Below are 72,089 nucleotides of genomic sequence, written 5' to 3'. Positions count from 1 at the left end.
TTCCTTGGATTCTTCCTGATCTTGCACCAGTGTTCTTTGCAAAGAAGGCAACAATGTGGAGAACAATGGTATTTCAAAGGATCTCTAAAGTGCTAGGAACAAAAGAGGTTCTTCTCCAACAGTTCACTACTTTGGTGATGTGAGGCTACCGTTGAAGCATGGAAGAGAAGCCAGTGCGGGCCCAAGCCTTGAGTCAGGAGCACTGCCAGTTTAGTTTAGGATTAACCCTCAGGATCCAGAGAGCCACACATCCAGGCAGAGGACCGGGAAGTGCTTGGTGTCTGTTGCCTGTCAGGAAGATTGTATCAAACTGGGTCAGTTCTCCAGCCTCCCTTCCACAGGACGTGGGAGTATCATTGGGAGCTGAATGCTCATGAGGTGAAGTTGATCCACACTGTGAAGGGGCTTCTGGGCAGGGCAGGCAGAGAGGAGAGAGCTGGAGTAGAAAGGGCGTCTGAGGCAATGGGCATCGCTGTGTTTGGGAAAGTTGAGTGACAGGTGGAGAAAGCTCATTTTATTTTTCTATAGTTCCTGAGTATTTCCTAGATGCTATGATGGAGATCTAAATTGCTTTGTTTTCAGTCGCCAGATTTATTATTTATTTGGATAAAACTCCATGCCAAAGCTTGCTTCCAGGCAAAGTATAAATTGGCCTGGATTCATGTGGGATACCAAGATGACCAGGAATATTTATTCTGGTGCGTTAGGAATTTAAGTGGGACAGAAATCCAAGCAGTGGCTGTTCTGTTGTTGCCATTGGAATCTCCTTATATTTCAGGTTGATAGGATTAAGGGAAATGTAATAATTTTAGAAATTTATGAACTGTTAAAAGAGGTATGATAAAGATAAAATTTTATATTTTGGATGATTGTCACAAGCCACAATATTTTTTAGGTTGAACATTTGTGCATTTTGTTAATCACATGTATTTATGGATATAAAGAGAAATAACAGTGATTTTTATAACAATTTCTAATTAAAGTCAGCTAACGACACAGTATTTAGAAACATTACCTATCTGGCAAGCTAACATTAAAGGAAAAAAAAACTAATTTGTATAAGGAAAGAAAATCACAATAGATAAGAACACTGTTGGCCAAAGACTTTGATATTTTAATGATGATTGCAATTAATTGCAATTATTTTTTAAGAAATTAAGTATCTTGATAAATGCCCATTTAATTTTCCTTCATGGGAATAAAACTTTTCTTATAAGAAAGAATGCAGCTCTATTAAGTAAATAACACAAATGCACCATGGTTTCATAGCAAATTACCAGTGAAAAATGGGAAGTTTTGGATGTCTTGAATATATGATGTTTGCTGTGCCTCTGAAACACAGTGTGTATTTGAAACAGAGTGACGAGAGTTTTAGCCACCGAACTGGAAACCAGGATAGCTTGTTTTCTCCCAGATGCAAATGCAGAGAGCCTGGTCTGGGCTTTGTGACCTTGTGCATCCCAGTAGTGCTGATGAGTTGTGAGAGTGCACTTTTGATACCTTGGAACAATTGGTTCCTGAAAGGTCACAACTGGAGATTTCTATGGTGTCACTGAAGGCGAAATAAGACATGAAGGGATTTCAGGGGACTCTTTCTGGTATGTGGGATGTGACAGCAGCTTAATGGGGCTGAAGGTGAAGGCCTGGGTCTGGCGAGGTGTGCCTGTCAGGTAGGCCTCCCTGGCTCTGCCCTTCATCTCTCCTTCCCCCTCACCAACTGGTCCTCCTGAGTTCATGTTGGGTTAGTACTCCAGGTATTTACTGGGACTTTTAAGTCCTGTTCAGAAGGAGACACACACTGAACATACCAATTTATTTTAAAGTAGACGAGTAACCATTTTTACCACCTGTATGAATCTCTTCATATCAGGTTTAAATACACACAGTGAAACTTATTTTTAAAAAAATTAGATAATGATCTAACAGTAAATGGAAAAAAGAACAAAAGTAGACTCGAGATTCTATTCAAGACACAGATGGAATAAGATGCAGGGCCAGCACACATTATTCAGAGGCAAGATTTAGAATGACAAGTTGAGGTTCTGTACTGTTGAGTGGGACAAAGGGTGTCATATGTGATGTCATTGTAGGAACCCAGAGGCGGGAGAGCGTGTTGTGATCAGAAGTGGCCAGGAAACATGGGGTTTTTTGAGCTGGGTGCTCAGGGGCACCAGGATTTCTATCAACGTGAGGAAGGGGAGCGCCAAGAGGGACAGAGCAAAGTTAATTAGGCCCAGTCCTTAGATCTGGGAGGCAGCATTGCAGCAGCCTGCGGAATGCACACGTTGGTGTTGCTGTGCTTCAGAGCTGAGCTCAGAACAGGCGTCCAGCGGTCGAGTTTGTTTTCTTACCCGCGGGTGATCTTAGGGGTGGAAACACCGTGCTGAAGGAGTGAGCCAGGATCTTCCCAAGAGCAGTTTCCCGGCAATGGGGAAGTCCAAATGCAGTCGGCGGTGGCGGCACTTGGGCTCAGTGACTGAAGGCCAGCCCTGTCATTTCTCCTCATTTGCACAGTGAAGTTGTTGGCCGGATGCCCTTTCAGGTCCCCTCCCACTCTGGGGTTCCACGACGTGGCGCTGAGGTGGGCTGGGGAAAGGGGTGTCTGCACAGGCGGACCTGGGCACCTGTCATGCACGTCCACGCCGCTCTTCCGTGATGGACACGCAGCTGGCCCTCGCTCCAGGAAGGCAGGGGTGTGCTGCGGCCATCGTGTCCGCCACTTCTGGCTAACAGGACGGCTCCGCTTAGAAAGCCCATCTAGGAGCTTTCCCTTTTGGTTACTCTGCAAGAAGAATGAGGTTACTTTTACTCTTTTAAAAGAGAACCCTTTGAGAGTAAAATGGCTTTAATGTTTCATAGAGTCGAACCATTTTGAAAAGCCCACAGTGCATTATTCTTATCATGGCTTAGCAGGTGTCCCTGGGTCAGAAGACTCTAAATATTTAATGTGGAACTCACAAGGATTTGTCTGTCTTTTCCTCTTAAACCAGTTGCGTGCTTAATATTTCTTAAGAAATATATATGTACTCAGATTTATAAAACTTCATAATCTAAATTTGTTTCTACTGTCAGTATCAACTCACTTTTCTTAAACACCCACTGTTTCTCTGGCATTGTATTATGCCTTGGAGACTCTGCATATTAAGACTTTTCTCAAGGACTCTGTAATCATCTTTTTAATGTTAGAAATAGGAACTGATGCTGTGGGATAATAGTAACATCCAGTGACACATAGGTCATTGCAAGGTTTATATTCTTTTATTATCATCTGATGCACTGCATTTATCTACCTACCTACAATGATCTTATTATATATTCATCTTCCCATTTATTTAAATGTGGCAGCTGTAACTAATTTGGATATCAACCACCTGCTGTGTTGTGCATAACTCTATAAAACTTTATTTTACAATATGGAATGTATCTAAAAATATTCAAAAGTAAATCCATCATCATTACCTTGTCATATACAATGGCAGCCTCATAGAAATAAAAACTGAAAGCAAAATGAACTGTGATAGCGATGCCCCAAATGAGCCCCTAATTCTGCAAGTGACCTGGACAGGGGGGGCAGGGCTGCAACACCGGATCCAGGGGAGGTTCCTGGGCATTTGTCTTTGTGTTGCTATCTAGAGTGCAGTGTTGAGAAGGGTCCCTATTTCCAACAGGATCAAGACAGACACGGAGGTTCTTCTCTGTCCCCGTACAGAGAAGAAGGGTACAATGAGGAGCAGTCATACCTCTGCTCCCTGTGTGTGTGTGTGTGTGTGTGTGTGTGTGTGTGAGAGAGAGAGAGAGAGAGATCTAGCTGTAGAGTTCCAAGACTTAAAATGAATGGTCCTAGAATTTTAAGCATGAGTGCTCATCCCTATCACCTTAATAAGCTGATTCTTCTAAGGTCAGTGTGACGGTCAGCAGCCAAATCCAGTCGCTTTTTTAAAAAAAAATCCTTTATAAATCACTCTCTTTCTGGCTTGCAAAAATCTTCGTCGTTCTTCTTTTTAAAATAAAAAAATGTTTTTGTCAAAACACTCTGATTCTTATTAAAATACAGCTAAGAAGAGAAAAGGAAGTCAGCCACAATCTTACCGTTCTGAGGAAGTGCCACTTGTCACAGCATCGGTGTGTTCACAAATGAAACGTTCCGCGTGCCTGGGCTCTCCTGGTTCTTGCCTCCTTTCTTTTCTTGTTGCATCGGTCCACAGGACATTACCTAGTGAGGAGTCCTGGTCTCTGAATGGAGTGGCTCTTTTCCTCCCATTGTCTCTGTCCAACTTCTGGAGACTCTTCTGACATTGACCAGGGGCTGGGATCCTGGAGCCTGTGACTGTCCAATGTGCCTGTCTGGCTCCAGAAGCACTGTGGCCTTGCTCCCCTTGTTCCCCCATCAAGGAATCGTCCCTTCCAAAACACAGGCTGTCTGAGGTCCCCTTGCTCTGGGCCAGTCATTTTGTGCTGGGGTCTGGCATGTTGACTGACGCTTCCAGCCAACTTCAGTAGCTCACTCTGCATCTGCAAAATACCTGTTGTGCCTCTTGCCATCTCTGGGGGTCAGCTTCCAGGATCTCCAACTTCATGGGGGAAAATGCTCAGGGGTGAGAGAAAAGGGCAATGGACCTCACCATGGGCTTCCAGACATTGACCTCCACATTTTTCTGCCCTTGGTCATTCTTCCTTTCTTCCAGTTTCATCTATTGTCTTTAGAAAGGCTCCTAAACCAAGTGTATCTCTTTTTGGTATTAAGCAATAGACGGTTGGACACTGGGGTAGGACCTCCTTTGAAGTTAGCCTTCTCAGTTGTCCACAGCTAGGATGAATTAGCAGGAAGGAAAAGAGACATCTGTCCTTGTTTCAGTTTATAGCATCAAAGAAATACTTGTGTGTTACCTTGGCATAATTTTAATTGCTAAGTATTGCTGCATGGTGTCCTGTGCCTATGCCATCCTGTATTTTACAAATTCTCATTTTTTACTTACTAATCTATCCCCCCATAATTTTAAAATTATAAACAAAGATAAAATATTTTACTGTTCAATTTTTAAGTTCTAGAAATCATGTGTCCCTCATTTACAAATTACTTCCTCTCTAGACATTAAAAAAAGATCTATTTTTTAAAAGTCCTTCCTTGTTTCTTTTCAGACCACAAAATTGGTTCTTTATCTTCCTCCAGTTTCCTTTGGTTTTGGTCTCTCCTTTGCAAGTCTCAGTTAGACTTACGGCCTCTGCTCTCACTTCATTCACACCATTTCTGAACCTTTATCTCCAGTGATGGGTCTTCTTCTGAATCTCAGCCCCGCATTTAAAACTGCCTGTTGAAATGACCCTCTATCTGCGGGTCATTGGCCACTGTACTTTGCAATATATTAGGATTCATTTCATTGTCTTTTTATTATTGCCTGATAAAGCATGACATGGGGACATAATCAGTGCCTGGACGTGGAACCAGACATGCCCAGGAAGGTGAGGGCAGAGTCACCAGGACCTCCACACTGCTGTGTAACCTCACTGTGTTGACCTGGTAGACGTTTAACTCATCAGTGCCAAATATTTAATACACAGTGTAATAAATGAATAAAAGGAGAAAAACAGATTAGCAACTCCAAAGGCCAGTGTTGGAAAATGAAAAAATCTTGAGATTTTCTGGGAGAACTAAAAAAACCAGCAAAGCACGTCACTCAACCTAAAATCTGCCTGGGACAACGTTTCTGAATGTACAAAAAGTTGAACATCTAAAACTTAAATGAACAAAACTTAAAATTGACCATAGCCAAAAATACACGGTTTTGAACAAATAAATTATGAATAGATTGAATATACTTGATAGAATATAGACTTACACATTCTGAGAAAATTGGACTTAAAAGAAATCATGGCTACAAAAGAAACTAACCAAACACACAATAACAAGAATAATAAAATAAAATGAAAGAAAAAGAAAACCCTGAAAACACAATGATATATGTCATAATTGGTCATGTTTCAAATATAAAAACAAGATGATTGACAAAGGACATTTATATAGGATTTAAATGAAAAGATTGATCTTATTACAATTTTAGTTAAGTAGAAATAAGCACACTATATACAAAATTGATTAAAGAATGAGATGTAGGATAGTGAAATTTTTCCAGATAATGCTTTCTTTTTGAAATCCACTGGGATGCACAATTTTGATGAAAAGTTGGCTATTCGTAGGTTTCCTGATGCTTTTCTTCGTGCTTTGATACAATACATAAATAAAAATCAGCAGGGCAGAAGCATTCTGCATTGGTGCTGGAGACAGGGAGGCAGCTCTAGGTAACATGGGAGGCCCAGCTGGGTGGGGAGGTCGTATGTCCCAAGAGTGAAGGATTCATCAGAGAAGCTGAGTGGGAGCTTCTCCATATGGACCTCGCCACCCAGAAGGCAGGGCAGAGTCTTCTTGGGTGAGGAAGCCATGCTAGAAGTCCAGGGAGACAGGCAGACAGGAGGTATCTGGAAGTCAAAAATCCTACAAGGGGACAGGGGCATACTCTAGATTCTGAGAGATTATGGGTCAGGTGCTAAGGGATGGGGCTAAGTAATTTTATCTTGTCTCAAGACAAATATGATCGAAGAGTGGGTTGGGACTGAACAAATCATGCTCAGCTTTGGGAATTGGGAGGTCACAGAGCAGATCAACAGTTTCCCACTCAAGACTTCTTGCCTGCTTGGGATCCTGTTTCTATAATTTACCTCCTCCACTCCCTCAGCATCCAAGCCTTAGCCCAGCCCTAGTTTCTATGGAGTAAAGCAATTCTGGCTTTGAAACACCTCCCAGAGATCTGTCTCTTGGTGTCCACTGCCTGCAACTTAATTCAGACACTCCTTTATCCCTTGCCTAATCTAATGCAATAGTCTTACTGGTCTACTTAAAATGCTGTGTTTTATCCAGTGCCACTGTGCCAGTTTTCATCAAACACAGATTTTTTTTTTCATCAAAATAAGATTTAAGCTGACCATTTTCTTATTCATGATCTCACCATCTTGTGCTTCGATACCATCTTCCCATCTTTAAGGCTCAGAATCCTCCATCCAGCCTTAAATCTCTCTCCATCTTCAAGACCAGCTCCAAGTCATTTGCTACGAGTCTACTGACCCCTTCTCCTGGTTGGAATATCTTCTCCTTCCTTTTAATATATGCTCAATCTCAGTCTCAGAGGAGGTTCATTATATTGCATGGTAGACATTAAGAAGCATGGGATTAATCTCACTGACTTATTAGTTGATTGTATGAAATTCATGTTTCAAATCTCTGATCTCTGACCTCATCTGTAAAACAGGCCCTGTAATAATATTTTACTCTTGGGATTGTCTCAAGGAGGACCAAACAAGACAATGCAGGTTCATAAAACAATGGCACTGCTGAGGAATGGGCCTTGCTTTTCTGAATATCAAATTCTTCCTCATAAAAAATAAGTCAGAAACAATGAGATTATTTTTAAAATGTGATGTACACTTGGAAAACAGTTCTGAAAAAAAGAGAATTCCAATGTTTTTCTTTTTCTGAAATTAGATCAGGAGTGATATGAAAACATTACTTTCTGGGTCAATTATTTTGAAGAAAAGCATTAATTTTCATCAAGTTTTAACATGTTTATTACAAATAAGACCAAGATACATAGAAAGAGACTTAAGATGGTAAGAAGATTAAGGGTAACTTTTTCCTGTATTTAACTTAAATTTCTATAGTAAATATGTGTACTTTACTCTCAAATTAAAAGTTATTAAAAATCAGAAGCAATTGTCTAATTTGCATATCCCAAATAACTTTTACCTAAATCACTAGAAGAAAAGTCAGCTAATAAAGACTCAGAACCTTATTGCAATCTTATATGTTTAGGATTTGAAAGGTCATTTTATGACTATTTTTTAAATAAACATGCAAAATTTTTTTTCTAGTACAGTGAGATAATGATTCCAAATACTGTTCTAAATAGCACCATTTGCACAGTATGTAATTTTTTTAAAATACACATGCGCGCGCACACATATCCCCCATGCACACATAATACACACACCTGTTTCTAAAGTACCCTGGGCCACTGTTCTGGGACTTGCTAAGGTGGACAGGAAGAGTGCTGAAGGTGGTCTATCACACATACATCTCAGGATTGTATTTCTTTTCTTACGAGGTTCTCCAATCTCTCTCACATTTCATGCACCAGAACACATTTCTCATCAGAGGCTTGGAGTAGCTATTTTGCATTCTGCAATGGTTATTAATATATATGTACGTATAATTATAGGCAATCAAGGACTTTATTTTTGAATTACTGTCACAAAAATTAATACAATTTTACTATAATACCTTTAAGTTCTTGTGAAGTATTATATAATATTAGGGAGTACTCACTCATTTTTCTCAAAAAATCTTTATGAAATCCTTTTGTATGTTAGATATTGTTTGGGTTCTGAGAATTCAGCAATTAAAGAAATAGACCAGAATCTCTGCCCTCATGGGACTTATACTGTAGTAGAAAAGATAAACAATAAACAAGATGAGTAGATAATTAAATTAAGATATATGGTGATAAGTAGAAGAAAAAATAGTACAGGAAAGAATATACCAAAGGGCATGGAGTGAGTGGTGAGTTTCAATATTAAATAGGGTGGTCATTTCTTCTTGAGAAGGAGTGTTCTCCAAAAGATCATGTGTTGAAGAACTGGTCCCCTGTGCAGCAGTGTTCAAAGGTGGGCTTTTCGGAAGTGATTGGACCATAAGGGCTCTCACGCTGTTAGTGGATTAATCCATTTGATGGGTTCATAATTTGAATGGACTCCCAGGAGGTGTGGAAACTACAGACAGGTGGGGCATGGTTGGAGGAAGTAGGTCACTGGGGGTGGGTCTTTGGGAGATATATCTTGTCCCCAGACCCGCCCCCTCTCTCTGCTTCCCAACTGGTGTGCCCTTCCTTTAGGCCCTTCTGCCATGAAAGAACCTTGACTGCAACCTCCGAGACCATGAGTCGAAATAAAGCCTTCCTGCTCTCCGTTGTTCATGTCAGCTGTTTTGGTGGCAGAGATGAAGAGCTGCCTATCTCAGAGCCCTTTGAGCTGAAGCTTGAAGGAGGTGATTCGTGGGCATGTGGCTGACAGGGCATTCCAGGTGGCAAAGCATCAGCAACCAAGGCCTGGGGCTGGGGCGCACCTGGTGTGTTCTGAAGCAATGAAGGCAGCCGTGTTCCGAGGTGGGCACACATGGGCTGACAGTTTGAGGAAGGTCTTTGCTGAGGCTGTTTAATTTTTAATTGCGTGTGTGTGTGCGTGTGTAACGGGAAGCAAGCCGTCAGTGAGGATATGGAGAAAGTGTGAAGAGTGGTTGAGAGGGAGCGTGAACAGCATGGGAAGCAGCAGGCCTCACCTTCTGTGGGGGGTGGAACCAACCTCCTGTGCTCTCCAGGGGCAGTGTGCTGAGCGGTCGAGGCAGAGACAGAGACAGGGTTAGACAGCACCGGGGTGAGCAGGGCCAGTGCAGTGAGGCCAGAGGGCAGCCAGAGTGATGCAAAGGAATCATAATGCATAACCATGAAATTTAAACTGGGAAACGAGGAAGGAAGGACGCGGGGAGGTAAGGGACTCTCTGGAAGTGGAGGCATCGCGGACTGGATGCAGGAACAGAGGCAGGACTGGGAGGTGGAGAACAGAGGGAGTGAGCTAGAAAGGGGGAGGGTGGGGGGGAGAGGCCCCACACGGAGAGTTTGGGGAGTCTACAGTCATTGCTCGTGGCCAGATTTAGGGCATGACCATGGAAGTGAGTGGCTATGACTCCGTAGAGGACAAAGTCAAGAGACTGAGAGGCTCAGGCACGGGAAGGCTCATGTCGGTGGACATTAAAGTCTCACAAGTTACAGGTGCAACAGGTGGAGTGTGCAGAGCTCTGTCTGCTTAGGTGCGCTGCTCATGGCCAAGTGGGGTTCCTCCAAAGTCCTTTGCAGCACTAGGAATGGAGCTGGAGAGGATTATGTTAAGAGAAACAAGTCAGACACAGGAAGACAAGTACCGCACGTTCTCACTTGTGTAGAAACCAATGAATCAATCTTGTAGAAGAAAGAAAAATGATAGTGTTCACTAAGATGGGGAATGGGGAGGGAGGGGGAGTGAAAGAAAGTCAACACCAGGCACCACGACCACATCTGTAGGGTCAGTATCAGGTGAAACAACTACGACATGTTTCAAAAATCACTAGGAGAGTATGAGATTCCTAACATGCAAAAATGATTAATGGTTGAAGAGATGAAAATGTTTATTGCCCTGATTTAATTAATAAACATAGTATACATATGTTGCATTCCATAATGTACCCCATAAATATGTACAGCTTGAAAAGAATAAAGGTATGATCATCCCACTAGATGTAGGAAATGTACTTGATTGAATTGACATCCATTCATGGTAAAAACATTAAGCAAATTAGGAATGGGAGGAACATACCTCAACATAGTAGTAAAGTCTAGCTATGACAGCCAACATCATAGTGAATAGGGAAAAGTGAGAGATTTGCCTGTAAGACTTCGAGCGAAACAAGGATACCCACTCTCTCCACTTATTCCATACAGTGCGGAAGTTCTATCCAGAGCAATCAGGCAGTAGGAAGAAATAAAGAGCATCTAAATTGTCATCATTTGCAGATGACATAATCTTATATATAGAAAATTCCCAGGAATTTTCTATATATAAGATTATATGTAGAAAATTTCCACCCCAAACTATGAGAACTAATAAATGAATTCAGCAAAGTTGCAAGGTGCAAGATTAGCAAACAAAAATCAGTAGAGTTGCTTCAAGGCACTAACAAATTATATGAAATAGACATCAAGAAAGGTACACTCATACATTGTTGTTGGGAGTGTAAATTGGTACAGCCAACATGGAAAGCAGTATGGAGATTTCTTGGAAATTTGGGAATGGAACCACCATTTGACCCAGCTGTCCCTTTCCTGGTCTATACCAAAAGGACTTAAAAACAGCATACTAAAGGGACACAGCCACATCAATGTTTATAGCAGCACAATTCAGAATAGCTAAACTGTGGAACCAACCTAGATGTCCTTCAGTGGATGAATGGATTTTAAAAAAATGTGGCATATATACAAAATGGAATTTTACTCAGCAATAAAAGAGAATAAAATCATGGCATTTGCAGGTAAATGGATGGCGTTGAAGAAGATAATGCTAAGTGAAGTTAGCCAATCCCAAAAAAACAAATGCTGAATGTTTTCTCTGATATAAGGAGGCTGACTCATAGTGGGGTGGGGAGGAGGAACATGGGAGGAATAGATGGATTCTAAATAGGGAAGAGAGAAGGGAAAGGGAGGAGGCAGGGGATTAGCAAGGATGGTGGAATGTGATGGACATCATTATCCAAAGTACATGTATGGAGACATGAACTGGGTGTCAACCTACTTTATATACAAACAGAGATATGAAAAATTGTGGTATATATGTGTAATAAGAATTGTAATGCAAAAAAACCCCATAAGTACATGTATAAAGACATGAATTGGAATGAACATACTTTATACAGGTATGAAAGTTTATGCTCTATATGTGTAATAAGAATTGTAATATGTTCTGCTGTTGTGTATTTTAAAAAATAAGATCAATTAAAAAAGAGAAAATAAAAGAGTATGCCTAAGAAATTTAAAAATTTAACTCATGTTGGTTCTTTATTTTCCCTTGTGTTTTCTATACCAATAAATGATACTTGAAAGACCTCAAAAAAAAGAGAGAAAGAAATACCATTTATAATAGGTATGAAAATGTCTAAGTGTCCAGAATTTAATAAAAAACAATGAAAAATCTCTACAAAGCAAATGATAAACCATTGATGACAGAAATTGAAGAAGACATATACACACCAAAAAAAAAACCAGAAAAATATCATAGGTTCATAATTGCAAGAAAAAATTGTGTTAAAATATCCATACTATATTCAAAACAGTATATCCAACTACTAGTCATTCTGGGAGAAGAATTCTGCTGTTAAAATTTTTAAGTTATTTAACACAATTCATATAGAAATAGCAATAAAATTTTTTCACAGAAATATTCAACCTCTCCTATAATTTATATGGAAACACACATACACACCTCCCCCCAAGTAGACAAAGCCCACCATGAACAAAAAAAGAATGACAGGAGGCATTAAACTACTTGACTTCAAAATACACTCCAAGCTGTAGCAGCTTAACTGCAGACATGTAGACCAATGGCACAGAAGAGCGCAGCCCGGGAATCCACAGCCTAGTGATTTAGACAGAGTGGCTAAGAACACACACTGGGAAAACCCACAGCGGAAATGCTTCAGGACATGCCTTGCTCAAGGGCAAGGATTATTTGAACAAGACCTGAAAGCACAGGAAATGAAAGCAAAAGTGGACAAGTGGGATTACACCAAACCAAAAGCTTCTTCCAAAAAGCAATCAGCAGAGTGAAGAGACGACCTACAGAATGGGAGGAGATGTGTGCCAACTATACCTCCAGCAAGGAGTTGATATCCAGAACACAAGGAACTCTGGAAACCGGCTAATGGCAATGAAACAAAACACAACAAATAACTTGATGAAAAATGGGCAGTAGAATTAAATAGGTACTTCTCAAAGGGCGGCATGCAAATTGCCAAGGTATATGAGAAAATGCTCAGCATGGATAATCATCAGGGAAATGCAAATCAAAGCCACAGTGAGATGTCACCTCCCTCCAGGAAGAAGGCTCTTACTGAAAAAGCTAAATGTAGTAAATGCTGGTGAGGATGTGGAGAAAAGGAAACTGATTCACACCGTTGGTAGATTGAAAATTTGTGTAGTCATTGTGGAAAACAGTTTGGAAGTTCCTCAAAACTTAAAATTAGAACTACCACATGATCCAGCAACCCCACTAGATATATCCAAAGGAAATGAGATCAGCATGTTAAATAGACATAGTCTTATATAGAGAAATTTAATTTAAAATATTCTATCATTGAAGGTCAAGCTAATCATGTTGGTGAATACCTCTTACTCAGCCTCTTGACTACATTTTTACAACTACTAATTGTTCTGGGAGAAGAATTCTGCTGTTAAAAATTTTAAGTTTTTTTTCCTAGTCAAATGCAACATAAAAATAATATTCTTAAAGCAACTAGGTAATACAATTTCAAACATTCCACGACCAGTGAAGCACTATTCATAATAGCCAAGAAATGGTAACCCAAATGTCCACCAACTGAATGAATGGGTTAAGAATGTGGTACATCATAAAAAGAATGAACTCCTGCCATTTACCACAACATGGATGGAATTGGAAGTAATTATTAACTGTAGCTAGCCAAGTACAGAAAGATAATACTGCATGATCTCACCTGTTTGTGGAATCTTAAAACAACAACAACAAAATATCTCATGGAAGTTAAGAGTAGAATGGTGGCCACCAGAGGCTGGGGAGAGTGGGGGAGGGTGGGGAGAGGTTGTTGGATGGGTACAAAGTTACAGTTAGACAGGAGCAAAAAGTCCTGGCATGCTATTTCCCAGAAGAGACAACAAGAATTTACTGTGCATTTCAAAAATCCAGAAGAAAGTATTTTGAGAGTTTTCATCATAAAGAAATGATAAATGAAGAGATAGATATTTAACCTGATTTAAACCTTACACAATATATACATGCATTGAAACATCAAATGATGTCTGGGGACATCATGTATAATTTTTATGTATTAGTTAAAAATAAATTTCATTAAAAACTTGTCTATAGTTCTTGTTTTATATGTAAACAATGATATCAAATATTCTTTATTTCTTTTTTTTTAATTGACATATTTGTACATACTTACAATGTGGTCTGCTGATTCTGAATCGTGTGATTCTTGGTGTCTGTGAGCTCATGTTTGGTTGACTGCATCTGTGGGAAAGCTGAAGGCATTGGGGATGACTTTATCCATAAAGATTTGCATTGTGTTTACTTCTGCCAGAGGTAGGGATGTGAAATCAGCCTGAGACCATGGCTAGGGTTAGGTGAGGCGAGAGGGGCTGTCTAGTGTAGAATGTAAGGGAGTACTCACTCTCAGGGTCATGAAAAGGGCACCTTCTTAAATCTGCACCCTAGGAACCCCTCTTGCCTCACCTTAGACTTGAACCTGCCAGACTGGCTTTAATCCATTTCAAAGTTCTTAGTTTATTGTGGGGTTTAGGTTCACTTGCCTCTGACACTAATGGCCCCAAGGCTCAATCTTCTGAGTTCAGTTTCCCCTCTCAAGCAAGGGGCACCTAAACTCAGGTTCCTCATGTCGGTTCAGTGGCTTTTGGATTGCTTACAGCTCATCACTTCTACTCAGCTCAATGTTTTTCTTATTCTTGTTTTAGATTCTCCTCATTTTACCAAAATTACCAATGCATTAAAAATGTTATTTGCTGAGGATCTAATTTTATTACAGTAGGAATCCCTTGAAATATGTAGCCTGTGGTATGTTTGAAATTGTATTACCTAGTTGCTTTAAAGATCATTATTCTTATGTTGCATTTGCCTAGAAAAAAAATAAAATTTTTAATAGAAGATTTCTTTTCCCAGAATGATTAGTAGATGGAAAAAATGTAGTCAAGAGGCTGAGTAAGAGATATTTGCTAAAATGATTAGCTTGACCTTCAATGATAGAATAATTTTCATTTTGGCTCATTCAATTTTCCTGATCCTCAAAATGGTACTGGCCAGTGCTTGGTGATTTTTCTCTTGTGACCATGACTAAGGTTCTTCTAGGCAGGTGAGGCTGACCATACTCTGAGGATGCTGATTTGCTTTCTTACAGGACTTTGCTCACAAACCAGGTTTCTGGATGTGGTGGGTGCTCTGAAGCCAAGAAAAGTAAACTGCAGAAGTCTTCCAAGGAGGGACAGAGAGTCGCAATTGTACACTACGTCTCCTTGACCTAACACTCTTCATTATTAAATGCTGCACTTCAGTGATAATAGGAATGAGAAACTGTTGGTTTATTTAACAAATCACAGTAATTTTGTCAGAAGATCCAAATTTTTCTTAGGGAAGAGCAGGAGGAAGAAACTTTAAAGTGATCTTTTACCAGTAGAAAAAAAAAAAACATTAAACTTTTAATAGCAGAATTCGTTTTTATTTTTCCCTAGAACAATTAGTAAAATGTAGACAAGAGGCTGAGTAGCAATATTTGTCAAAATGATTTGTTTGAACCTCAGTAAAAGAATGATTTTTATTTTGGCTCACTCAATGTAAATGCAGAGTCAATGGCTTGAGTTTTAGTTCTGTGTACTAACTACATAGACTTGCCCTGGGCCCACGTGTCCTTCCTATAGAAGAAGGCACTGGACCCGAGGGGCTCTAAGGCGACAGCTGGGAGTACTGTGTGGACAGTTTCAAGGTGCCTAAGTACTGTTCACTGCCACAGGCAGAGTGTCCTGGGCTGAACTCCAAGATCTGCCTCTGCTATTTGGATTAGATACCAAGAACAGCTAGTCTTAGTCTCTACACAGGGAATGGAGAGAATAACCGCCCTTACCTCATTAGGCTGTTTGAGCTCTGACTGAAATATTGCATGATGTGTACTCAGCACAGTGCTTGGTACATAGTAGATGCTGAGTAAATACAGTGTTTATGCCCCATTCAGGGAGTTCATGCCAAGCAAGTTGTAAGTGTGGATCTCCAATTCCTCTTTTGACATAGTGCCATTTTTACTTTAAAATTGAATGGGAGACACGTACACGTGTACAACCAGAGAAATGAAAAGTTGTGCTGCAATTGTGTACAATGAATCAAAATGCAGTCTTCTGTCCATATATACCTAATTTAAATAAATAAATACATTTAAAAAAATTGAATGAGAGAAACAAGACACTTCATAGATTTTTCTGGAGTAGCTGAAATTTGAATATGACATTACTGATGTTATGTTGTGGCCACCACACTGGAGGTCATCTCTGCAGTTTAATTCTTGTAGGCACTCTTTGCCATTAGCCTTTGCCCAGTGAAATGGTCATAATCTGACAGGAAAGCCTTGACGTTTGGCCTGCGTCGTTTCCTGGTTTTAAATGATGGCGGATTCCAGCTCTGTTCTAACCTCGCTCATCTCGTGATGGAAGAGAAAACTTACCATGCGTCTCGCTGAATGGGGCTCCCAGCTTGTCCAAGTAATGTGTGGACCTTGTGTTCACTTCCCCGCGCCTCTCAGGGGCTGGTGTCAAATAATGGGTTCAGCCTGGTCCCTAAGTTCATCTCAGACTCCATGATACAGAGACACAGTTCAGAAAAATGTTCTGAAAGGAAAAGCAGTTTTGATATCTCTGGGATATGAATAGAGTGACTTTTTCCTAAAAGGGGTGATTAAATGTATGTGTGTTTGTATTTATATATATCTATATGCACACACACATATATACGTACACACACACACACACACACACACACACACATCTTTGGAATAGTCGGCACAAAGTTACCAGGAGACTTTTGTGATTGCCAGGTGACTGACTTCACTTATGGGCTAGGCCAAATGGCATTAATTGAGTTGATCACAAATAATAGTCTTAAGCACCACTCCATCATGTGAATAATTACCTCAGGTACACAACACTATAATTAAGACTCTAGTTCAAAATCATACTCACCCAATTTGCTCTTGCCTGCTAAGTGAGACATTTCAAGTGGCTTATATTTAGCAGCTAGCACTGTAGTGCTGTCACTGTAGGGCGGGAAGCAGACCTGATACAGGCCTTGGAACGATTCTGTGGACTTAGGTTTTATAGTCTTCAAGGACGGGCAGAGCAAGCATCTTAGTGAGCACAGATGATAGATCAACAGGAGGTGAAACTTGATTCTGTAGCAGAGCTGTCTCAAGCCAATTCCGAGCAAGAGCCACTTCTTTCCTTCTTTTAAACACCTAGTGGATCTTAGGCATTTTCACATACAGACTCTGGTGGACTTTTTTTCAACAATAAGAGATTGTGTCCAGAGATGCATGTTCCTGAGCTTAGGGCAGGAGTTCCTGGGATATTTTCACTTTTCTCCCTGTATTCTCTACTCCTCTTTGACATGTGGAGGACTGGACAGTGCCCTTGATTTCTAGTCTGGTGACCCTGGCTCTTCTCCTCATTGTCCACATGCTGTTGTTGACAATTCAGCCCCTTTGAGCCTGGTTTTCTGTGTGTAGAAGGAGATTATTAGGATTATGAAACACCTTCCCCCTAAAAAAAAAACCTCAAAATGAGGTAATTGGGATGAATGTGAGTATAGTATAAAATAATGAATATGAAATGTCCTATATAAATAATATTTCAAAAATACTGTTATCACTGTATCTCTGTCTAATTAATCTTCTCTGCCCACCCGAGGCCACTTGTCTGTCCCCTGACTTTGGCCTGCCACCCAGACCTGCCCCTCTACTGCACCCCAGAACTCCCTCCCTGCCCCTAGATGATCTCTTTACCAGAATGATCTTGGGCTTACTGGTTGCTTGGTTTCTTACTCTGGAAGTTTCATTTTACTCTCCATAGATGGCTTTTCCTGCTCCTATTCAGTTCCGGCAGTGTGAGAGTTTGTTATTTGACTTTTCCCATACCTCAGCTATTGTCAAAGCCTCCCAGTCACATCCTGAGGCCTGATTTCCTTGGAGATTACCTGTGGGGGTCCCTTAATGATAACTTTTTCCTCATCAGTGGTAGTTTTAAAATAGACCACTGCACCAGAATCACCTGGGGACCTACAAAATGGCCAACCTCCATGTGCTACCCAGACTTACTGTGTCAGATGGCTGGGGGTAGATGTCCCCACCTTTGTCTCCAGAATTAGCACTTATGGTGACACAAGTACACCACAGACTCTCCTGCCACTTCTCCAACAAAAGCCATCTGATCTCATGTATGTCCGGTGTAACAGAAACAGGAATGATGATGATAATCATCATTGATGGCTTCATTGGTCAGTTACTGTGTACCAAGAACCAGTCTAGATGCCTTTACATTCATTTTCATCTTAAAAACAAATAAATGAGGTATGCATGTTTTATTATGCCCATTTTCATATTAATAAATTGAAGCAAGACTGCTAGTAAATATAAAAGCCAGGCTTGCATTCGAGGTTGGTTTAATGTCAGATGCTTCTTTCTGAATTATTACCCTACACCAGTCTCTTTGCTCAGATTTTGAATTTTCTTCCTACCTGTGGTTTTGATCATCAGTCCTGCCCCATCCCACATGCTTGTCCTCTGACCACGGTGACAGCACCTTTCCCTGCCTGAGTCCTGCTCTTCAGCAGTCCCCTTAGCTGGGCTTCTTTCTTGAACTTCTTTCCTTCTTCTAGATTTAGGTATAACCCAGGTTCTTACTGAGCTCACTTCGTCCTTTAGGACTTAAAATCAGCTTGGATATTCTAACCTTATAACGTAGAAGGGGCAATCAAAGGCTCTACCAGTATTTCTATAAATTCTCTGGACTTGTGCTCTTAGGGTCGTGATCCCTAAATGTCCTATGGATTCTTAAACCCATTGTGTGCTTGTAGTAGTTCCATTGACTCTGATCTCCCCTGTCCAAGGAACTTAGGTTCTCCTTGGTTTCCCCAAAGACCATTCTTGGAAGGGGCGTGTGTGTGCGTGTGTGTGTGCGTGCACGCTCTATGAGTTAAGTGGATTATATACAATTAGCTTAAAATCAGACACTAGATTATTGTTCCTAAAAGGATTTCTTTCCTGGTGGAAGTGACTTTTCAATTCCAGATTTCTCCCCAGGTCTATCACATACATTGGCCTGAGCCTTGTTCTTCGCTTCACTTTCCTCCTACCTACCCTTCCCCATTCCAGAACTGTAAGACACTGCCCATGGTAGTGGAGGCTTAATTGTGGGATGAGTACCGTGGGCAGTGAGTGTCACCCAAATTCAGGTTCCACTGACAGATCTGTGGCCAGGAAGACTTTGCTGAGGATGGATTTATGAAGACCCATCCTGAGAGGAGTGCCTACTGCTCAGCAACCCAGGACGGGAATTCTGTGGTTCTTCACATAACCCTGATGTGGACATGCTTCTGTCCATCAACAGATAGGCATTCTTGGACTGTCTGATGTTGAGAGCCACAGCCAAGTCAAGATGGCGCCTGGCATTTTGCCAGAAGGAGTGGTTGAGAAGTAACGCGCCAGCGAGCCATTAAGATGATGATAATTAAGTTAAGCTGTGTATAATTATTAAGATAATGACTGATTGCTGTAACTGGATGATGCTAAATTGAAACAAGCTGTGTATTCAGTTGTGTATATAAACCTCTGCTGTCCGGCAATAAGGCGGTTCCTGCTACCTCGGGTGCTCGCTACTTTTGAGTTCCCCTTGAGTTCTCGCGGAGTTCCTGTTGAGTTCCCGTTGGTTCTTGCGGAGTTTCGGTTGAGTTCCAGTGGCGGTCCCGTGGGGTTCTGGCAATAAAGTAGTTCCTGTTTGAACCTACAAGTGGCTCGTGACCTCCCAGTTATTTGTGCCCAGCCAGACTGCGGCAGTCTGGACCTGTCATCGCCACATGGGACAAATATTCATGGAGAGGACTTTAGAGGGATGGGGGGCAAATGGGGTGGTGTGGGTGTCATTACCATGCAGATAGAAGATGAATGAGGTCACTGGGCAGCTGTCCAGGATAACTGCTTGTGGAGTTTGAGTAGTCTACCTGCACAGGCCCTGGGAACAGAGATGCCATTTCTTCTTATATGTTCAGCCAACAAAGATGGATCTCACACCTCTGATAGGCTGTCTCTTCTTCATTTCCTACACACTGAAGTCACTTCACCTTGGTGTCCACTTCCAACAAAACCACTAAAAACTCTTGTTAAGGTCACAAATGACCTTTGAAACTTTACTTCCAATGGAAAATTATCTGTTTTTGTTTTTGACCTCTTCATAATTTTTTGGTACAATTAATCACTCTGCCCTTTAAAGAAATTAAAAAGTCTTGGCATTTTGGACAAGTCACTTTAAAAAAAAAAGCCAGATTCTTTGGCCTTCTTGCATCATGCATTTCTCATTTATTCCCATAGCTTAAGTTGCTATAGATAGTCCTTCTATTTTTAAAAAAATCTCCAACCTAGGAGTCGGAAGATGGTGGCGAAGGGAGAGCATTACCCCCGTGTACCGCGTCACTGTGCGGGAGAATGACAAGTTAGAACGGCTAAAAGCTATCTTGTTAGGAATTTCCAGCAAAATTGGGGTGCTCCAAAACCTAGAGGAAGGATTTCCATCGCACGAGGATCAGCTACGGGGGCTCAAACGCAAGAGATTTGTCCGCACGGAGGGTCACGCTGCTTATTCAGCAAATCGCCCCACGGCTAGAGTCTGCGGCGCGCGCTGGGAAACGAGGAGATAGCAACGCAAAGATACAGCACTGCAGTTTCTGCGGGCTTCTGCCAGCTGTGCAATCACCATACTCAGTGCTGAATTCTGGGTTTGAGACGGGGAAAGGAAGCGGTCCAATTCAGTTCTCCACACCGGTCAGACCACAGAGGAAGCCAGCGGCCACCATCTTGGAGAGCTGACGTCACCATCCCTGTTTACAACTGATCGCAGCTCATTCAGCCATAGAACAGGTAATTTCAGGCTGCCATTCGCCTGCGGCTCACAGACAAATTACTCAGGCTCAGTGCTAAATAACCCGTGGAAACTGCTTCTTGGAGCCTGCTCCTATCAGAACATACACTGAGCACGGAGCGGCCGAATTCCGGCTCAAGGAACTGCTCTGGCCCAGGGATAAAGAACCTGCAGAAACTGCTTCTCGGTCCGGGTCCTGCTGAATACTGTGGAGGTAAATACCAACCGAGCCTTCATAGGCAGTGGCAACAGGACTGAGACGGGGCTTGTGAGGGCCGGTCAGGACTCACCCTTTGCTTTGGTCACGCGGCAAAGGGAACGAAATGCTGCCATTCGCATGGGATACCAACATGGCAGAGATCTGATGTCATCAGAAAGCGGCGGAGGAGAGAACTTCATCGATACCGGCGGCCACAGAAACAGTTGGTCTCCTGGTAAAGAAAGTGTCACAAACACCCGAGTCTCTCTCACTTTGTCATCAAGCCAGAGGGGCAGAGCAGAGCCGCCGCCCGCGCCCGAAAGGTAGGTAGACCTGTGACCGACCAGCGGAACAGTCCCAGTGGCCTGCCGGCACGACAGACACATCACCCCATTTGGAGTAGGGGCAGAGCAGAGCCGCCGCCCGTGCCTGCAAGGTAGGCAGACCTGCGACCAACCGGTGGAACAGGCCCAGTGGCCGGCCGGGGTGGTAGGCACGTCACCCCAATTGGAGTAGGAGCAGAGCAGAGCCTTCGCCCGCGCCTGGAACAGGCCCAGCAGTCCGCGGGTGTGGTAGACAAGTCACACCAATTGGAGGGGGGGCAGAGCAGAGCTGCCGCCCGCGCCTGCAAGGTAGGCAGACCTGCAACCGACCGGCGGATCAGGCCCGGTGGCCTGCCAGCGTGGTACACACGTCACCCCAAATGGAGTAGGGGCAGAGCAGAGCTTTTGCCCGTGCCCGGGACAGGCCCAGCGGCCCGCCGGCGCAGTAGTCACGTCACCCCAATTGGAGTAGGGGCAGAGCAGAGCCTCCTCCCGCACCCGGAATAAGCCCAGCGACCCGCTGGCGTGGTAGACACGTCACCCCAATTGGAGTAAGGGCAGAGCAGAGCTGCCGCCCGTGCCTGCAAGGTAGGCAGACCTGTGACCAACCCTGCAAGAGAGACTTTTCAACTATACAAGAGCAATATAAATGTATAGGGGGAAAAAATTTTCAAAAACACAACAGTTTCACCAAGCAGAAAGAAACGCAAGCAGTATGAAAAGACAAGGAAAGAAAGGACCACAAGCAATGCAGGTCAACGCAACTTTAGAAGAGGTAACAGCTGCAGCAGATGGAATCTCAGATAAAGAATTCAGGATATACATGCTTCAGATGATCTGGAGTCTCAAGGAAGACATTAGACAGCAAAATCAGACAATGAAAGATCACTTCGACAATGAATTACACAAACAAATCCAGGAAGCAAAAGATCAACTATACAGGGAGATAGAGGTTATAAAAAACAAACAAACAGAAATCCTAGAAACGCAGGAAGCAATAAACCAACTTAAAAACTCAATGGAGAATACTACCAGCAGAGTAGAACACTTAGAAGATAGAACATCAGACAATGAAGACAAAGTATTTCAACTTGAAAAGAACATAGACAGCTCAGCAAGACTGTTAAGAAACCATGAGCAGAACATCCAAGAAATATGGGATAACATTAAGAGACCAAACTTAAGAGTCATTGGGATACAGGAAGGTATAGAGCTCCAAACCAAAGGAATGAGCAATCTATTCAATGAAATAATACAAGAAAACTTCCCAGACTTGAAGAATGAGACAGAATCCCAAATCCTAGAAGCCTACAGGACGCCGAATGTGCAAAATCATAAGAGATCCACACCTAGACACATTATAATGAAGATGCCCAACATACAGAATAAGGAGAGAATTTTAAAAGCTACAAGAGAAAGGAAGCAGATTACATTTAGGGGTAAGCCAATCAGGATAACAGCTGATCTTTCAACACAGACTCTGAAAGCTAGAAGATCCTGGAATAACATATTTCAAACACTGAAAGAAAATGGGTTCCAACCAAGAATTGTGTATCCAGCGAAATTAAGCTTCAGGATGGAAGATGAAATTAAAACCTTCCACGATAAACAAAAGTTAAAAGAATTTGCAGCTAGAAAACCATCTCTTCAAAACATCCTCGCCAAAACATTACAGGAAGAGGAAATGGAAAATAACAATGAAAACCAACAGTGGGAGGTAGGACAGTAAAGGGGGGGGAAATAATCAAAGAGGAAAACAAACCATGTTTAGTAACAGAAATAAACAAATATGGCTGGAAGAACAACCCATATCTCAATAATAACCATAAATGTTAATGGCTTAAACTCACCAATTAAGAGACACAGGCTAGTAGAATGGATCACAAAACAAGACCCAACAATATGCTGCCTACAGGAGACGCATTTGATAGGAAAAGACATACATAGGTTGAAGGTGAAAGGTTGGGAAAAATCATATCACCCATATGGACTTCGGAAACAAGCAGGAGTGTCCATACTCATATCAAATAAAATAGATTTCAAGCCCAAGTTAATCAAAAGGGATAAAGAGGGACACTACATACTGCTCAAGGGAACCATACACCAACAAGACATAACAATCATAAATATATATGCCCCAAACAATGGTGCAGCTATATTCATCAAACAAACTCTTCTCAAGTTCAAGAGTCTAATAGACCACCATACAATAATCATGGGAGACTTCAACACACCTTTCTCACCACTGGACAGATCTTCCAAACAAAAGTTGAATAAGGAAACTATAGAACTCAATAACACAATTAATAACCTAGACTTAATTGACATATATAGAATATACCACCCAACATCAAGCAGTTATACTTTTTTCTCAGCAGCACATGGATCCTTCTCAAAGATAGATCATATATTATGTCACAGGGCAACTCTTAGACAATATAAAGGAGTAGAGATAATACCATGCATCTTATCTGATCATAATGGAATGAAACTAAAAATCAACGATAAAAGAAGGAAGGAAAAATCATGCATCACTTGGAGAATGAACAATAGGTTACTGAATGATCAATGGGTTATAGAAGACATCAAGGAGGAAATTAAAAAATTCTTAGAGATAAATGAAAACACAGACACAACATATCGGAATCTATGGGACACATTGAAAGCAGTTCTAAGAGGAAAATTCATTGCTTGGAGTTCATTCCTTAAAAAAAGAAAAAACCAACAAATAAATGATCTCATACTTCATCTCAAAATCCTTGAAAAAGAAGAGCAAAACAACAGCAAAAGAAGTAGAAGGCAAGAAATAATTAAAATCAGAGCTGAAATTAATGAAATTGAAACAAAAGAAACAATTGAAAAAATTGACAAAACTAAAAGTTGGTTCTTTGAAAAAATAAATAAAATCGACAGACCCTTAGCCATGCTAACGAAGAGAAGAAGAGAGAGAATTCAAATTACTAGCATACGGGATGAAAAAGGCAATATCACAACAGACACTTCAGAAATACAGAAGATAATCAGAAATTATTTTGAATCCTTATACTCCAATAAATTAGAAGATAGTGAAGGCATCGATAAATTTCTTAAGTCATATGATCTGCCCAGATTGAGTCAGGAGGATATAGACAACCTAAGCAGACCAATATCAATTGAGGAAATACAAGAAACCATCAAAAGACTACCAACTAAGAAAAGCCCAGGACCGGATGGGTATACAGCAGAGTTTTACAAAACCTTTAAAGAGGAACTAATACCAATACTTTCAAGCTACTTCAGGAAATAGAAAAAGAGGGAGAACTTCCAAATTCATTCTACGAGGCCAACATCACCCTGATTCCTAAACCAGACAAAGACACTTCAAAGAAAGAAAACCTCAGACCAATATCTCTAATGAACCTAGATGCAAAATTCCTCAATAAAATTCTGGCGAATCAGATACAAAAACATATCAAAAAAATTGTGCACCATGATCAAGTAGGAGTCATCCCTTGGATGCAAGGCTGGTTCAATATACGGAAATCAATAAATGTTATTCACCACATCAATAGACTTAAAAATAAGAACCATATGATCATCTCGATAGATGCGGAAAAAGCATTCGACAAAGTACAGCATCCCTTTATGTTCAAAACTCTAGAAAAACTAGGGATAACAGGAACATACCTCAATATTGTAAAAGCAATCTATGCTAAGCCTCAGGCTAGCATCATTCTGAATGGAGAAAAATTGAAGGCATTCCCTCTAAAATCTGGAACAAGATAGGGATGCCCTCTCTCACCACTTCTGTTCAACATAGTTCTCGAAACACTGGCCAGAGCAATTAGACAGACGAAAGAAATTAAAGGCATAAAAATAGGAAAAGAAGAACTTAAATTATCACTATTTGCAGGTGACATGATTCTATACCTAGCAGACCCAAAAGGGTCTACAAAGAAACTATTAGAGCTAATAAATGAATTCAGCAAAGTGGCAGGATATAAAATCAACACGCATAAATCAAAGGCATTCCTGTATATCAGCGACAAATCCTCTGAAATGGAGATGAGGACAACCACTCCATTCACAATATCCCCCCAAAAAATAAAATACTTGGGAATCAACCTAACAAAAGAGGTGAAAGACTTATACAATGAAAACTACAGAACCCTAAAGAGAGAAATAGAAGAAGATCTTAGAAGATGGAAAAATATACCCTGTTCATGGATAGGCAGAACTAACATCATCAAAATGGCGATATTACCAAAAGTTCTCTATAGGTTTAATGCAATGCCAATCAAAATCCCAATGGCATTTCTTGTAGAAATAGAGAAAGCAATCATGAAATTCATATGGAAAAATAAAAGACCCAGAATAGCAAAAACAATGCTAAGCAGGAAGTGTGAATCAGGCGGTATAGCGATACCAGACTTCAAGCTATACTACAGAGCAAATGTTTTATTACCCAAAACAGCATGGTACTGGTACCAAAACAGGCGGGTGGACCAATGGTACAGAATAGAGGACACAGAAACCAATCCACAAAACTACAACTATCTTATATTTGATAAAGGGGCTAAAAGCATGCAATGGAGGAAGGATAGCATCTTCAACAAATGGTGCTGGGAAAACTGGAAATCCATATGCAACAAAATGAAACTGAATCCCTTTCTCTCGCCATGCACAAAAGTTAATTCAAAATGGATCAAGGAGCTTGATATCAAATCAGAGACACGCCATCTGATAGAAGAAAAAGTTGGCTACGATCTACATACTGTGGGGTCGGGCTCCAAATTCCTCAATAGGACACCCATAGCACAAAAGTTAATAACTAGAATCAACAAATGGGACTTACTCAAACTAAAAAGTTTTTTCTCAGCAAAAGAAACAATAAGAGAGGTAAATAGGGAGCCTACATCCTGGGAACAAATCTTTACTCCTCACACTTCAGATAGAGCCCTAATATCCAGAGTATACAAAGAACTCAAAAAATTAGACAATAAGAGAACAAATAACCCAATCAACAAATGGGCCAAGGACACTTCTCAGAGGAGGACATACAATCAATCAACAAGTACATGAAAAAATGCTCACCATCTGTAGCAGTCAGAGAAATGCAAATCAAAACCACCTGAAGATACCATCTCACTCCAGTAAGATTGGCAGCCATTATGAAGTAAAACAACAAGTGCTGGCGAGGATGTGGGGAAAATGGTACATTTGTACATTGCTGGTGGGACTGCAAATTGGTGCAGCCAATTTGGAAAGCAGTATGGAGATTTCTTGGAAAGCTGGGAATGGAACCACCATTTGACCCAGCTATTCCCCTTCTCGGTCTAGTCCCTAAAGACCTAAAAAGAGCATGCTACAGGGACACTGCTACATCGATGTTCATAGCAGCACAATTCACAATAGCAAGACTGTGGAACCAACCTAGATGCCCTTCAATAGACGAATGGATAAAAAAAATGTGGCATTTATACACAATGGAGTATTACTCTGCATTAAAAAATGACAAAATCATAGAATTTGCAGGGAAATGGATGGCATTAGAGCAGATTATGCTAAGTGAAGCTAGCCAATCCCTAAAAAACAAATGCCAAATGTCTTCTTTGATATAAGGAGAGTAACTAAGAACAGAGTAGGGACAAAGAGCATGAGAAGAAGATTAACATTAAACTGGGATGAGAGGTGGGAGGGAAAGGGAGAGAGAAGGGAAATAGCATGGAAATGGAAGGAGACCCTCAGAGTTATACAAAATTACATACAAGAGGAAGTGAGGGGAAAGGGGAAAATAATACAAGGGGGAGAAATGAATGACAGTAGAGGGGGTAGAGAGAGAAGAGGGGAGGGGAGGGGAGGGGGGATAGTAGAGGATAGGAAAGGCAGCAGAACACAACAGACACTAGTATGGCAATATGTAAATCAATGGATGTGTAACTGATGTGATTCTGCAATCTGTATATGGGGTAAAAATGGGAGTTCATAACCCACTTGAATCAAAGTGTGAAATATGATATGTCAAGAACTATGTAATGTTTTGAACAACCAACAATAAAAAATTAAAAAAAAAAATCTCCAACCTAGACATTTTCTTCAAACTCTAGATTCTTATACTTATCAACCTATCCTTTATCTCCACTTCTCTGTTTTATTAGCACCTCAAATATAAGTTCAAACCAGAATGCAATCCACTCTCCCTCCAGGATTCCCTATATTAGAAACATCTACCATTATTCTCAGTATGTCCTCAGTATATCCATTCTTCTCCCTGCATAGATAAGCAATCTCCAAGTTCTGCCAATCCCATCTTCTAAATATCTCTGGAATGTGATCACAACTCATTTCTATTGCCATTATATGACTCTGAACTATTAACTCTTCCTTGAGCCACTTTATTTTTCTCTATATACTCATTTTTTAAAGATATGAATATTATAATTCTTCCCTGAAAACATTTCTATATATTTCACATGGTATATGTGATGCATGATCTGGTCTTTCCTGACCCCTCCAGCCTCATGCTGGGCTACCTATTGTTTCATACCAGGCCATTCAGTATACAGGGATCTTCTTCCAGTTCCTCAGTACTGACCTTCCCTGATGCCCTCAGCCCACCCTTTATCCACTTTCAGGTGTCACAGCTTCTATTGTATATATTCTGTAGCTATTTGCTTAATGGCTTCCCAGCTTATCTATAGGTTCCATATTCAAAGACCTGTGTCTTTTTATTCACCACTGTAGCAACAATATCTAATTGAATACCAGCAAACGTGGCTCTCAGGGAAACAGGCTTAGTGAATGAATGCAAATGGTCTGTTGGTCTGATTGCAATTGTGCATGGTTTTCATTCGAAGTATTGCCACTAAGGCTAGAGAATCATAGAATTACAAATCAAGTTAGTTCAAAGATTCTAGATGTGAAATGGGATGAACTGTTCTAGTGTCTTCTCTCCTCGGTTCCTTATCCTTTACCTCATCTCCTAAGGGGTTCAGACTTTCAGTTGGAGTTGGGCAGGAATCGCAGAAATAATTCCCAGGTATTTGGAAACTCTGGCCAGGAATTTCCTGACAATTGTGTCTTTGTTCTATTTAGACACAATATAATTTAAATTCTGCTCAATATGGAAGTTTTCCCCCCTAGTGCTTAGTATATGTTGTTTTCTACCAAATAGTTGAAATGTGCAGGCTCGGATACCAGCAAAATCCACTTACTAGCTATTTCTTGACTCTCTGTAGTTTTCTCACTTTAAGATATAGTAACTGAGAGCACCTACTACATCATGGGCTCTAAAGTGCTTACAAGAATGTTTGGCACTTATTAAATATTTAATAAATGTTAGCTTAGATCTAGTCTCCAGATGTCTAGTTAGTCTCTCAAAAAATAACAAGTAAGCCAAACCCCCAAAACCAAAAGCTGAATGTTTTCTCTGATATGCAGATGCTAATTCACAATAAGGGAGGCCATTAGGGAAGAAGACAGTTACTTCAGATTAAGTAGAGGGCAGTGAAGGGAGGGGAGGGGATTTGGTGATAGGAGGGATAGTAGAATGAAACAGATATTATTCCCTTATGCACATATATGACTGCATGATCAATGTGATCCTACCATATGTACATGAGAAATTATACCCCATTTATATATGATATATTAAAGTGCATAAATGCATTCTATTGTCATATGTAACTAATTAAGGCAAATTAAAAAATAAAAAAAGAACAAATAAAAAACCAAAAACTATTAGATCTACTTGTTACTTAATCATATCAAATAAAACATCTTAGGGGGCAGGGATCCATATCTTGGTACCTCAATTAGATTATACATTCCCTAAAAGTGGGACTATACCCTGTCCCAGGGCCTAGCACATAAAAAGTACACAGAAAATATTTGTGAATAGGGTTTCTTTAAAACTATTGTCTACTTCCAAGTTTCCATTCAAACTCTCTCCCTCGATGAGTTAATTTAGTGTATTTGTTCTGTCCCAAGAGAAACTCCCAGAGTCATTGGCACTAGTGTAGACTAATGTCAGAGACCATACCTTTTTAATTAGCACTAATTAGTTACCATTAGCAAACAAGAAAAACATAGAATAAATCAGCTCTGAATCTATGGGCTCTTTAAAGCCATGTGGCTTCTGGAACTTGCTGAAAAGTCCACTTACTAAAATGTTTAAAATACCATGAGGCAGCTTTGCCATCAAAACAAGGCCAAGCAAAATAAAAAGGACCTAGGAAAAAAGAGCCAGCCTTCTGCTTCAAACGGGGTAACCAGCTGCTGTGGGCGCCTTTCAATCGGTGGGAGTTATGAACCAATCACACGCCTGCAGTGGAGTTGGGGAGAACCAGAATCAGGTCAGCCAAATGAACTATTTTAACAGGCTAGTCCAGGTGCAAAAAAAGAAAGAAAGAAAGAAAAAACAATGAATTTAACTTGGTGCCTGGCATCGGTTTGAGAGGAAGTTGAAGTTAAGTGTGCTTTTGGGGGTTTGGTCATTAAACCGATCCATCTTTGAAGGACGCTGTCTGTTTCCCCCTAACTGGCCCGTGTCAGACATACAGGACCTACCTTGGTTTTGCTGCTGTTGCCCGCCCCTGTCCCCAGTTGGAAGCAGGGAAGCGAAGTGGCTCTGCTCGGCTCCATGAGGTCTTCCCATCTCGGTTCTCCTCTGAGCGGTGCTGATTTGAAGAGAAGGGTCCTGTGGCACCAGAGAGAGGGACACTGGCATTTGTCAGAATCATGGCTCCTGGGCTGCTTAAATAATGAGATGACATTACTACATGAGATGACAATTCTCCCCACCCCTGTTGCCTCCTGTGGTATTTACCACATCAGCTTTCTGAAATCGAAAAAAATAATCAATCTCCTTTTCCCTATATAATTAAATTCTGCAAAGTTACTTTTGGTTTTCAATTTTCCTTGCATTCGATTTCCATGACTTTCCGTGAGTTTTTCCCTCCCTACAGCCTCCTCCTTGTGGCCATTCATTTTTCTCTTGCGCTGTATTTAAATATATTTCTAGAGAATGCGATAAGGCTGGTCAAAAGTAGATAACTTGGAATCGCTAACTTCAAGTAAATCATAGAAGATTGACTTTATCTTTCTATAAAAGATGGAATAGTGTGTGAAATGGGCAATTTGAATATTTTTAGGGTAGAGGATTCTTGCCTTACTTGATTGCTTTAAACCACTGGAGAGATAAAAAACATGGAACACTTGCTCTCCCTGCTCTTCTCCTCCCAGGCACTCTCTCCTTTATGGAGCTCACATTGACAACATAATGAACGCACAGCACAGCTGTCAAAGGAAATGTTCGCGCTCCTGTGAAATTACAGGCTGCTGCAGAAATGACTTAAGCATGCCATTACCTCTTGCTGCATTTAGAACAAACACGCCACCTGCCCTTTAGGTATTATCTGATCTGTTTGAATAGACTGCTATATAGACCCACATAGAAGACTCCAAACACTTTCTTCCACAATCTCCTCCAGGAACTGCAGCTTCAGCATCCCACTCCCTTTTCTCAGTAGCTTCCTCTCCACTCAGCCTTGCATATGTTTTGTAAATAGTCACGCGTCTCATCTGTATGAGGGGAAGCCTCGGTTTGTGATCACAGATTCCTACCCTTGGGCTGCTGTATCTGCAAGCTGTGCCAGTCTGACCTCAAGACCCTGTGAACCCTTCTGCCTCTAGAGCAAACGGGATCATGCTTGTGTATCACAACTAGCGACCCTTTCCACCAGGCAAGAGTTGAGTGTTAAGAGTGTTCTCCCGTTAGACCAGCAGTCTGAAAAGGATGAATTAAGCTCTGATGGCTGCATTATCCTAACTACTATCTCCTGAGTAGGGGGAACCCTGTGCCCTGTGGCCTGGGGAAACCACCCTAGCCTTTCCAGCTCCTGGCCATCACTCCCACTCAAGGTACTTCCTGTCTCCTGCACCAGAAACCAGAGGGGAGTCTTTCCTGATGCAGGAAAGTGGCCACCAGCTGCAGCACTGTCAATCAATCTCCAGGGCAAACCACCAATCCTGGAGGGTGCACCATGCTGCCGTGCTTCTTGGACATTGTGTTTTGTATTGCTGCAGCCCATCACATCTACAGCACACACAACCACTCCACCTTTCACTTGTGTAGTACAGTATTCAATAACCTTCATGAGAGATCAACGCAGTTGTAAATAGGCTTCGCGCGAGATGATTTGGCTCGGCTGTAGGCATTCTGAGCTAAGCTGTGTTGTGCCGTAGGGTAGGGGTAGTAAATGAACTCTTGACCCATGATATTTTCAGTTTAAAATGAATTTATCAGGATGTCGTCCTAGGGTAAGCTGAGGAACATCTGTACCTCCAGCTCATTCTCCCCCTCCTAGATACCTGTGGGTCTTTGCAGTGGAGGCTGGGGACCCCTGGGGAACATCCAGCTCACCCTCTGAGGTGCGTAAGTATCTCATTCTAATGGTTTGTTTCTCAGTCATCTCCCCCAATTCCCATTGATCTTTCAAACTGCAGCCCAAGTATGATCCTTAAAGCAAAACTGATTGTATCATATCTCTACTGACAGACCTTTAATGGCTCCTGCTGTAAAGCATGAAGTCCACATTCTTTATCATGAAATTCAGGACCACACAAATCTCCTTTCCAATTAGATTCTGAGCCTTTGCCAACAACCTCCTGTAGACCCCAATCTACTTCCTTAACCTGAGAGTGCCCGGCTTCCTCCACTCCATCCTGTGGTTCTCCCTTTCCCCTTATCTAGATAGCTCTTCACCACTGCTTGATAAGCTCTTCCTTCCTATTTAAGGTGGATCTCAGACATCACATTTCCACGAAGCTGTCTTCCACCATCCTGCTCTCTCTCCAAGATGTTTCCAAGGCGTTTCCTGTTTTGCTTTGCCCCCTAAAACACTACAACACCTTCTGTTTTATAAATACTTACCAACACATCTAGACATGCCTCTTGGTAGACCATGAACTGCACGGCACTCGCTCTGCGGTTCTGAGTCTGATTAGAGAGAATTTATCATCACACAGATATAATTGTTCAGGGATGGGGCCTGCTGGGAGTGGCCAGAGACAGGTGGAATTCCTGGTGAATCTGGGTCATGGGTGAATCAAGGTGTCTGAGAAGGGATACAGAGAAAGGGGCAAGAGGTGCCTTGCTTGTCTGAGGGAGAAATAAGGACCAGAAAGCAGGAAAACAAAACAGAGCAGAACAAGAAGGCAATCTTCTGTTGAAGAGCCTAGGAGCATTCAGTGTTGGAGTGGGGGGGACCGTGAATGGATACAGCTCTGTCACCATGAAGAGAGTTGTCCTGTCCAGAGCTGGTGTAGGGGTCCTGGTCATAATGGTGCATTGTCTCTATGTTAGTCAGGGTTTCATTGTTGTGACCAACACACCTACAAGGACAACTGAGAGGAGGAAATGTCCCCTAACCCAGGGGGCAGTTGAAAGGATTAAACTGTGTCAATGTCAGTGAGATCTATGAAGTATTTGATCAGAGCCTGTTACCCAGCAGGGGCTCAATGAGCAACAACCAGAAGAAAGAATTGCATTTTTCAAATACGATGGCAGGAGGATCTGGCGTGATAAAAGGGTGCACGGGACTAGAGGTCGTACGCATTTTGTGAGACTCAATAGTCAGAAATAGGAACAAGGGTGGGAGTTTTTGGGATTTCAGTTAAGTTCATTATTCAGAAGAACATTTTGAAAAATAGGGCTCTCTGAATTAAAAAAACAAATGACTGTTCAGGGTAGTAAATTCTCAGGCCCTTAAACTATTCCAGAGCAAGTTGGCCATTTATTTGGAACTTTGTAGAAAAAAATAATGTATCATGATTTGACTACAAGTATAATTGATAAGCCCACCAAATGCCTTTTGAACTAAAAAGACCAAAATCCAGTTACTTATTATTGCTATCATCATTATCCCTGAGATCTAGTGCTTACAGACCATAATCCTGTGGTTTTACCTAAGTATTTGGATACTATTTTATTTTATTGCAGTAGTAGTGTTTGAACCCAGGGCCTTGTGCATGTTGGGCTAGCTCTCTACACCCCCAACCCTTTTGGAAACTGTTTGGATCACTAGTGTCCAAATCTTGTTGGAGGATGCAATGGAGAGTAATCACTAGTGGTATAAGACTAGATACCACATGAGACCCAAGACAAGGCCGCTTAGACCTTTTATTCCATTAGGAGTGAGTTTTTTAAGGTAACATTTTCTGTCTTTCTTTTTGTAAAGATGTATTTTCAATATAAAATTCAAAAAAACAAAACTCATTAATATGGCAATAAATAACTTTATCAGAGCGTTGGTGAATTTTACGGAAGTAATGAGCTTCTTGGAGCCCCCTGGGGGCTCAGCTCTTGGACATTGCTGTGGGTTTCACCACATTTCTTTATATCAAATACTAAGTACAAGAAAAACTTCCTCAGATCTTTGGTATTTGTTTGAAAAGCATGGATTGAGCAGGAGGAAAATTAAAGGGCAGTGGAGGTGTGTATGTGTTTATGTGTGTGTGTGTGTGTGTGTGTGTGTGTGAGCTCCTTGATGAATATATCATTATCTGGTTTACAGATTACACAATGGTAATCAGCATTCATTTAAAAATCATAAGTTGATCACCTAACGCACAGGGCCCTGAGAGACTGAAAGACTGACAAATTGTACCCTCTGCCCTCCAGAAGTTCTCGACCTGGTGTGTGAATGATCCACAGCAGAGCTGAGGGAATGGGAGGTGGATTTCTGGAAGGTATGCACAATTTAATCATAACAGGGATGGCTTTCCTGGAGAATGCAGTGTTGACTCAAGACATTAGGATGAGATTTTCAAGACATGGAGAAGATGAGAAGAAGCAAAGGCATTGGGGATTGACCGTGCGGAGTATTTTTGGGAAACTGTCAATTGAGAACTGCTGGCAGCAAAAACCTTCATCCACTATCTAACCGAGAGCCTCCTGTGCTCTGCAAGCAGAGTAGCACCCTTCCTGGTGAGAAATTGAATGGTAAAAAATAAAATAATACTTTTCTTGAGGGAACTGGATCTTTTGGGAAACTGGTAAAATATTTTAATGTAGAATTAACTTTTCTTTCCATTTAAAGGTCTATTATGTCATAAGAAAAATCCAGCTTTTTAATGACGGAGATGTCTTAGGCTTGCTTCAACCTTTTTTTTTTTGGTACCAGGGTTTAAACCTAGTGGTGTAGTGCCTAACCACGGGGCTATCTCGTTTTTATGTTTCTATTTTAGAGACAGGGTCTGTCTGAATTGCTTTAGGACTTCACTAAGTTGCTGAGATTGGCCCTGAACTCATGATCCTCCTGCCTCAGCCTCCAGAGCGCTGGGATTTCGGGCGTGCACCCCCATGCCCAGTACTGCTTCAAGCTTTAATCAATGTCTTTATTGGTTGAAGCAAAAGTTTAATAGGAAGAATGAGCTAGAAACCCCAGCAAGAAGGTAGTTATGATGCATTCGATGGCTCTCCTGGGTGGAATACGTGCCAGGAGCTTCTGCCGGGAGACTACAGAGAAAGCAAGCTGCTGTGTGGGTGGAGGTGGGGATGGAGGAGAGGAGAGGAACCTAGAAAGAACACAGGTAGGTTCAGTTGGGTGTCTCGCAGCTCCAATGCCACCTCTGTAAATTCTGGGGCTCCCACCCCAGTACCCCCAAGTAGCCTGTCATTCCCAGCCAGGGCCCTCTGCCTGGTGCTCTGTGGCCTTGTCTGTTTCACCAGCTAGACTCTGAGGACCTTGGCGCCAGGACAGCAGCAGTTATTTCGTAGTTCCGGGGCCTAATGTGTACCTGGCATATTATTTGCTTACTTAAATATTGACTGAATGGCAGATGAATTAATGAGATGATACAGCTGGAATTTTGTAAAGCAAAAATAAGAGATAAACAATAACAGGATAATTGAACTGAGTATGGAGTTAGAGTTGGTTAGCTTGAGGGCTTGAGAAAATGTAGAACGGTGGGAAAATGTTAAACGGATTTAGTATTTTTCAGGGTATGGAACACTCTCTGAGGGAGAGAGGAAGAATCACTAATAAATCAAATAACTGTCCTCATGATCCAAATGGTGGTACCGGTGAATGAAAAAGACAGGCCCAAGCTAAACTCCCCAAACTGGTATTGGATCACACATAATGGATAATCACATCTAGGATATAATTTAATAGCACCGAGCCTGATTTGCATAAGTCACATTGGAAAAAATATCTTTAACTCATAGAGACTTGATCTTCTAATAAACTTCCCATCTTCTTCCATGGACACAGCGTGCTGTGCTCTGAGCCTGGCGTTCTCCCATCAGCTCTGTGGGATCCATCCTGTGCTCAAGGCGATCTGTCTTAGTCCCTTGCCATTTCCCAGTTATTTCCTAGCACTTTTTTTTTTGGGGGGGGGGGTTCTCCTCTGTATCTGTTGAGACAAAATCAAAGTTTAAAAAACATGCAGAATTCATAGCTCCTGGAAAAAGCAGGCTATAAAATACCAAGAACTGGAAGCTTTCATGTGGACTGTCAGGAAAATCCCTAATTCTAATTTGAATGAGGCCAGAGATGCACAGGATAATTTGAGTAGCTGCTGGTTAATGAGCTGTGGTTTACAGGTTGGGCCGTGGCGGGTTCCCCCGGAGTGCATTGCAGGCTAAGTAATCCACTCTCATTATAATCTCAGCCCAAGAAGCTGCCCATTTGGAGCAATGTAATGATGTGATGTTATGATGTTATATATCACAAAAATTAGAGAGAGGGAATGAGAACTGGTAGGTCATCTGGACTCTCCCCTGCCAGGGCAGGCTTGTTCCCCGCGCGTTTTCTTGAATGCTTTTGTCCAGTCTGGTTCTAAATGACCCAAGCAATGGAGTTCAAATCTCTTCCCTTGAGAGGTTATTTGGCAGTCTAATAGGCTTCGCTGTGAGCAAACTCTTCCTTGATGTGCAGCCTAAGTTTTCCTTTGCTCAATTTCATCTCATTAAGGCTGTTATTCTGTTTTTGTGCACCTCGAACAATCCCTCTCTCTCCTTTCCGTGGCCGTTTCCTGGGCCCTGTGAAGGCTTTCCTCGTCCTTCTTCGTCATTGTCTGGCCACGAAGGTTTGGATATTCGCTACGGTCTTTAAAAACTTGTGCTCTTCCTTTGTTCACATTTGTGAATCCCCTCTGAGTTTTCCCCTTTTGGATCCTAACTTTCCTGATTGGTAAGGGCTGGAAGAACCTGTGGTATTTCATGCTGGGTAGTGTCACCCAAGGGCAACATCGAGGTGCTCTTCCCCTGCTCGGTGACAGATGTGTTTGTGGACACAGTCTAAAATCGCATTGCTTCTCTTTGCCAAACCACACTAAGAAAGTTGCGGCCCAACATGCTCTTACCTCACGATCTGTTGAACGGGAGTGACTTAACCTGGCTACGGTGATTGTATATGTGTGTTTGCTCATTTTTCTTTGAAAAACTCTGCTTTCAGCTCGTGGCTTGATTAAAGTTTGATTAAAGACTGAAGAGAAAAACAAATTGCCCAAATAACAATATTAAATATAATCATACCTTTTTTTTCTGAAACCAGAGAATTCATTTTTTTTTACCCTGTAATTGCAGCCTGCTTATAGTAGAGTGAATGAGCTCTGACTTTACCTGTTCTCCCTCATGAAAGGGATATGTTGTTGGAACATGAAGCATATGTTGTTGGAAAAGGTAATTTTTTTTTAATGGTGCAAACTTTCCATTTTGAAGGCATTGGCAAGTGAGCAAAAAACAGGAATGAGAAATCATTAAACCTCTCCTGCCTTTTACTCTCCAAAGACAGGTGTGTTAGTCTTCTTTTCTCTCCAAAGACAGGTGTGTTAGTCTTCTTTTCTCTCCAAAGACAGGTGTGTTAGTCTTCTTTTCATCACTGTGACCAAGATATCTGAAAAGAATAACTTAGAGGAGGAGAAGTTTATTTGGGGCTCATGGTTTCAGAGATCTTAGTCCATGACGGTCTGACTCCATTGCTCTGGGCCAAAGGTGAGACGGAGCCTCATGGTGGAAAGGCACGGTGGAGGAAAGTTGTCCATTCATGGTGGTCAGCCAGGAAACAGAGCACAAAGCAACAGATGCAAATTATCAACCTCAAAGTCACACGGCCAATGATTTACTTCTTTCCAACCATGCCCCACCTGCTGCTATTCAATTGCTCCATTCAAATCCATCAAATGGATTAATCCACTGATTAGGTTAAAGTTCTTATACTCTAATAGTTTCACATCTGGACATTATGCCAGTAATATGGGAGCTTTTGGGGACACATCATATCCAAACCATGACAGAGTACATGCATATAGTTAGAGGCAGACACCAACTTAAAAGATTTTGCTGCACTTAAATTGTATTTCATAGAACGCCAATATCTGTGCAATTAGATAATATTTGTTGCAACATAACATGACTGATATTGTGTGGGTTCTTCTACTGCTTTCACCAGTAATTATAATAGAATGAGTCAAAAATCTCCTTATTTTTTGTTGCTATTTGTGATTCAACTTTGACATGAAGTACAGTTGACTCATTTGTTCAATATTAGTCAACTTATTTTTGGATTTGTTCTGTTTCTTCAAAATCTGCAATGACGAAGTCTCTCTTCAAATAATGGTCAGGAGAAATACTAAACTTTTTTCTTCCTGTTTTATCTTAGCTTGTCAGATAGGTAAACATTGGGTTGGCAAATATATCCTCTGCTGTTATGCTACAGTGAGGATTGCTATAACCTAGAAAGTTTGACTAATGATTAAAGCTGCTGTCCATGTGACAGCCTATGTTCTTGACCTCTAACCAAAAAATGTATTGATAATTTGATTAAACTACAACCTGAGTTATGCTACTATGAGGCACTTAAACCAATCACCTGATATTAATAAGGTTCATTGGTGACATGCTGGTCACTCTTGGGGGTCACAAGATAAGAACAGGTTTAAGTTCAGCCAAATTTCTTGTTAGAACCAAGAGGAACCCATGAAAACTTGGAAAGTTATAAAATCAGTGGTAAACCAAAATTCTACAAATTTATGCTTTTTGTGTGTTATGTGGCATAAGAAATCCTGGAAGTATAATTACAGGTGAGGAGAGGGACAGATCTTGGGACACAGGCTTGAGACTGCGGACGAGTAGTTATCGACGGCTTGTGGTCTGCCAAGGAGAGTGCTGAGGTCTAAAGATGGATTCCTTCTAATCTTCTCTACAAACCTCCCATTCTCCCAGAGGAGACTCAGAGAAGTTGAGTAACTTGACTAACTTCACGCAGGTATTAAGTAGTGAAGTTGAGATTCATACCCAGGGCATTTTCAATGCAGAGGTTATGCTATTAATTACTATGAAAGAAGGATTCAAACTGGGCCTTGAAGTGTGGATATCATTAGCAATTCAAGTGAGGATTTTGTGATATTACTTGGCAGCTGATCAAGGAATCTAGTAATGCTTGACTTCTCTGCTCACAGCTACTTTTCTCTTGTGGGATCCCAAGAGAGAGATACACGCAAAAAATAAGGCCAGTGTTAATGAAGTAGCATTCTGCCAATCATGCATGCAGCCCAGCACAAATGGGGCCTCTCCTCCATCTTACCCCACCCCGACACAAAAAGAGTGTCAGGTGACTTAGCACCACTGTGACAAGAACAGAGAAAATGATGACGAGCTTATCCAAAGACACAGGTTCTGCTCAGCTTATGGTTCTGGGGAATGGGGGATTAGAGAGCTCCAGTGAGAAAAGTCACACCCACGTCTGGGAGCCATTATGCCCTGACATCTCAAAAATCACTGTGGCCCAATTGTAATTATGGAATCTGATTACACTCAGATTAATATCCAAGAGAAAGAAGGCATATAGAGACCTTTCCTTCCTCATCACACTAGTAATAAAGAGGAAGAGAAGGGGAACAGCAGCTCACGTTGGGGAGGAGGGTGACAAGGACCACAGTTGGGACAGCAGAACCCTTGGTTCTTGCATATATGGACGCTCCTCACCTTCCCACGGGGTCACACCCTGATAAACTCATCACAAGTCGAAAATTCGTGTGGTAGACCTAACCTCTGACATCATCACTTAGCAGCACAGCACACTTAGTACCCTGGGGAGAGCTGGTGCTTACCCTTCTGAAGGCGTGGACGGCTGCAAACTGCAGCTGGCTGCCACCGCCCAGCATCTCAAGAAAGCATCCTTGTGGGTGTTGCTAGCCTGGGGAAAGATTGAAATGCAGAAAGTAGGGTTTCTGCTGAATGTGTGTTGATTTTACACCACATTAAAATTGAGAAACTGCAAGTTGAACCATGGTAAACAGGGGACCATCTGTGCGGCATTTGAAGGGCTGCTGGGTCACTTGAATGGAGATGTCAGACAGATGATTGGATCTACACCGACACAGATGAGGAGCCAGCGCTGGAGGTGCAGCTGTGGAAGACATTTGAATAGAAATGCCAAGAAAGAGCAGAGGGCAATAGACTGATTCTTCTTGAGAATTCTCCAGAAATGGGTCATCAGTTAGAAGGCAGAGCAACAGAGGTTACGGGTTGAGAGGATGGGGATGGTACCTCCAAAAGACAGACCAAGCAGACCCCAAACAGTTCCGGGAGGCCTGGAGCGATGCAGAATCGGAAAGAGCTTTTAATCAGAAGGGAATTAGTAATGACTTTTGAGAGACCAGTTTCAGTAAAATGAAAAGAATGAAATTCAAATTTGGGGAGCCCATGAGGGAATGTTGATAAAAAGCGGAAGAAGCAGTTGTAGAATGCATCTGTCTCAATTGTGGAAGAGGAGTACCATAGCTACGATGGGGGGAAGGGCGCAGCTGATTTTTATTTGTTCAGAAGAGAAGTCGGCGGAGCAAAATGGTGGATTGATAATAAGTTGCAGTAGTACTTATCACTAGTCGATATTTTCTCACTTCTTTGCTTATTGCTTGAGTGATTTATTGTCTGTCTTGTCTATCTAGAACGGAAGGCTCAGCAGAGGGCCCAACTTGAGCTAAGAGGAAAGCCTTGCTAGAAGGCAGGCTTCACGTGACCTTGTCTCTTGTTCTTTGGTGGATTCCTAACAGACCTGTCACACTGAAAGGGCTCAATTAACATTCGAGAAATAAATGAAGTAACGATGATGAATTTCCACCGTCTGTCTGCACTAGCGCTTAGTCCATGGTGGGTGCTCGGACCCCCACATTCACTGTCCAATAAGTTAGTGGTGAATACCCGAATCCCATCAGAATATTGGAGTCAAAAGGGGAGAATGAGAGATAGGTGATGACAGAGAGACAGAGTGGGATCTGGCTGAAGGTGAATTGCATGTCTTATGGTGGATCAAGGTAGCAGGTTCGGTCTTTGTCTTTTTTTTTAATATTTATTTTTTTAGTTGTACTTGGACGCCACACCTTTATTTTATTTATTTTTATGTGGCGCTGAGGATTGAACCCAGGGCTTGGCACATGCTAGGTGAATGCTCTACCTCTGAGCCACAACCCCAGCCCATCTGTTTTTGTCTTTTAAACATTATCTAGAAATACTCAGTGGCCAACAGCAATCAAAAATATTAATAAGGAGAAAACTGTCTTTTGTGACTCTGTTATGTGCCAGGTGCTGTTCTAAGTGCCTCCTGTGTTTTAACTTACTTATCCTCACAATAGACAGATGGTAAAAGCTGTTACTTATTCTCATTTTCTAAGAAAGAAACTGAGTCACATAGAAGGGCACTTTATAGGCAGGTTCAGGAGAACCAGCACCTGGAATTGCAATGCTTGTGACTGAGTAGCTTCCTCTAAATCCACCCTGGGACGCAGCCCAGTGTAGTCAGAAGGGGAAGGTTCAGAAGAGGTTGGAGGGAGTTGAGAAACCACTTGGTTAGAGGGATGGAGTCAGGACAGTGGGAAAGGAGTCTGAGACTGGGTTTGTCTTCCCTGAGCATGTGTGTGAAACCTAAAACTCAAGGTAGGGCCTTTGGAAGGTGAGTAGGCCAGGAGGTGGCCTCTCTTGAGTGGGACTCGTGTCCTTATAAAAGAGGTTCCAAGGGAGACCTTTTGTCCTTTCTGCCATGTGAGGTTACAGTGAGCAGGTGGTCTATGGAATTGGGCTGTTACTGCTGTGGTCTTGATCTTGGGCTTTAACCTCCAGAACTGTGAGAAATACACTTCTGTAGTTTATGGGTCCCCCAGTCTATGGCATATGTTATAGCCACATGAACCAACTAAGGCAAGAGCATTTTCAAAGTTCCCTTATCTTAGAAAAATGATTTATTTTCACTAACTTTTAACTGAAATTCTTCACTGATTTAAGAACATAGGACAATATATTATAACATATATGATATATATAACCACAATTATATAGTGGTACCTGTAATTTTGTCACTTGTAGGCATTACAGATAATTTCAGATATTTATTATTGTAGCAGATATCTTAAATTATCATTTATAATCATCCACATTAATTCACATTAACTATTAGACCTTCTAGTAGATCATCTTATTGATTATAGTTATTAAGAAGCATAGATATTACCATATCATAATTTTGTTTTTTAAATATTTGATAACTGAATTTCATTGTAAATGTTTTTTTTTTATAATCTTATTATTTTATTTTATACATCTAAGTTTCTTCTTTTGACAAGGTCTTCACAGACTTCTGTAGACCACTAAAGGGTCTATGTCCCCAAGTAGTGACCCCTGGCAATGGAGGCCTGCAGGGTCCTGGCCACTTCCTGTCGGCACCGAAGCCAGAAGTTCTGATTTGGCAAGGTCCCCTCCACTGCTGTGCTGGTGCATTCTTATGTGAAAGAGTGGGAAGTTCTGCTCCCAGAGACCAAGCAGTACCAAGGCTAAACAGTATGGTTGAAAGGGCAGCGGGGCTCCGGGTTTAGTTCATCTCTTCTGACTTTACCACTCGTGTACTGAAAGGTAGGTTCTTCGGTTGAGTGTGGTGGAAAGTATCTTGTGAGCAGCTTCTGTCTTGGAAATTCATAACAAGTCTTTCCTAGATTATCTTGTTTATATTCCACTACCAAAGCACAACTAATGTGCTCATCCTCACCCAAGCCTGGGTGAGAACTCAGTCTCTTGTAGATTCTGACATCACCTGCTGACATTCGCCTTCATAAAGGTACCAAGGTTCCCCAGTAACCCTCCCACCGGTGGACACTGCCACCCTGGGATGCTTCCCCATCTTCCTGTCTTGCTGAAGGGAAGGACTCTGGCAAATACCACAGCGGGAAGCAAGGAAGTGCTCCAAAAGAGCTAGGGAGCCGGGTGGGGGCGCCTGAAGACATTGGGCTGTTGTATAAGAGAAATTCTAGAAGGTGCTACCAAAGGCTGGAGCTGACCAGGCTGAGGTGGGTTGGAGGTTTAGGGAGTAGTGTTCTGGCTGAGAGATCTGCTCAGGAGACTTTTTAGGAACAATGGTGGAGTGGGGCTGGGGGTGGGCCTTCTCTGAGAAGCGCTTCAGTGAAGAGCACTGTGGCTTGACAGGGTGCCACCACGGGGCAGACACCAGCAGATAGAACATTATCTCACGCGTCTTTGGCTGCGTGGAATACTTGTGATTAGGAAATTAGATTCCTAAGATCAAGTAGCTGACTTGCCTAGTGTCAGAAATCTAGAAAGTAGGATTTCAGCTCAAGCTTAATTATTCCAAGGCCCTTTGTGTTTATCTCTGCTCCTTGATGCTTTCCAAAGAATCAGGGGGCCGTTGGAAGACTAGAAAATTGAACAGAAAACAGAAGATGCTCAAGGGCCTGCACGGAGGTCTGTTTGTTGGCAACCTCGACGGGCAAGTCTGTCCAGGAAAGGGGCAGAGGGGGGCACTGGGCTTTGCAACTCCTCCTGGACCCCTCCCCTTTGTGAGTGATGGGTTTCTTCTGGAATAAAGAAGACTGCATTCCTGTATTACAGAAACACAATACCACAGTCCTCTAAATAGGATGCTAATAAAATAACAATACATTGCACAGTATCTTTGCTTCTGGAGATTTTTATTATAGTATCCTGCTGGGAGTGAACTTTGTTTGAACCAGAGTGAGCAAACTATTTGGGAAACAGTTTTTTGTTTTCTTTTACTTTTTTGGATATAGCACATAAAACTACACTTTTCTCACTCCCCTCTAGAAGTATTATATAAACCCGAGGAGAGACTGTCTCTTTGCTGGGGATATGCAGCCTTTGGATAGACAGCAGTCCAAAGGAGAAGGTGCTATTCCTCAGAGGACACTGGCTTGACTCACCTGGGGAACACTGAACATTTCACACCTTTAGATGGAGAATATCTGTTCGCCGTCTCTGAAAAAGCGAACATCTTAAAATTTAGCTGACTGTTTTCCAAGTCAGATGCTAATATTTCTGTGCCCTACTCTCTATCAGGAAAGTAAATTTACTTAATAAGCAGAAGAAGCCAGAAATGGCATCTTTTAGAATTTGCCTTTTCTTTGTAATCATCAGTTACAAGGTTAAGGAAATGGAAATAAACATTTGTTAATGAGAAAGTTGTACAATGAGTCAAATTAATAGGTCTAGTTGGTCATCTTTCATTTCAGCACAATAAATATAATCAATGTGGTAAAACTTCAATTGTTCAAAGAACCCACAAGTAAATGCTTAAGTGATCTGAAGTTTCGTGGTGTACATAATGTCCTTTTTCCAAATACCTCAAAGTACATTATTCTTTCCCCTAATAGATGCTCTGGGCACATTTAAATATTACCAGGGCTACAGTAAAACAGATTTTTCTATGTTTATTTCTTCTTGGACAAACATTTGACTCTCCTGTTCATAAATCTTTCTTATATGTTTGTTTATATGTGTCAAATAACTACAGGTATAGAAAAACAATATTTTCTGCTCTTTGCCATTTTTCTAGGACATCAGGTTCTGGGAGAGTCTTGGCTTATTAATGTACCCAGCTTTCCCAGCATTTATCACAAATGTAAATGAACAGTCTGTGGTGTAGCCTGTTCTCAGGATTGCTCTGATGATCATGTTGCTATGGTGACAACAGAGCACACAGGTTCATGAGACAGTATTAGTAATGCTGCAGCCTGAAACTTAATCAGCACACCGCGACTTCTCCCCCATATTTCAATATCACTTCAGCAAATTGAATTCCAGGCAGTTGTCAGTCTAATGTATTCCCCGTGGTTTCGCTTCTGCAAAATTGCCTCTTTATTCTATACACTGATGATCATGGGGTAATTGAAATCTGCAGCTGTTTGTCATGCTATTTATACAACTCTGTCTTGTAGCCAGCAACCTTTGTGTGGTGTGCACTGCAGGTAACAATTAGATCCAGAAACCTTTTTTTGGTTGAACAAGTGAACGATTGTTTTCCCCAAATACTCCTGATTTTGTCGGTATTTTGCGGGATACCTTGTTTTGCTGGGGGAAGTTCAGCCAAGGTTTAATGACACTATTACAGCAGTGTGGCGGGGCTTTGCATTCTTTGCTTCCAATGACTGTGAGACAACTGGAGTGTTGAGAAAAAGGGCCCGCTCCCCAGGGAGGGTGCCCCCGACTCCCCAACAATTCACTTTCCAGCAGTGTCAGAAGCCGGACTCGCCAGCTTGCAGGGGCCCTGAAACGCTGGCAACAATAGATGTGAAAACATGATTCAGTGTGGAAAAGACAGCAACGCTGGGGTGCGTGGCCCGGCACGGGCACAGACCACACGCTCTCCCTGGGTTGCTTTGTATGGGGGATCAGAAGTCCTTTTTCTCTCTCCCAATGAACAGACCCATTATCAAGTCTCCCCATAGCCCTCTTTGGGTTGTTTTGAGGGTCACTACATGACTTTCCTTCTGAACGTGAACGCCACAGGAACATAAACTGGGCATTATCTGAAGCCCAGCAGGTAGAAAGGCCCCCTCTCTTTCCCCTCCCGTAACAGGCACTGAAATGAATGCAGAGCTGTTGCCCTCCCGTTGAAGCTAGATCATTCCACTTGATGTGTTTCCCCCACTAAAAACTGGAAATGATCACAAGAGATAGGAACGGAGGATTTCCTGTTATTATAAAGTAGAATAATGGAACCAGTGGATAGAGCAGGGCCAGGGGGCTGGATTTTCCCCTTTCCCTATTAATCCCTCATTACCTCCTTCCCTTTTCTTGGTGCTGATGCAATTGCTGCTTCCCGCTAAGCCTGGGGGCTGGGTGCAGCTTCTCTTCTCTTTCCTTCTGCCCCACCCGCTCCCCTGGGTCTTGCTGCTGTGGAATTCAGGCATTGACATTGTCTAGGGGCACCTGGCGCCATTTAAAAGTGTATGGAGGTCCATTTTTGAAGAATCCTGTTGATGTTGTTGTGAGTAAACCAAAGTCAGTTGCTGGAGGGACACAGTGGAACAGGAGGCCTTACTGGACGGCATCTCCGCCAAGTTACAAGGCCTCTGCAGATAGGAGACAGAGTTTCTGCAGTGTGTTTTGAAACATCAGGATTCATTTCCCCCTGACGTATTGGGAAAGTTGTCCAGCAGTCTGACCGTGTTCTTGCCTGACTACCTGTTGCTTTATGGCCAATGAGTGTGCAGAGTGACATTGACCTATCCACATCAGAAGGCTTTACATGCCCACAGCCAAAGCTGAATGGGTCTTAGTAGCTTGGTGACATCCGATGACCTCAGGATTCTCTTCTGTGTTACTTAGGTTCATCCTTTCTTCTTTTCTGACAGGACCTCATAAGTATTTCATCTCTTCGACCCCTTCCAATGACACCTTAATGGCCGTGAAACAAATTTCCAGGGCAGAAGGTGCCAAAATTTAAAATAATGTTTAAAAGCGATTGCTACATTCACATGGTTGCCACATTTGCATGTTTGCAGCAGGGGCTCTCCACTCCGTCAGCTTTCAGGAACAACTGATTTTAACACCGACTCAGCAAGAAGGACTGGTTAAAACAGGAGGCCACCAGATGGCTCAGCACTGGTAATAACACCCATCTGAGAGCAGGGTCCCGGGGTACAGGATTGTGGGTAATGTAAGGCTCCAGGTGGAAAAATTAAGTCAAAAGACAGTTTAAAGCTTTTATTTAAAGGAGTGAATACCAACTTACCAGGTGGAAATGTTCTTTTCCTATTATAGGCAGAGTTCCACTAAATCACACAGAATCTGCTGTGGCTTGAGTCGCTGTGCGAAGGCCTTCACTGTTCCGAAAGGTGTCCGGGTCTTGCGATGCGCTTCCTGGACTTGGTTCTGGGGTGGTCTCTGTGGCCCACCCACACTGTAAGGTGAAGGCTCTGCAGAGTGGCAAGGTCAGCTTCGCGGGTTTGTGGGTTTTTATTTTTTGATGACGTCACGTCACGTAACCCTCTGCATACAACAGGAAGGTGGATGTTTCATGTCATTTCGAGGTGGTTCTCCAAGGGTGAGAGTTTCCCAGGCTCGAGTCCGAGGAGATCGCAGGGCTTCCTCTACTCCCCTGGACCCTCAGGAGACCTGTGGAGCCTGCAGGAACTGGGCCTCTTTAGACCACTCCTTGGAATTCTTTAGAAAATTCTACCATGCTTTCCATTTGGCATTGACTAGACCAGGGGCAAATAAACTGATTCCTCAGCTCATACTGGATCCTCAATTTATTGAATTGGTTTGAGCTTATCACCCTGTTCCTTAAAATTATTCTCAGGTTGCCTCATGGGTATGTACCAAAACTCTGCCAGGCCAAAGCGGCCTGTGGATTTCAGTTTACCCGTGGGCCCAAATCGCCTTTCTCTGAGCCCTTGCCCATTCTACCTAAGTGGAACTCGCCCCCCTATAATTACACAGGCTATTTCGGAAATCCCCAAATGGGTATCTTGCAGTAAGCATAAACATCCAATATGCTCCTCTATTTCTATCTCAGATGCTGCTGAGGGTACTCACTTGTTGTGTTGGGGTGAGGTCCTTGGAGGGTCCCTGAGGTCCATCTTCAGAGATTAAAAGGTGAGATCTCTGTTCATTCCAGCTCTGTGCTGTGGTTGGTCACGTAAGCTCTGATACAGCTGTACTTTCGCCCAAACTGAGGTATTAATTACAACTTTTGAGAGCTAATTGTTCTTTTTCATCTTACAAAAGTTTTTGTGAATGTTTCTGTTTTGTTAGCAGAAGTCGTTTATTTCTCACTGTTATGGTTTAGATATGAGGTGTCCCCCCAAAAAACCTCACATGTGAGACAATACAAGAATGTTCCCAATGAAATGATTAGATTATGAGGGTTGTGACCTATTTAGTGGATCCCATAGATGTGGATTGACTGGGTGGTAACTGTAGGGAGACAGGGCGTGGCTGGAAGAAATGGGTCACTGGGGGCATGCCTGTGGGGTTGACATTTTGTCCCTGGTGAGCAGAGCCCTCTCTCTCTCTCTCTCTCTCTCTCTCTCTCGCTCTCTCTCTCTGCTCCCTGATTGCCGTGACCTGAGTTGCTTTTCTCTGCAATGCCCTTCCACCATGATGTTCTGCCTCTCTTTGGGTCTAGAGACATGGAGTCGGCTAACTATGGACTGAGACCTCCGAAACTATGAACCAAAATAAGGTTTTGCTCCTGTATATTGTTTTTGTCAGGTCTTTCATCACAGCAATGAAGAAGGTGACCAAAACAATCACCAAGCTTCTTGTGGATTTCACACGTCAGTCATGGACCTCACCTCATGAGTTTTGGGGGAATTTTCAGCACTCCATCTGTGTCCTCTAAAGCAAGCTCATCTTCCTTGCTGTGGTCATCTTATCCTCAAAACAAATCTATTTTATTTTTAAAAATTTTCCTCCATGCTAACCACAGTTTGTATTTTCTCCTTAGAACCACCGTATCTTACATACCTTATGTCTAGAATTGATGCTTTGCTTTATATTTTGCACAATTAAAAGGCTTTGTAGGATGAGTAAGTTTTTCTAAGAATTGCCTGCTTCAAAGATAATGAAAATTTCTTGCAAAATAGAGAACTACCCCTTTTAGTTTTCAGGTTTACTGATTTTACCTTCTCTATGGAGACACAAAGAACTATGGTCACTTTTAGGTCACAGCTTGAGCTCTCAGAAATCTGTGCTTTCCCTCCTTGAGCAGTTTCTGCAAGAAATGTTCATCTCCCAAGCGTATAATCTAGGATGGGATCTCAGTTTTGTGTTGTAGCAAGATCCAGATAGTTTTGGCTTTCTGTGTGTGTGTGTAAGTCAGTAATCACTAGGGCAAGTGTAGTTGATCTTTGTTTACAGTAGCTCAAAAGAGAACAGGCTGTGCCCCACGTGTTGTTCACTCAGGTTTTATAAAATAGACTAAGAACCCCCATCTCTATTCCTACGGCATTTGGTTTCACCTTCGAAACCCAGGGGCGGTGTGTGGCTGGAGCACGTAGGTTAGTATTGTTTAGACAAGTAAATACATTACATAGAATTTTATACAACAAGTGTTAAGGAGAGAAATCAACAGAGAGTCAGTGCTGTAGTGGGTGTGGGTTGCCATTTCAATGGGCGTGCAGAGAGGGCTACACGGAGAAGGCTGCACTTGAGGAAAGATCTGAAGGGTGTGGACCAGGAGATCGGAGAGACGAATGCAAACCGAAGGCTGGGTAGCAGTGTGCCTGGCCTGTGGAAGAGGCCAGAGTGTCTTGTTAGGTAAGTGCTTGGGATCAGAGGGTGAGAGGGACAAGCGTCAGCTGTGTGGAGAAGATGGAGCACTTCCCCGGGACCCTAGCTCTGTCCTTCTAGAAAGTAACGAGAGACCCGAGCTGAGACTTCCCTCAGAGTTCTCACGGCAAATGGTGCTGAGCATCATGAGATGGATGAGATTCACAAGGGCAGCACTATGGGTCGGTGTTACGGGATTTAAATGACAGGAACAGTAGGCGTGGATGTTTTTGCTAGCCCTGTTGACCTACTGGCACCCCACCAGGATTGGGGTTTTCTCCAGGATGCTATGGCAAAGCAAGAGGGGAAAGGTGCATAAGGAGTGTGTAAGAAATGTCAGGGACTCTGTCTAGTGTGGAAGGTGGTGAGTGTCAAAGGGAGGTGCTTAAAGAAGAGTGGTGGGATCCAGAGATTTGGTACCTGGTGGGGCATAAGAATTTAGGAGCTGAGTTCTTGAAGAAATGATCTGGAAAGACAGGAGGGGAGAGAGAGATCGGGTGCTTCAACGGAAACCAGGAGAGAGGAGCTACCATGATGATAGCTCCTGACTGGTGGTTGATGATGGCCATGATCTACTTGAGCTGCTGTGGACTCCGTTTAGTGGTCAAGGTCAGCACTGTAAAATAAAATAGGATGGGATGGAGAATATCAGCCTGTATTCAAGTAATAAGGACAGGCATTGCATTTTGGCAAAAGCTTCTCTTATGTACATTCATGTAAATCATGTACATATGGAGCTCTGTTTGCATTGGGTCATAACGTGAAGCACATTTCTTAATTTAAGACAAGGTCACAAAGTTTGAAAAACACCCTAGGATTTGTTCATGGGGGAGAGCAGCTGAGTGTAAGTTTGTTGGAGGTGTTTGTATGGTGTGAACAGTCTAGGGAAGAAAAACACAAAACAAAACTCAGACGACCTATGGCTGAGCCAAATATATACATTAATTTATTTTTTAAAATTTTTATTTTTTTGATCTTACCTGATTTCCTTCAAGCCAAATCAAAATTTTCCTGCTTTTTCATTTCCACGGGCAAGGAAATATTACTTGTAAGACATGAGCTTTCTTAAATTAAAAATACAGATTCCTAGACACCTCAACTCCATGGCAAAACTAAAGGATGTATTAAAAACTATGTCCACCCTCCTCTAAATAGTTAGTTCTTCCTTAAGCTGATTGGAAATTTAAAGCCACATCCTCAGAAAGAGTCTTATGATTTGGTGTTTGGTGTTTCAGCATCTGTGGAAGCCCACAACTGAAGTACAGTGACATGGGCATTGCCTGGACCCCTGGCCCTCAAAACTACCTCTGAGTCCTGTGACCTCTATAAGTGGGAGGTGGTGGCCACATCTGTGCCAGTGGGTAGATGCAGTTGTCTCCAAGGGTGCCACACACTGTGAAGGCTTCCAGCAGCAGACATGCCTTCTATCACAGTGCAGGAAGCCAGAAGTCCAGAACCTAACTGTCAGCAGGACCCTTCTCCCCGAGACGCTGGGCCTCAGCCTGCTCATCTTTGTATAATGTCTGCTGATGGCCTCAGTCCTCAGTCCTGGGAAGGCCTGGCCTTACAGCAGTGTCACTGTAGACTCTGCCTGTGTCTTCCCAGAGCTTTATCTCCCACTGGCCCACATCTCATAGGACACTAGTCCTGTTAAGTTAAGGGCCTATCTTATGACAGATTGATCTTAACTAATTGTGTCTGCAATAGCCATTTTCAAATAAGGGCACATTCTAGGGTGCCAAGGGTTAGGACTTCAACATGTCTTTCCTGGAGACACAATTCAACCCCTAACAGTGTGTGTCAGGCGAGCTCCAGCTGCAGAGCCAACGGAGGTCCCACAGCCATGCGTGCTTGGTGGACATGGGAGGCACCGCTGTTCCATGTGGGCGTAGGGATGGCTTATGAATCAACCAAGTCACAGGTGCTTCTGTTGTGCAGGTCACGGTGAACTGGGGTAGAAATACATAAGGAAGTTTATATTTAGAGCAATCATCCTCACAATCCAGACAATATTTATTTGAACTGTGTCTCAAAATGGCTCGTTTTGAAAGCCATCATTCCTCCTTTGAGGGTCTAATATTGTCAGTGCAAGTGATGATGCTAGGAAAAGAAGAAGGCAGCTTCAGTGGAGAATTAGGCAGAAAGTAGGGAGTGTTATGTAACACGTGGGAGACTCTAGATGGTTGACAAACTCTTAGCTCTTAGCATGCTGCTCCTAAGCAATGGGTGGGGACATCTGAGTGGAGGAGAGCAGGGGTGACTTGAAGCAAATTGCTTTTTCTACCAAGGTTCTCTTCTCTCCACGCTCACTCTCGTATTGCTGTGTCTCCTGCACAGAAATATCTTAAGAAATGATGTAGACTCTCGGATCTACCTCGAGGATGCTGTGCTTCTCTTTGTCAATGGCAAATTGGGGGAACAGAAGAGTCCAAAGGTTATGTAGTTCAGACAGAGAGATGAGATCAACATTAACGTGGGTTTTCTTCCTCATCTGTTTCTTAGAGACATAGTCTTTCATGCAAAAGGATCCCCAGTGTCCCTATTCTTTTTTTTATCTTGCAGAGCTGCAATATTAAACAGAATTAAAGTCAGAATAATACAATGTTTATATTACTTTTTTTAGTAAGCTTTTTGATAAGTTGAACATACACAGAAAAAAATTAAAACAGTAAAATACACATACCGAAAAGTCAATCTCCTTCTTGCCCCCATAGTGCACATCCTTGTTTTATCTGTAAGAAACACAGAAAGCTGTTCCTTTAAGCGTTGCCTTTGTTTATGAAGTTGCCATTCCTGATTTCTAGTCAGTAGGACAGGTGAGGGGAATTGCACTTCCCTTTGGTGGCCAATATCAAGAATTTAAAGAAGTGTATATGTGCAAATATGTAACAAGGAATCCCACCATTGTGATGATGCACCAATGATGATGCACCAATGCAAATATGGGAAAAAAAGAATTTAAAGATGTGGTCGTGCTAAGGAGCAGAATTCATGCAACTGGGAGAAACCAAAAGGCTTTGACCTGCTCACCTGGGTTTTCTGCATGTTATGCCCTGAAACTCAGGGAAGATCACATTCAGAAAAATATGCACACATTGAAATTGGCATGGAAGAATTATCTAGGATGTGAGATTTATTTTCTCATGAGAAAAAAAAAAAGAAGAAAGTTGTCCTTATTTAGAAGGAAACTGAAGTAGCCCTTGACGTGAATAGTCCTCATTAAAATGCCACCTGTGTGCTTCTGTCCTCCAGAGAAAACCACCAACACCAGGGAAGGGTCAGATCTGCTCCAGAAATCCTAAATCATACCAATTATTCCCATGCAACCCCGTAATCCAGTTCCTGGTTTGAAGCTGTGAAACTTGCTAAGGGTTTTTGCTCTTACAGTGTGGACCCAAATGAAAAAGGTATTATAAAAGGTTATTGCAGCCAGGTCTAAGAGAGTCCTGTCGATTGAGAGGGAAGAAAATGCAAGTTGACGTTATAAAAGATTACTTTCTGTGCGGCTAATGATCACTTTTGGTTTCAGTTTTCCTGAATGTTCAGGAAAGAAAGAGAGCTCACAGGAAAGGAATTTATTGCAAAAGAATAATTGCCCAGTACATTACACAGCACAGTAGGGTTATAATGAGCATGGGAAAGTGCAATATCTAACCAACCCTTAGAGTTACAGTAATAGTTTGATTCAACTTCCTAATACAGAATGCTGAGCAATCATAGTTTTGCCCAAAGGATGGGACTGCAATTGTTTTGAAAGTTTCTTGGGGGAAATGCAATTAGTGACAAGATTTAATAAAGCCAAAACAACTGGATGTGATGAGACGAGCCCCTATTCTTTTATTCTTTCTATGTAATGTAAGAAAATAGCAAGACAACGATTACATTATAACTAAATGAATTAAACAAAGCTCCAAAACATAAATTAGAATTTAACTACGCCATTAAAAACTAATTTAATTTGCAAGCCATCATTACTAGATAATAAAGACCCATTGCAAAATGTACAACAATATCTTGTGAACATGTGAAAAAAAACAAGTAATAAATCTCATTGAGCAGATGAGTTTCTGTTACATTAGCAGATAAAAATGCTGAATGGATGTTTCGGTATATAATGGAAAATAGCAAGTAATGGAACAATTGGTTTGCTTAATTTTTTTTTTGCCATAAATGGCTTTATAGTTAAAGGAAGGCCTCAGGGAAAGTTAGAGAAGCACACAGAGCATAAGGATTTAGTGTAGTACAAACTGCTCTCAAACCAAGACAAAGAAAAGGCATTTAAATATTTTGTTTGTCAATGTATGAAATATATTGTCGTCTATTCAAGTGCAAACAATATCTTGTTTTAGATAATTGCAAATCTGATGGCGAACACAGCCTTTTCCCGATAGTGTACCTTATTAAATTGTGCCGGAAATAACAAGGTGTACATAAAAAATTCAAGAGATGTGAATAAAAAATTTTAGTTCTGAGGTTGCTATTTTAAAACTTACTAAGAAAATAGCATTAACATTTCCTTATCTGATTAGAGCAAGACACAAACGAGTTTCAGAAAACTCATTTTATTGGAAATGAGTTTTAAATGTATGCTCTCTAATAAAGCAGCAATAATAAGCGTTTCCCCCTACCTGTGTGGTTAGGGTCGGTAGAGCAGTCTGTGCCGCCAGCAGATGGCAGTGTAACCCCGCTTTTCCAGCCCATCCTGGGCCTGCGTCTAAAATCATTGCAAGACTTTTTATTGGCATCTCAGGATTAATATAAGATGGAGATGAAAATTTAGGCATACCCTGGTGGTATCATTCCCTTTGATCCCACGTCCCGACTCTGTAGTGATAGGACTTTGGCTTGTCTATATAACAATGCTCCCATATAGATTTTCACTAAAGGAGAGATGGTTTTATTAACTGGCTTGGTGATTTGATACAGTGGAAATGCTCATTTATGTTTTACGTTCCTCCACAAAGTCTTCGTGTCACAAAGAGTTAACACTTAGCTTAAGTATTACCTCGTCTACACGTGCATTCGTTGGTTTAGGGGCCTGAGACCAGCACCCAGTAGGTGACCCTGGGATTTCCTGTCTTTAGGTCACTGTCTCTCTAGACTGTTAGCTTCTCAAGGGCAAGTGCTACATTTTAGTTCTGAGTCCCTGGCTCTCCAGCCGGTGTCGCTCTGGGTTTGTTGAACTAGCTCCTCTGGTCTGAAGACTCAGCCTAAGTGGTTTTCACGCTCTGTTCCATTTTTAGAGCCGCTGAGCGGTGAGTTTAGGGAGGATCTTGGAATTCTTGCCTTACAAGACAAAGCCAAAGACTCCTAACTTTAATTTTGCTGAGCATACAAGCAAGAAACTTTACTGACTGTAGTAATTAATAGAAAATGATATATTGAGCTGCGTTGCCCAACTGTAAAATGGGGCCACCTTCTAACATAGCAACTCTCTCCCAGTTCATTATTAAGAATGAAAAATTTTAAACCTAATGAAATGGCAGGGGAGACAGAACATCAATACTAAGGTGAAATGAACCTTTAAATGCAGAATTATCAATAAATGTATTATTGATTGGGGGAGACTAGTCATAGATACAGTCATTTATTTGTGAAACCACTTACTTTTTGTAAATGATTTATTGCAGAAGAAGTGAGGAAGGACTATATTTCATTTCAAAAATTTGGATGGAAAGAGATGAAATAATTACCCAAATGCTCCTTCTGTGGACTGCATTTCCTTTATTTATATTACTTTTAATGTCATAGCATGCTTTATAACATCATGTACTGAATGATACCTTAAAATTTCTAAGTTAAAAGACTCCCTCTGTAAATTCTAATTAATATGAAAACATTGACTGAGCCCCTGGGACTTGCAGATGGAGAACATTTCTCCCACAACTCAAGTTTATTTGGCTTTACAATGAGGCTTGCTGGTTAGCATGCAAAGAAGAAAGTTGGCTTTGAGCTGCTCCGGTTCCTCACTGCAGCAGCACCTTGCTCTTGGTTCCGGGGCCTCCTGCCTTTGGGTGAGATGGATTCTTCCTGGCTGGGGTTACCCTGTCAGCACTTGTATGACGGTATGGATTGTAGGGCCCCGTCCCTGTGCCTGCTGGCGGCTGTGAGGGCGTACATGTAGACAGAGCACTCATCCTCACGCCTCGGTTACAGCGTTGGCGGCTCTTCTTCCTTTGCTGTAATTCATTTAAAAAAAATTCCTAAGTGGAAGGGAGATAGGCTTCGGAGTGTGAAACACAGACACCCTGCTGCTGCGTTTGAACAGTGCTTTGCCATTTATTCTTTCTTAGTGATTTGGATTAACACAGGCCCAGTGAATAGTTAAAGCTTTGCAAAACCCTGTTTTCTGGAAAGGAAAATGGAAGTACCAGAGGAGTTTTATATTATCAGTGATCCATTTGTGATAGCAGTGAGGAACATAATTACCTACTCATCTCAGTTTTCTAAGGATCAAATGGAAAATGGAAATTGAAACTGCTTTGAACGTGAACATGAGTATGACAGTATAATCTTTATTATTGTTATTATCAATTAGGAGTACAGGCTTTGGGGACGATAAGGCAAGTTCCATGTCACAGGTCTCCTGATTTGACAATCAGTGATTCTGGTCAGTTGCAACTTGTATCATTAAGACATCAATGGGATACTATTTCTTGATTCCTCTGCTTTTTATAGAAAAACAAACCAGATCCTACTCAATAAAAAAGGAATGGGGCTGTATTCACAGTTCCTCTTCCAAATTCTGAGCCTCTGTGTCCAGAAGGTAGTGGGTGGTTGGGGGAAAGCCTGGGTGTTGTACGTTGGAGATGATTTTCTCTTATATTGTTGTTCTTGGTAGCAAAGGTCATTATTAGCAGGGGGGGGGGTCGGTGGTTAATCCAGAGGCTCCCACTTATTTTTTTCTCACCACAGTAATTTATGCTAAAGAAACCAAGTTGGCGTTCATTTATTGCTAATAGGGCGTTCTGCATGCAGGTGGTGGTACTTAGCAGCAGGTTCTGTGATTCCTTCTTTCTGGTGGTACATTGGTATTGCTCCTCACAGAGTTAAATTGTAGTAGAGAAACGTGAAAAGAAAGCGTGGAGATGCTGTCTTGTATGGAACATAATACACACTTATAACAAACAGAGCCGGATAAAATGCCAGCAGCAGGGAGCGCAGTGATTTATTGCTTCAAGGGAAAATCAAGCAAAATAGCTACAAATTGTTTAAAGTACATTCCCCTCATCTTGCTTGAGTTCCAGTCGTTTTGGCTACGAAACAGAAAAAGACCTTTGTTATTTCCTAAGCCAAGATTAGCCCTCCTTGGTGTGCAGTGGCTGCCTGGCTTCGTGTGAAGGAATGAGGTTAATGTAAGCCTGGAGAGCAATTACCTCGGAACCACTGCAGGACACGTGCGAGAGCCGAGCGCGTGCCCTGGTGGGTGTCCCATGGGCGGCTGGGCAGGAGGACAGTCTCATGGTGCTGGATGGCATTCCTGCTCTCCCCCGGCCTTTTGGGCACAGCCTGCTGCTGGGCATGCCCACACTGATTTCCTGGACTATGTTAAAGAGCTAGAAGGGTTCGGCATAAAGAGAAAATACCTTTAGCTAATTGGAGAAACTGCATCCTTGAACCTGGCAGTGGACGCGCACCATTTCTGAGCCAGATTGTATCGTCCCAACGTGGTTATTCAAGACAAGCCAAGTGTTACCCTCAGGAGTACCACCTGGCAGGTACCTGTGGACCCCAGGGGTCTTCTAAAAACACCCAACACTTTGATGACCTGGCAGCACCTCAAAGACTGGCACCTAAGAGGAAGGCCGCCTGTGTTGGGCTGAAGGCTTGGTCCTGGTGTGGGATCACGGGGAAACTCCTGTGTCCCCGGACCGCAGCACGTGACCACGGCTTGTCCATGAAGCGCCATGTATTTGACAGGTACTGAGTTCCACAATCTTTATTCTATTCTTCTTAAGAGTATAAGATCAATTAGAGTGTAATTATTGAAAGAGAATAATAGGAGCTAATGATAGGGACTGGCAATATTTGGAGACTAGTAAAATAATTGAACATAAAATCTATATGTCTAGAAGCTACAGGCAATAATATCAGTAAATATAGCATGCTGCTAATATTACACATTTGTCATTAATCCTCAAGTAAGTGTTAAATGTGGAACAGCAAAGAGACCGAGGTACTACTGCAAGTCCAATGTAGAGATCAGCTACAATAAAATATACTGGGCTAGAACCGTCGGAAATGGACAAGAAGTGTGGATGAATCTTCAAGGGGCGGATACTGCTTTTTCATTAAACCAGCTGTTATGGTTTATATGTGACGTCCCCCAAAAGCTCACGTGTGAGACGATTGCAAGAAGATGTTGAGCAGAAATGATTGGGTTATATCTTTAACCTAATCACTAAACGAATTCCTGATGGGATTAACTGGGTGGTAACTGGAGGCAGGTGGGGTGTGGCTAGAGGAAGTGGTTTATTGGAGGCGTAGCTATGGGGTATCTGTGAGCGGAGTCTCTGCCCTTCTGCTCCCTGATCGTCATGTGAACTGCTACCCTCTGCCACACATTCTGCCATGATGTTCTGCCTCATTTTGAGCCCTGAGGAATGGAGCCTGCTGTCTCTGGATTGAGACCTCTGAAACTGGGAGCCCTCAAATAATCTCTTTCTCCTTTACAATAGTTCTGGTCAGGTTCTTTAGTCATAGCTGCAAAGTAGCTAAGTAAAACACCAACAATGCAGAATGCTGGTTCTTTGAGCGTTCCCAAGTAGAAACAGGATAAACTCTTCTGCAGAAATGAGTGAGTGAGAATGTGGCACGAACCCTATCAAAACACTGAGAAGGACCGCCCAATAGCACAGCTATGAAGTGGCAGAGCTGAGGCTAATGCAGACCTTGGGCACTACTCTATCAAGGCCAGTCTGATGGCTCTGCACAGCACTGCCTGCTCCGCGTGAATTAACTGGTTGACTATCCTGTCAATCGGGGCAACTTTGGTATCAGTTGGGAATACAGAGTCTGTCTTTGATGTTTGTATCTTTCAATTCTGGATTGTTGATGTGCTCTTGGTTAGTAGTGTTTGTTCTGTTATTACATAAATCACCCACAGATTATTATTTCATTAATTTCATGAAGAACAATTGAATGTATCTTGGGATTGCTAGGGTTACAAAAATGTTTAGAACTTGGTCCCTGGTCTTAAAAGAGTTTATAGCCTAGTAAAGATACACACACACACACACACACACACACAAAGTTATAAATAACAATTAATTCAAAGTTGTGCCTACTTAATGCAGAAAAATAGATGCAGTAATCTTTGGGCAGCTCCATTTAAAACTGGAAGTTGTAAGCAGGAGGTGTACCTTAGGGGTAGAGCACTTGTGGAGCATGCATACAGTCCTGGGCTTGATCCCCAGCAACTCGTGCACATGCACTCACACAGGGGAAAAAATAAACCACTGGAAACCACAGACTGGATGCTCAGCCCTGACCAGTGTTTTGACCTTGGCACTTTGTGTAACTTAAGTTAATTTTGTATTTTGAAATGGATTTTGTAATGCCTTTGGTGTATCTAGGGATAACATATATAAAAAGTGCTCTGAGAGGCACCTGGATAATTCTGGACTGTAATTAGGATGCAGAGGATAGAGATGTTGTTCAGGGAAGGGGAAATGTTTAGTCAGAGGTCTTGGCTAGGAGACTGAATTTCCAAAGCTGGAGATAAGGCAGGGACATTTCAGTCTAAAGGAGTGAGGATATACAAGGCAGGAACAAGTGAGAGTTCTTTTAAATTAGGTAAAATATGCATTGCATAAAATTCACCATTTTAACAATTTTAAGTTTACATTTCACAGAATTAAGGATATTCACATTGTTGCATAAGTAAAATCACAAAATGCCTTTTATTTTGTGATGATTTATTATTTCACTTAGCCTGATGTCTTCTGACTCTTTCCTGTTGTTGCACGTCCCAGGATCTCCTTCCTCCTAAGGGCTGAATGGTATTCTCTCATATATATATACACAAGAGTTCATTTCTTCATTCATCATCCATGGACACTTGGGTTGCTTCCCACTTTTGGCTCTTGCAAATAATGCTTCTAGCAGCATGAATGTACAAATGTGTGCTTGAATTCCTGTTTTGAGTTCTTTGGGAAATATACCTGGAAGTGAATGCACTGGGCCACTGTTCTAGGAACCACCATGCTGTTTCCATAGTAGCTGCACCATGTTACAATCCCATCAACAATGTATAGGAATCCAGTTACTCTAATCCTTGCCAACACTTGCTATTTTCTTTCTTTCTTGTTTTTATTTTATTTTTAATAACTCATCCTAATCATACCTCCTTGTGACTTGGATCTGCATTTCCCTAATGATTAGTAATATTGAGCAGACTCATGTGTTTATTGGACATATCTTTGGAGAAATACCTATTCAAATCCTTTGGCAGTTTGTTATTGAATTGTAGAAATTCTTTATATATTGTGGCCATTAATACCTTTTAAGATATATGATTTACAAATGTTTTATCTCATTCTCTGCATTCGTTTTTACTTGTTAGGTTTCCTTTAATTTTGATGTAACAATTTTTTTTTCTGTTATTTTCTGTGTTTTCAGTGCTGTATCTAAAAATATCATTGCCAAATCCAGTGTCATGATGATTTTCTTCTAAGAGTTTCATAGTTATGCTCCTACATATAGATCTTTGGTCCATTTTTAGTTAACTTTTATATATAGCATAAGGTAAGGGAAAACTTGACTTTTTTTTGCATGTGAGTATCCAGTTTTCCCAACACCATTTGTTGAAAGGATTGTTTTTTTCTCCAATAAATGAGATAATTTTTGAAAAATGGAAAGTGCATAGTATATTTAAGGATGTAGTCAAAAGGCAAACTGGTAAGTGGTCACATCCTGGGATATAAACAGCTCAGGATTTTGGACTTAGTTTAGTTGAGCCAGATGTTATTGATTCACAGGGAGAAAGCACACAGTGAGTCGAGGGGCAAAAGGTGATGTACTTGAGATGTACTCTTGGTCTTTGTTAACAACTGTCATATCTAGTACAGAAACTCAAAGGATTTCTGATCAATAGATACTTTTACTTGTTTGTGATCTATAAAGCACTTTCTAGATTAATAAAATTAATACATTTTACACTTTGAATTATTTTTTCTCATAAAAATGTGATTGCTTACAATTTAGAACCTCGAAAATACAGAGTGGCATAAAGCAAAAAAATGCAAATTACCATGTGTCCCACAATCCAGTGGTTACTGCTGCTAATATTGGCTGCCTCTAGTCCCATTTTAAAAGTATATATATATATATATATATATATATATATATATATATATATATATATTCACATAACTAGGAATAACATTCAATGGGACATTTTTAATTCTTGTTTCTTTGTTTCACCTGACATTATTCTGGGGCATGTTCTTTACCATTTTGATGAGTTTCAGAGTGTGCCTAAGCAAGAGGTATTGCCAAGAGGGGCAGAGCTGGTTCTAATCTCGGCACCAGCATAGCCTGGCTCCATGACCTTTACCAAGATGCTCTGCCAGTCCCAGCCTCACTTTCACAGCCTGCAAAATTTCTTGAAGAGCAGTGAGGTAACACCTGGAAATTGCGTCTTCTTCCCTAACAAGGGTGTTAGGTGAACAGCTGTCGATGTGGTACTGGGAATGGTGGGAGGGCTGAGGGCTTCTTTCCCTTGCCCACGGGCAGCTACTGCGTCCTGTGTCTGTGGGCTTATTGGCCTGCTTTCTATACAGAGGGCAATTCACATGCGCAGACAGCTGCATCGTATTTATACAGCCAAAGAAGGACGTTTATGGCTCGGGCGGCAGCCACCTTGCAGACTTGAGCAGTGTTCTGACACAGTATCAGGACCGCCCGGTGGCCTCTCTGTATTCCAACCTCGGCTACCTCTTCTGGTCATCTTTATCATTGTTCTCCAGGTCTGTGGTGGTGGCTGCTGCTGCAGCTGCTGCAGTCACTCAGTGTGACCCGAGCTACTGTCCCCGCTACTCTTCCTAGCTGGGTCATTGTCTGCTCACTGCGGAGCGGGTGTGTGCGCGCCTGTCATCCTTTGGCCGAGTAATGGAGTGGACCAGGTGATCATTTCAGTCTTGTCTTCTGACCACAGAGCCCTGGGATTGCCTATTATGCTCTGCCTCTTGGTATGCAGAGAGTGGATTTCTTTGGTTGAGTTGTCTACGTTATTCATTTTGAGAGACCAGCGTTTTGTTTCCACTGCGGACTTCCTTCCTCTCTGAATCTTACGTTGCTCAGTCACCCCCAAAATGGCACCTGGCTTCTCTTTGTGAAATCAGAAGAAGGTAGGGAGTGGTGAGGTTCTAATAGCCTCTTCCTTTGAGTGCTTACAGTTGCCAGTGTCTTTTCAACCCATCAATCACCCTTTAAACAGCCTGTGGTGCGGAGACTCCTAGGCCTGTGTTGGTGATGAGGGTGGGCAGGCTTTGAAGCCCCTACGATCTGGGCTTGGCCTTGGGCATGCCACGTCACCCTGGCATGGCCTGTAAATTCTTTTGTTCTGTTAAGTCCTGGTCGGGGTGACATCTGTGATGGATGGAAGACCAGGACACCCAACTCGCGCCCTGTTCTCTACACACTGCAGAGAGGGAGGATGGGCAATGTGGGTTTCCAAGGAGAGCAACGAGGAAACAGAAAATCTAAATTAGAATTCAGCAGTGCTGGGTTTATTCTGGTGCTTGCGGCCTCTCTGGTTCCTGTGATGCTCCTCTGCAGAGCCTTTGCCTTTTCAGTTATATATCACACAACATCTGAAACAGCACCCCAGACAGTCAGCCGAGGTCTGAGGTCTTATTCTCTTCTGCAGATCAAACACTGAGTTGTTTGTTTTTGCCATAGGGAGCTTTAAAAATCCCCTAGGTGTGGACAAAGCTTTGAGCATCTACAGAAATCTACCCAAGAATCTTTGAAAGAGCATTTCTGAGTAGTAGTCTTCGCTTTTTCTTTCTATTGTGCTTGGAGATGCCCGGGGAGCTGGGCCCTCCTTCTTCCCCCACCTCCGCCGTGAGACAGGAGCCGCTGCTTGTCTCCACTTCACAGACGTGAAGACTGAGCACGGGCTGTGGGGCAGGGAGGTTTCAGGCAGAACTCGGCGTTATTTTCAATTTGCTTTCTCATCTGGAGAGGGCATTTCCATCTTTTGTGATAGCTTCAAGTTTCATTTGCACAATCAGACCTGTAAATTCTTTTGTTCTGTTAAGTCCTGGTCGGGGTGACATCTGTCTCATTTTGGGGGTGGAATAATCGAATAGATAGGAAGATCTGCACTAAAATGAATCATTTTCTCTGCTTTCAATGCTCCTTAGTTTAACATGGACTGAAGGCTTGGATTTAGATTTAAAGGGACTGGCAGTGATATCTATGATAGTGCCATGTAAAATTGAGAGCCACCACCCACCTCGTTTTTTATCTCTTAGTGCTGCTTCTAAACTCGTATGTGGATAAACCCATGACTCTCCACTCTCCCTGTGCAGAGACACAGTTATTATTGCAGACTGGTTCTTGCTGGCCATTGTGCTATGGAATGTGTTTTTGTGTTTATGTCAACCTATTTTATGAATAAAGCATAGTGCTCCTTTAATAGGACCAATGAGAGGCGCTTGATGACCTGCCAACCGAGAAGTCCTTCTGCTGGTCCTGGGTCCTGCTGAATGCACACATGGAGAGAGGGAGCTGAGGGCAGGAAATGAGGGAGCAAGTGAGCACACAGAGCAGGTTGGACAGCAGAAGTGAACAGAAACTGGGCATTGGAGGGCAATGCAGGAGGTGCTTGCTAGAGACCAACAGGGGAGCCACTGGGACCACCTTAACTGATCTATGGAAAATCAGGTGAGAAAAGCCATAAACCTGAAGGTGCCACATAAGAGAAAATTTCCAGAGGGGAAATATGGTATAGGGAGTAGCAAAGGCACGGAGCTTCCCGGCCAAGCACACCTCTCCTAGCTTCATTCATTTAATGAACAATTAACTGTGTCCACTCTCTGTGTGTGCCAGGCACAGTTCAGTCAGGACATTTGTCCTTAAGCTCAGTTCAAACAGGGGACACAGACTTGAAACCAAACAACACTAGTATGATTATAAGATGTGTCAAAATCTGTAGAAGACATCAATTTTGCAAAGCATGGTTGGGAAGGTTTACAGGGAAAGGAACAGCAAAGAGTTTTGTTTTGAATCTTCCACTTGTAGGCAGCCTACCCTGCACACCCTGGCGGCCGGCCTCCCTGCGTCACCTTGCACCCTCAGCATCTGCTTCTTTCACGTTCTCCCAGCAGCCAGATGAGGCGTCCAAGATGGTCTAGCTAATGAGTGCATCCAACCTCGCTCTGTGTGGCTCCAAAGCTCTTGCTCCTGCCATTATGCCACATGGGGCATCCAGGGATCAGGGGAAGTTCATCTGGTGGAGAGGAGGAGGAATTTAATCCTTGGGAACAGCAGCTCCATGTGAGGGGACATTCATGATTGTGCACTATTGGGGTGAGAACAAGCTGCACTTCCCATTAGCAGGGAGGGGCTCTGCTGTGCACACAACCCTTTGAGGAGCTCTGACATCAATAAAGGGATCTTAATGTCCCCTCTAACTTCCAAGTTTCATAACAGCTGGGAAATCATTACTGCTTTAAAGGGCTTATTAAATCTGTCACTGATTTGTCAGACACTACCTAGCACCTTCTCTTTGACCTGTGCATTTTGCGTCCTGGTCACACAGTAGTAAGCATCACGGAGGAAGTCCCTGCTCTTAGGAAACTCGCATCTGGAGAAAAATGAAATGCCGGATGAACTAGGCTGGGAATGATGGTTACCATGTGGGGTGAATGCAGAGTAAGAAGATAAGGGAGGACTGTGTGGGCTACGTGGGAACGTCACAGAAGGCCTCCGCCACAAGTTGATATTTGAGCAGTGTCACACAGAAGACCAATTCAGATGTGTACACAGCAGTCACAAATGAGATCGCAACTGAAAAGCACTGAGCGTGGCTGAATTTAAAGGAAGAAAAGACCACTGGGCACTGCTCATATGCTGGGTGACACGCACAATATTCCTACAATATTATCTGTCTCAATTTTACAGATTAAAAAAAATGAGAAGCAAAGGTGAAGTCACTTTTCTAATGGCACATAACCTGGATTCAAACTTGCATTTACCTGAATCCACATCCTGTGTTCTGCCCACTCGACAGGGGATTGTGAGTCATTTTCTTCTGAAGCTAAGATGGGGAACATACAGGTAGATTTCTTGATAAAGGAGGTGTGATTTGGCTTCCAATGATGGGTGAGGCTTTGAAACGGGACAATAAGAAAACTGGATGGGAGTGGGAGATGCAGGACTTGCCAAAAGCCAGTTGGTCCAGGTTGAAGGTGGACCTGCAGGAAGAGAGGAGGCTAGAGAAGGGTCCAGAGAGCCCTGCAGAGGAGTCTGCCCTCCCTTTTGCATGTGGTGCAGACCCACTGAGGTGTCACCAGGAGGGAGCTGCTCATCCCGAGGATGGAGCAACCCTTTGGGTGGGTTCTTATCGTTATTGGCTTCTCTGATGGTCACTCACTGCCAACATGGCGCACACTTTCTCACTTCAACGGTAGGTCCAGCATGAGCCCCTCCCACTTCCATGTCAGGGACAGGCACTTGGACATAGCTGCAGGGGTGCCAATTCTCCATGGATTCCTTGAGAAATAGCATTGTCCAGGAAGTCACCTTGCTGGATGGACGTAGCGCTCCGGAGGGCCTCTACCTGGCTGAGCCCACCCCCAACACACTGAGGAGATGCTGGCCGGACCAGGAGGTGGAGGCTGGAAGTGCCTATTACAGCAAGCAGCTGGGAGATGTTATTCATGACAGAAGAAAGAGCACAACACAATTCACCTCTGCTCTCAGTTGGAGAGCAGATTACATTCTTTACAGCAGAGTGATAACTGGAGCCACCCGCGGTGGAGGGAAAATAGGCTGAGGCCAGCTCTGAGCCAAGAGCTCGCTGGGGTCATGAGAAACCAGTACATGCCAACATGGTGCCATTCAGGGTCAGGTTCCTAGGGTGTCCTTCAGGCATTTTGGGGGCCTATTGTGTCATCTGCCCCTTTTGTACTCTGTCTGTATTTTGCCACCTGTGCCTTGCACACCGCCGTCTCTGCACGCCAAGGAATGTGTGGAAGGCGACGGTCAAAACAGGTTCAAAAGTCATCTTTTGGGTATTTTTGTTCATTCAGAGATGTGGTTTTGCAATGAATTCCAATGCAATAGTCAATCTATGAATGGGCTTTGGGAAGTCTTTCAACTTTTAAAATTGTTTTTTTTTTTTCATTTGTGAGCATTTTCAGGGGGACAGTCATGACATTTGAAGTTTCGATGGCCTGCTCTTTACTTCCCTTAGGGCTGGTCCTTGCCCTTCCTCCCCAGCCCACATCCCGCTTGCCACCCAGCAGAGGCAGGAGGAGGGGAAATGTCTACGTGATGCTTGGGGCTCTCACAAGGGTGAAGCACCTATGTCTGCTTTTGCTTTAATTAGAATAAAATGCCTCTCCTGACTCTGGAAAGGAGGGGTGAGACCGCACCTCCCCTTCTTCCTCTGAGTAGGGCCATTATTATTATTATTATTATTTTAGGAAACATCTTGTTTGCTCATTAAACAATTCATACTTGGGTTGTCTTAGTGGGATCCCCAAACATACTTTAAAAGAAGTGTTAGATAATAGCTTCTATTGAAACTGCTTCAATCATACTTTGCTTAACCATAATTTATTAAACAGAACAAAATGTATTGAACAAAAAGATAATCCAATTTTTCTTGAATAGAGATTCTGATTTCCTTATTAACAGCTAAAAACGTGTGCATGTAGATGGCCAAAACAACTCTTGATGGGTTGATTCTGGAAAAATAGCTCTTCCAACAAGACTGACTTCAAGAGATACAGGGACTCATCTGCCTATTGATCAGTCTCAGTGTATCAGTATCAAAGTCATCTCCCCTTTCCCTCCTGCATCTGTTATTTTCACATTTCTTTCAACACGTTTAATTATTCTGTCATTATCTGAATCTCACTGTGTGAAAATAAGAGCAGTCAATGTGGACAGCGACTTCTTATTTGAGATCTTTTGTTCCTGCTTTCAGCCTTTAAATTTTTTTTTTTAAGTTGTAGATGGACACAATACCTTTACTTTTAATTATTTTTATGTGGTGCTGAGGATCGAACCCAGTGCCTCACATGTGCTAGGCGAGCACTCTACCACTGAGCTACAGCCCCAGCACCAGCCTTTGTTTATCAGTGTAAATTTGACAAAAACTGAAATGGTCTTCATCCCACTTTTTGTTTGTGGGACTATTTCGCATATTCCTGCACATCAGTAGGATCCATGGTAGAAATGTTCTCATCCAGAAGCGTTAATCTTCCAGCTTGGTCTGACTGAATACTAAAACTTCTTTATAGTACCTATCGTTCCTCTCAAGAAGAGATGCATAAGTTGGGCAGGATGGTGCACACCTGTAATCCTAGTGGCTCAGGAGGCTGAGGCAGGAGGATCACAAGTTCAAAGCCAATCTCAGCAATTTAACAAGGCTTTAAGCAACTTAGTGAGGCCCTGTCTCAAACAGGAGGATCACAAGTTCAAAGCCAATCTCAGCAATTTAACAAGGCTTTAAGCAACTTAGTGAGGCCCTGTCTCAAAATAAAAAAAATAAAAAGATCTGAAGATGTGGCTCCAGTGGTTAAGTGCCCCTGGGTTCAATTTTCAGTACCGGTCCCCAAATGCGTAAGATCCCCCCAGTGCTACCAATATCTTCTCTCCTTGACTTTATCCATGAAAATCATGTCCAATGCTATAAGGGTTCTATTTCCAAACACTTAGAAAAATAAAAGATAGCTCTGCATTGAAATTCCAGGAAGAATGATTTGGTATCTATGTTCTGTAGAAGGTTCAATTTCCATTACTTATTGCTTAGCTTTTTATTAATTTATTTGACTTTTGCACAATTGAATGGCACACGATACTTATCAGTCTATAGCTCGGATCCCCCCAAGTGGTTATGGGGTTTATTGCATCCTTACCTTGTGTTGACTAAATTTCTTTATACCGTCAGCACATTTCCATCCCCTTACTGTGCTCCTGTTCTTTTAGGCCAGCCACGTAGCCAGAATCAATGCCCTGTGGACCCTCACCACACTTCACAAGTCCCCTCCGGGTGGTCATCTTTCAGCTGCCTGTTTCCGAGGTTCCGAGTGTGTCTTTCCACGGTGGGCTTTTCTCAGAGGAGAGCAGGTTTCCCAATAATGAGATTTTATCTTTACCCTGAAACCTTCACTAGCACTAGTGAAATGTATGAGGTTGCCGTGAGATATCAATGCAATCACAGGGCACTGAGCGTGTCATCAGGAAGAGATGAATTTAGTGCTTACCATCAATAAGTGAGAATGAAGAGCTGTGGTCGTCCTCCAGAAGAGGGATTTCACATACATTTATCATAAAGTATGAGATTGAAGATCCTGGAAAGGACTGATGTCTAACTTGGACCCAGAAACCTTAAAAGAGCAGCAATTCAAGAACTCAATCCATCCTCTTGTGCTCATAATTAATGAGCAGGAAATTTAAAGACGATACATTACTCCTTTCTAATTCTGTAAATATTTTTAGAGGGTTGAAGACGGAAAGACCCCAGAGTTTCTTCCAATATCTCTAATTGTCAATGTTAGGCATTGTTAGCTTTTTGACACTGTGACAAAATACCTAAGAGAATCAACTTTATAGGAAGAAAAGGTTTATTTGGCTCACATTTTCAGAGGTTCCAGTCCATGATCAGTTGGTTCCATATCATGGCAGAGAACGTGTGACAGAGAAGACTGGTCACCTCATGGTGGCCAGGAAGGGAAGACAAAGAAAAGAGAAAACTGGGACCCGATATCTCCTTCAAGGGTATACCCCCATGACTTAATTTCCTGCCACTGAACTCAAATTTTTGTTTTTGCTGTATAAAGATTGATCCCAGGGCCTTCACATGGTAGGCAAGCCTTCTACCCCTGACATATGCCCCAATCCTTTTGATTTTTTTATTGTGAGATAAGGTCTCACTGATTTGCTGAGGCTGACCTTGAACTATCTCTGCCTCCTGAGCATATGGGATTATAGGTGTGCACCACCACGCCCAGCAAGCCCTACCTATGAAATGTCCCACCACCTCCTAATAGTGCACAGACTGGCAACCAAGACTTCAGCCTTTGAGAGCCTGGGCCTTTGGGGACATTCAAGATCTGAACTATAGCAGGCATTTGCTCTGTGCTTCAGATTTCATGATTTTAAAGTTCAGTCTGGTTTCTTGTGACTTTTCAGTGCGGTTTATAATAGATGAGATTCGGCACACTTGATTTACCATAAGGAACAATGTCCACTGTGCTGAATTCTATCAAGTTTATAAATGGTCACTTCGCTCTGATTTCTTCAAAATCAAATGGTTGGATGAGTAATCACTTCTGTGTTTAGGAAAGTCACAGTGGTGGCTGCAATTTTAGCTGGCAGATAATCTTGAAGCACGTGTACCCTATTGGCAAAGTCAAATCCTTAGGTTAATTCTGATGGAACAAAAGGGCCTCACATGAATCCTGAAGGCAATTAATTGGAAACACAAAAGCAAAACAGGCAACTAAGGGAGCAGAGTAGAGCCAGGAAGAAAGCAAGACATTGTTCATGCAGCTCATAGGCACATGACGACACAGCTCCTCCTCTGGGTGGGCACGGCCAGGTTAAGTTCCGTCCACCCCTGATCACTTTAGCTGTTGTTTCAATGAATGTTGCATTACCACGATCTCCGAAGATTTCAGTGAGGAAGACCTTCCAATAAGCCTTTTTTCCTGACTTCCTTTCAGTGCCGCAGGAATTATAATGAAGAAATTAAAGCATCCTTCATAGACAATAAGTCTGGAGTCCCCAAAGCTTTTATGACTTACTGACCTCTTGGCCGCAGCATTAACTGAGTTTTGGACTTGCATTTAATATTTTGGGAGATTGCTATTTCGGGACAAAATAAGTTCCTGAAATAATGATGCCCTTAAACTGAATGCAAAAGCCTTATCTTTGTGTCAGTAACTTAAGACACAGTCCTATAGCAATACTCAGGTCCTCTGATGCTTTATTTATAATTAAGAAAAAACTGAGAGACTTTATGTTTATATCAAACTATTCAATGAGTGCCTGCTATGTGCCTGGGATTGTGGTAAATGCCAAGTACGTAACTGAACGGGGTGGGCATACCTGTTTTTATCAAGCCTGTAGTGTAATGGGGGATACAGAAATAGAAACAAGCAAGTACTGCACTGTAGCAAGAACTGCCAGGGAATGAGGGCGAGGGTCCATGGCACTAACCAAGGAGGGGCACCACTCCTCTGGATGTGGGGTTTGTAGCAGCTTCCTGCAGGAGGTGAAGACAGGCTGGGACCTCAAGGTCGACTAGGAGGAGAGTGCTCAGCATAGAGCACCCTCAAGGGTTCAAGAGTCCGTGCAAGCAGAGATACCAAGGGTGACCCAGTGGGACCTAGTGATGGTGGCAATGGTGGGATGTTCATGGTGGAGAGGGACAGGTGGAGAGTTGGACAGGAAGCACATATAGAAGTCTTCATATAGAACAGGTCAGGAAGCCTGGATTTGATCCTGGTACAAGGAGATGACATTGAAGATGCCAGAATGGCGTTATTATATTTGTTTGGAAAGATCAGTCCATTCTTTAATCAACGTGTAGCAAGAACCTGAATTTTTAGGATCTTAAGTTATAGGTTGCAAAATACGTGCGTAGACTTAGATTGGTGATAATAGGACTTCTGATTTTAGCCGACTAGAGTCCCTGGCAGACCTTCTTGTCATAAGCAACCCAAGACCTCCCACACAGTCAGACCACTGTGCTCTGGCAAGGCGCTGAGGCATATCAGGGGCCCCCAGCTCTGTGTAAGCAAAGGCTTAGAACCAGGGGAGCCAGGAGGCCAGCTTTCACTCTGCAAGCGTCTGCCGGATCCCAGTTGCCTGGTTCCTTGTTGCCCGTCCCCCAGGTTAAGGGACATAACAGGGCATGGCAGTGTGAGAGAGCCTACAGCCTGCTAACGATGGGAATCCTGAAAGAGGCGTCATGCGAAAATGGGACCCCAAAGCCCTGTACCCTTAGGATGAGATAAAACACCATCTAGACCTCATGCTCCCTGCCTTTCTGCCCTCACCAGGGAGACGGAACTCACTTACCTCAAAGTGTGGCACCAGAGAGAAGAAATCTCTCCTTAGCCCTGGGACAGACCCTGGGTGGGTTTCAAGAAGTGTGAGATCGGTGGGCTTCAGGGAAGTGGAAGAAGCCAATGCAAGACCGTGTGTGAGCCTAAGTCACAAAGCGCAGGAAGACAGTCAAGAGTCCTCTGAATAGCAGATGGTGGCATCAAGTTCAGAAGCCTTCAGATATTGGAGAGTATTAGAGAACAGGAAATAAGCATATTTAGTGTGTTTATAGAAATATAGTATTTAGAGAATAATAAATAAAGAAGGAGAAGAATAAGGAAGAATGACCAAGCAGATAGGAAAAGCAAAACAAAGCAAAAAAAAATTCCCATTTTCTAGAAATGGAAAATATGATTTTTAAAATAAAAATGCATCAAAAACATGTTCAACAGAATATTATCAACAGTAGAAGTAAAGTTAGTAAATTGGAAGACTCAGCTGAAGAATCTAGGTAGAACCAAGCACCAAGAGACAGAAATGAAAAATGGGGAAGAGGGGTGAAGAGAAGAGGGTGCAGAGGAAGAGTTCTGCCGGGTCTGGTCAGAGTTCCAGGAGGACCTCAGAGAACCAGGAAGTTAGAAATATCTAAAGACACCATGGCTATGAACTTCCAGACTTGATAAAAATGCCAATGCTCAGAGCATGGAAGGCCAGAGAATCCACATACGAGGGGATAAAAGAAAATCTGTCTCCTTAACTCATCCTCAAAAAATTGCACAATCAAAAATAAAGGTAATATTCTATATTCAGTAATAAAACTTATTACTATAAATTTCATCGTCATCATTGTGAACTTGTATTTATAGAGATTTCTCAGTGTTACTTTAGTAATTAATCATAACTAATTTTCTGTATGTAGTCCTTTTATTTTGTATTGTGCCTAATTTTTAAGACTATATGGTGATATACCTGGGATCTTGGACTGTTACAATAAAAGTTCTTTATTCTTTTTATTTTTTAAAATTTATTCATTTATTTATTTGGTACCAGAGATTGAACCCAGGGATGCTTTAACAATGAGCCACATCCCTAGCCCTTTTTATTTTTTTTCTTTTCTTTCTTTTTTTTTGTTTTTTAAATTGGTTGCTGAGCTTGGCTAATTCCTGATCCTCCTGCCTCAGATTCCAGATGCTGGGGTTACAGGAAACTGCCAATACACCGGGTTCTCTATTCTTTTTAAATGAGGAAATAAAGACCTATGGGAATGGAGCATTGCTTTCTGGTCTTATGGAGCCAGTTACTAACTGCAGAATTCCTGTCTCCTGAATCCCCAATAAGAAACCATTTCTGAGGACTAGTTGCTGGGTGGTGCTACTCCTTCTGAGTCTGGTGCAGGGAAGTTTAAATCACACTGGTCAAACTCACATGACAGGCAACCTGAAACAGAGTTGGTAAAACTTAAGTAAAATTGGAGTTTTTTAAAAATAGGAATTTCAAGGACACAGTAGGAAAAATGTTGCTTTATGGCTCAGAGTCACAAATTGCATTTTAATGATCTACTGAACAGTGACATTAAATGTAGAGATTGACATCCCAATTTGTAGCAACTCCTTCCCCAAGACCGCTGAGAAGAGAAAGAAGGCCTGTTCTCTTTCAAGGGCAAAGATGCTTTAAGAGATACACTTTGATCTTGTGGACTATATTCTACCTCCAAATTATATTAATACTCTAAATTAAATAGTTGCATATTCAATGCAATTGATAACATGCCAGAATAATTTCTGCTTTCTTGCAGTACCTGGCCTCATCATTATATGTTTTTTTTCAGGTTTAAAAAATTTTTATTTGCATATTTAAGAATTGTGCATTTCAATAATTAAAATCACTTGAATAAGAAGAAAAAACATTGTGTTCTGATTAATCTGCATTTTGCAGGCTGCAGGACACCTAGGACCAGTTTGGATTTTCTCTAGATGTCACCAGCCTGGCTCTCAGCTCTTCCTCACCAACACACAATTTCTCTCCCTTCCCTGCCAGCCAGGCAGACGGTTCAGGTAGGTGTGGCCTGATTCTTTGATGGGAAAGGGGTAGAGCAGTCCTTTAAACTCAAGCCAACCTCTGTGCATCTTACAAAGTAGCTAAAGGAAGTAAAATAAGGCCCGGCTGTGGGTATGTGTTGGTGCGCACCTCATTTCCATTTT

The sequence above is a fragment of the Marmota monax genome, unplaced genomic scaffold (assembly GCF_021218885.2).
Source record: "Marmota monax isolate L192 unplaced genomic scaffold, Marmota_monax_Labrador192_F-V1.1 WCK01_AAM20220418_F8-fsc00039, whole genome shotgun sequence".
Taxonomy (NCBI): domain Eukaryota; kingdom Metazoa; phylum Chordata; class Mammalia; order Rodentia; family Sciuridae; genus Marmota; species Marmota monax.
This window is presented reverse-complemented; position numbering follows the sequence as displayed.